We start from the raw sequence: 72089 nt of genomic DNA, 5'->3' as shown, positions 1-72089 counted from the left end.
ATGCCAAGCTTGGGAAGCAGATGAGAAGCTACATGGCCAGGGGTTGTAGCCCCCAAAAACAAAGCCCAAGGTTCAAACCAAGGCAGAGGTTTCAGCTCCAGCTCAGGCTCCCAAAGGTGCCTAGGCCCCTGTGAAGGCCCCATAAAAAGGTCTCGGTCTGCCAATGTGAAGACAGATGGATGAATATCAATACAATATTTGCAGATGATCAGGACCTTCTGTTTTTTACAAATAATCTTGAGGCAAGATCTGTTAAAAAGAAGGAGGATGAGGAGGAGGAAGAAGAAGAAGGAGGAGGAGGAGGAGGAGGAGGAGGAGGAGGAGGAGGAGGAGGAGGAGGAGGAGGAGGAGGAGGAGGAGGAGGAGGAGGAGGAGGAGGAGGAGGAGGAGGAGGAGGAGGAGGAGAAGGAGAAAAAAGAGGAGGAGGAGGAGGAGGAGGAGGAGGAGGAGGAGGAGGAGGGAAAAGAAGAAGAAGAACCTAGATTTTCCAACTTCATTTACATAGATATCATCGAGAGTCTGTGTTTGACCAGACCTTATTATTGATGAGGCCAACTTTTCCTGTCCCTTCAAAACTGCTCTAAATCAGGTTCTAAAACACATTCTTTTCTGCATCTCTCCTATCTTCACAGCTGCTAGAAATTCACAATTTTTCCTCAGAAGCCACCTTTATGGTTATAAGCCGATATCCAAGTTATCCTTAAAATTTTATCTTTATTTTAATTTTGTATCTGTGTGTGCATATATGCACATGAGCGCAGTACCTGCAGAGCCATAGAAGGGTGGCCGATCCTCTGGAACTAGGGCTACAAGTGGTAATGAGCTCCCCAACATGGGCGCTTGGAACTGAACTGGGGTCCTCTGCAAGAGCAGGAAGTGCTTCAAGCACAGGGTGACTTTTCCAGGCCCCAAGTTGACATTAAAAACAAACAAACCAAAATCTTTGCTGTTCTTCATAGAGACACAATCTTAGATCCCTACAGCTGTCTTCTTTTATGCTGCTCTTGGACTAGTCTTTCAGTGAAGCAGACTAACAACAAATACATCGCCAAGGTAACCACAGACCTATTCTGTCGGCCAAAACTCTCCCAGGGCTTCTCCTATGTGCTGATACCTGCAATGGCCACCTTCACCAACTCTGACTAACCAAAGATCTTTCCACTGTAGAAGCAATCCCAGAGACATTGCTAAGAACAGAAAATAATGAGTTGTTCAAAAATGTCCACCACAATTTTCATAAAGTTAAATTGCTATGGGAAGAATTTAGAGAAAAATTTGAAATCTTATCCTTTCTAATCAATCAGAAAAAAACTGTTTTAATGATTAACAAAAGATAAACTTAAAAATAGTTTCAGTTTTCGTCCATGGGTGTTCTGAGTTTCTCATTAACAATAGTTCAGACTTTGGAGACAAGCTACTAGGATTCAAACTCATAGCGAGCTGCTTAGGGGAGGTTGTTTGTTTTTGTTTTTTTGAGACACGGTTTCTCTATGTAGCCCTGGATATCCTGGAATTCACTCAGTAGATCAAGCAGGTCTCGAACTCAGAGATCTGAGTTCTCTGACACCTGAAGGCTAGGATTAAAGGCATGTGTCACGGCTGCCCTGCCACAACCACCTCCTTCTCCTCCTTCTCCTCCTCCTCCTCCTCCTCCTCCTCCTCCTCCTCCTCCTTTTCCTCTTCTTCTTCTTCTTCTTCTTCGGCAGTTTCTTTTTATTTTTCTTTAATTTTTATATTAATTCTTTTTAAACTTCTTTCTGAGCCCTGGCTTTGGTAGGGCCACCCAGATCTGTATGACCCCAGCAGCAGCTTGGTTCTCAAAGACTAACATGACCTCAGCTGTCAGCCCAGACTGCAGGCCACAGGAGGTCCATGGACCCAGATACAGCCCTTGGCAGCAGCCGAGGCCCAGACATCACCATGGTCCACCCACACTGGACCATTCCTCACCACGCTTGCCTTTCCAGATCTGCCTCTCTCCCTAGCACATGAACCCTTCCGCCTTGACCTTCCATTTCCCCACTCTCTACTCCTTCACCATAATGGTGCCCAACCACGCAGCACCATGGGCTCAGGGTTATTTCCACCTGCCCAGGCCAAGTGGCCTGGGGTGGAGGTAATATCCTTTTTTTTATGTGTATGATCAAACCAAGCCTGGGGGATGACTTGTTGGTGGATGGCTCATTTAAGAATGAGCTATCCTCAGCTAAAGATTGAATTTAGGCCAATCTGAGCATGAAGTTCTGCATCAAAACAAATGCATATATTTGGAGTGATGGCGCACACCTTTAATCTAGGATTCGGAAGACAAAGGCAGGTAGAGCTCTGTGAGTTCAAGACCAGCCTCGTCTACAGAGTCTACACAGTGAGTTCCAAGATAGCCAGAGCTATAAATGGAGAACTTGTTTGAAAAAACAAAGCAAAGCAAAAACCAAATAAATCATATATTTGCTATCTGTCTGTGTAGAACCATCTCTGTGTGAATAAACACCTTGAACTCAGGTCTCCCATTCTGACCAATTGGCTTAATGCTGCTAGAGGCTGGGAAGTAAAAGAAATCAGAGGGCTAGAGAGATGCCTCTGTGATTAAGAGCACTGGCTGCACTTCCAAATGTCCTGAGTTCAATTCCCAGCAACCACATGGTGGCTCACAATCATAGGTAATGAGATCTGGTGCTCTTTTCTTGCCCGCAGGCAAACATGCAGTCAGAACACTGTATACATAATAAATAAATAAAATCTTTAAAGCAAAACAATAAAAAGAAATCAGATTTGACTCTCTTCTATTGGAAGAAAATGGTCATTTTCAATATCCTACCAAATTCTAAACTGAAACTCAGGGTATGTATTCTAGGACAACAATTATCCTCTGCTGCATGTTTTGACTTTGTTCTTAAGATGGTATCTTAGTTAGGGTTTCTATTGCTGTGAAGAGACACCATGACCATGGCAACTCTTATAAAGGAAAACATTTAATTAGGCTAGCTTACACTTTCAGAGGTTTGGTCCATTATCATCAAGGCATAACATGAAGGCTTACAGGCAGACATGGTGCTGGAGAAGGAGCTTAGAGGTCTAAGTCAAGATCTGCAAAAAACAGGAAGTGAACTGTGTTCCACGCTGGGCATAACTTGAGCATAGGAGATTTCAAAACAATGACCCACTTCCTCCAACAAGGACACACCTCCTCCAAATAGTGCTACTCCCTCTGGAGACCATTTCCTTTGAAAACACCACAGCATCTACTGAAAATTCTGAGACAGGCTGATTGTCTCACAGCGCTAACTAATGGAAACTCACATGCTCTTAGCAACCACAGAATTCTTCATCTACATATCCTCATGTGAATTTCTGTCTGTTTAACTCCAAGGCCTCCCTGGAATACTGCTCTGCTTAACTTGTTCACTTGACATCCAGTTAACCAATTAATTTAGATGACAGCTCTAATCCCAACATTAAGAAATAAAAATAATGTCAGACTTTCTTCCTCTTACATACCCGTTGGAAAATGAATCAAAACAAGTTTTTGTTATCCGGCTTACCTTTATTGTAGCTGAATTTGCGTGAAACCTGTGCGACTCGTTCCAAAGGTCTGAGATCACTTAGATATTGTTGCTTCAGTAAAGGTTAAGAGAGACAGTCTGGTAGTGGGTGAAGTAGAAAATTATGCAGAAGTTAACTGACAATCACCTCGCTAAATGACAAGTCACCTTTCAAGGTGTACAGTCATGTTTGTAACAAACATTATGATTTGTACTGAAAATTAACCATAATATCCTTATACAAGCTAGTACGAATTATTGTGATTGTGAAGTAAAAAGCTTTCCCATGTATTCGTTTCCTCTGTATAAGACCTTTCTAGAAAGGCCTCATGTATCCCAAGCTAGCCTGGAATTCATTATGTAGCCAAAAATGACCTTAAACTTTGGTCCTCCTAACTGTACCTTCACAGTGCTGGGACTGAGGATGTACTCCAGACACCAACTTCATGTAGTTCTGGAGCAAACTCAGGGCTCTTTGCATGCCAGGCAAAGAGTCTACCAACTGAGCTACATCGCCAGACCCTGTATCAAGTTTTTGTTTCATTGTTTGCTTAATATTTGAACATAATTCTTTTTTAATAAAATCTCTACTTTGAGGAAGAATTAGAAGTGATGAAAACCAAACAAGTTCACAAAAACAAAGCTGCAATAACGCTAACAAAACAAATTTTAAAAACTCTTCTGAGTGTTGGGGTGGCTCACCTTTAATCCCAGCACTCAGGAGGCAGAGGCAGGCAAATCTCTGTGAGTTTGAAGCCAGCCTGGTGTCCCAAGTGAGTTCCAGGACAGTCTCGAAAAACCAAAACCACTCTCCTGAGATGCTGAACAAGGCTCTGCTGCCCCTCCCAAATCGTATGTAAAAGGCTGATTCAGCGTTCCTGTTCCCTGTATGTTTATCACAGAAGTGGACTTGACTGCCATTTTTCCTGCTCTGAGGTTCTCGATTACTTTTGCTACAAAAGTAGAGTTACTGAATAGAAATGCCATTCACAATGTCAAACTGGAAGTCATGAAAATCATTTCCCGTCAGAACAGTTCGTGCAAATAACCCCCATAGCAATGGTTTCCACTGTCTTCCCTGGAGGAACAAACTCTTGCCTTCTTAAGGACAAAAACACATGGACACTTATCTCTCATATCCTGGTGGGATCTACCTCCTACCTCCTTTTAAGAATGCAAGCCAGCGACATCTTTGTTTTCAGCACCTAGACTCAAACCTGGGGCATACGAGGCACATCTTCGAGCATCGCAAGGCTCCTAGAAGAACCATCACCATTGCACACCCTTAACTGCACTCTAAGCATCTTAACAGAGTCAACCATCCACGGACTTCTGAACATGAGGGTTACATATCAGCTCAAAAGGCATCAACATTCTAAAGAGATCATATTTCTGTCTGTATATTTTAAAACAATTTTTAAAGTGGATTAAAATAAATATTTTCTTTAAGGCCTGAAGAGGTTTATTTTTGAGATTTTTGTGTGTTTGTTCTATGATCTAAGACATCATGATAGGTCATTTCAACAAGATTTTCAACACAACATGATTTTGTCAAGACCTTCTGGGGTTGTATTCCAAAACTATCACATGGTATCTATTTAGCTTTTTGTTGCTCTTGTTTTGGGTCTTTTGTTGTTGTTTTGTGGTTGGTAGATGATTGGTTGGTGTGGTTTTTGTTATACAGAAAAATGCTACTTATCTGTGTGCAAGTGAATGAAATATACAAGAAATTTCCTTTCATCTTCTGTTTCTTTCTGTGTGTTTCCAGGGCCCATTAGTCATCTTTGGTCAGTAGTGGATTGTTTCTGTTGAATGTTTTCTATAAACACTGCTGTTGGCCTCCCGTAAAACCCTGCCCACTTTGTCAGACTACAGATGGATTCCAGGCCACTGTCAGCAGCCAAGGACACCCTCCTCTCATTCCTGACCATCACTGGTGACTTGATCTTTCTAAGAATTCCCATAAACAATCCCAGGGCAAAACCAAAGCCATAGATTGACCATGAGTGGATAAAATCAACGTTCCTAGTATTGGATTCCTGTAATGAAGGTCTCTTCTGCTTGCTACCAGACGGAAGGGGACTTTCCCAATTGCTCATGTTCTCATTCTGTCCTCCTGGGTGTTGGCTGCTTCTCTCTTTGCTGTAACAAGATACCTGACAAAGGCAAGCAACTAAGGAAGGATTATTTTGGTTCATAGCGTAAGAGCATGGTCTGTCATGGTAGGTAAGGCATTGAGGCAGGAGCCTGAGGCATCTGGTCACATTGCACCCCCAAACAGGGAGCTGAGAGATTGAAAGCTGGTGTAGGCTACCCTCGCTTGTTGTTCAGTCTAGGACCCCGCCAGTAGGATGGTGCCGCCCACATGCTGGGTCAGGCCACCCTCCTCTGTTAGATCTTTTGGAACCACTCATAGCAAGCTCAGACGTGAGTTTCCATGGTGACACTATGTCCTGTCAAGTGGACAATCACGATTGACTGTCACACTTCGGGTGGACACATATGTTTGTCAGTGGCTTCTAAGCTTCCCAGTTTCCCAGTCACCTTTGAACAAACGGGGACGTCAGAAAATTTTGTCCTTCGTGAACGAGGTTCAACCACACCCCTCCCTCATTTGGAGAGTTACCCATACGCTCCAGGAAACTGGGATCTTCTTGCTCTTTCCCCACTTTGCCCTTATTACACACCACACACACACACGCACACACAAACACACACACACGTATGCACACACCTTCCAAAAACTTTCAAAAGCCTATTCACTTCTTCATTCATATATTTAACTTATAGTTCCTGGATGACTCCACCTGTTCAATTTTTGATTACATTTGTTCTTTGACGTTTTCAAGGATGCACGCAGTGGCTTCTGGGTACCCTCAATCCCTCCCTTCCACTGTGTCCCTCCCACTCCTGGAAACTTCTCTCTGCAAGCCCCTTCCCATATTCACGTGTTTTTTCCACAGTGGTGCATTTCTAAGAGAAACTGGAAACACAGTAGAAACACACAGAGAAACATCCCAGCCCGTACAGAGTTTGCATTCTGGGTAATGTAGTAAGAGAAATATAAACTGTTAGGATGTGGTGCGCCAAGGAGAAACAGAGCACAGAGAAGTATGAAGAGGGGCAGTGACACCATGAAAGCCATGGGGCCGCGAAGGACTTTATGGAGAAGATAAAGTCTGAGAACAAAGCAAGTGAAGAATGAAGAAATTATCAGCACAGATCGTGCAAAGGGAAAAGCCACTGGGAACAAAGGCTCGGGGGGGGGGGCACAGAGGGTACATTTGAGGTGGAAGAGTCACACGCAGATCATGGACAGTGGGTCAACATGCCACCTCCCCACAATACTCACTGGATGTCAAGGGAGTTTTCAGCAGGCATGACTCAGAGGGAGGGAGTGTCAGGCAAGGAGGGCAGTACCACCTGCCTGGGCTTTCCCAGGCCCCCTCTGTATACATCACAAGATAGCTTGATCACATTTTGGTCGCACTAGAAAATACTTCGACCCAAGAGTACACTTTGTCCCCCACTGCACAAATTTCTCCTTGCTACTTTTGCATCTTTTTCTATTTCTCATCTTCCTCGTGATCAACTAACAGTTTCCTTAAAATACTTGGGTTAAGGGACTCTGTCCCCACAGTCATGGGTCCTACGGTGTTGACTCACACAGAAGGTGTGGGGAACTGCTGAGTGAGACACCAACTCACTGCAGTAGACTATGTCATTTTTCTCAAAGATTGGTGTCCTCGCCAGTGCTCAGGGCTGCGTCTGCCTCCCTGGTGCCGACTGTTTATTAACAATGTTGCTGCCTCCTCTGAGCTCTGCCAGCTCTCCCAATGCTGACTTTACCTCTCCGCCCACCTTTCCATCAGCAGCTCGTAGCCTATAGTGCTTCCTTCTCACTTCCTAAGCTGCTGCATTTGGCTGCTGGTCCAAAAAGTGAGGGATTCCAGACACTTCAAGACCCGGCTATGACGTCTGATGCTCATACCTTGGCCTCTGGGGCATAGGACACGGCTCCCTCTCCCGGACTGAGAGGAAGGATAATTCTGTTAACTTCTCCACCTTCAGGGTGATGAACTCTGTTCTCAGTTGGCTCCTGGACTCTGACGGCTTCCCCCTCCCCCTCCCCCTCCCAGCCACACACAGCTCCATGTATATCCTGGATACGTAAATCTCTCAGCCATCAGCCAGGGTGCTCCACAACCTGACTCACACCTTCTCTGTTTGGCTTCAGGGTTGCTGAGGAAACACACATACACAGATCACATGTATATGCATGTGATTACATTCACACAGAGAGAGAGAGAGAGAGAGAGAGAGAGAGAGAGAGAGAGACACATCACAGACCAGCTTTTTCTAACTAACCTATCAATTCACTCACCATGGTATTCAAAGCATTTTCCTTCATAATACTCGTTTTTCACTTATAATTAATTCCTTCTGGTCTGTTAGCTAGGTCCAACGAATTTTTATCGCTCTTCCTGTATGAAACTGACTAGGGCTGAGTCGCTATCTTACGGAACTAACAGTCTTCAGACCAGCAGGCTGGGAGAGCCGCTGACCTGGGTGAAACAGCCATGTATCACAGCGATTGCTGCTCCACACAGGGAGTAGGATTTGCTGTGGATTCAGGAGTCCTAATGCGAGATTGAGAATGATAGAGAGGTCAGGCTTGGGTAGCCAGGTGACAAGGCCACCACTCACTCTAACAAGCAGGTGAGGAATGAGCACACTTGCTCTGGAGAGGGGGCAACAGGACAGAAATCCTTCTCTGTCGGCGTGCTGAGTGACAGCTCTGCCACATCATCATGGTTGTTTGAGGTTCCCAGGCAATATCCATCCACATGTGTAGTAATGGCTCGTGTTTGAAGCTTGGAAAGAAAGACTGTGGCCGGTCTGCACAATAGAAACAGCTGCATATTATGCCCGGTGTCAGGGAAGAAGAAGGAAGTGAAAACACGCCTCGAAAGACACATCATTGTGTGAGCAGGCAGGGAAGGGCCAAGAAAGAGCAGGCAAGATGGCTCAGAGAGTGAAGACATGGCTGCCGAGCCTGAGGACCCCAGTTCTCCCAGGAACCCACACGCCATCCCCCGACTCCATATGTGTGTCCTCTACTTCCAGCCTTGACACACACACCTCCACCAACACACACACAATGACAAGATAAGTGTAAAGTCATTTTTAATAAGTAAAAGGGGGAAACCGGAGAGAGATCACTTGACCATTCCCTCCCCCACAAATCTAAACCAAAAGCAGATTCCTCCCTGTATTGTATGAAATTGTATTCCATATTTTGTCCTGTCTTTGTCTTACTTATTTAGACTTATCTCTCTAGCTATCATCTATTAGCATGGTGTTAGTGTTATGGATAGGATGTCAAGTCCTCCACAGAATCATGTGTTCAGCTGGTTGGTCCCCAGATGGTGGCGCTGTTCTGGGAAGTTGTAGAACCATCTGGAGATTGGGCCTAGCTAAAGGAAGTGGGCTGCTGGACATGAACCTTGAGGGTTTACAGCCCAGACGCACTTCGTTCCACTTCCTGACAGAGGACTCAGTGGAACCAAAACTTTAGTTTCCACCACGATGCCTTCCCTGTCATACTGAACGCTACCTTTCGAACTGTGAGCCAAACAAACCCTTCCCCTCTTCCTTAAGCTGCTTCTTGACAGTTATCTGGTTATGGCATCAAGGTAAGGTAGGGCTTAAACCCAGGGCACCAGTACCAGTCAAGCAAGCACTCTACCACCGAGTTACATCCCCAACTTGGTATCATTTACTAATTAAAATTCTGTAGGTAAGCGTACTGACCACAACAACTTTGTGTCTTACATGATTTTCTGGGGAGGTATTTTCTTATGACAACAGCCAAGTTGGGCTTTCAAAGTCTCAAAGATTAACTGTAATGATTAGAAGGATTGTCAATGGAATTACATGGCCAGCTAGCTATCTGACCTTTAGCTAAAAGACGTCAATTATAAAACTCTTCCCAAGTGGTGGGAAGAGGAGGCAGTGACAGTAGAGAGGAGATACACAAATTTTTATTGACCTTTAAAACATTTATTTTAGGTGATATTAGGAGTGAACCCAAAACTAATCACTTAGAAATTATCACAATCCCCACTATGGAAAACAGGCAAATTTTAATGCCTCTGTGTGTGTGTGTGTGTGTGTGTGTGTGTGTTTGAATGTTTTGCCTGTGTGTATACATGTGTACCATGTGTGTGCCTGGTGCCCAGAGAGGTCAGAAGAAGATGAACCCCCAGGAATTGGCGTTACAAATGGTTGTGATCTACCATGTGTGTTCTGAGAACCAAACCTGGCTCTTCTGCAAAAGCAACAAGCAGTCTTAACCACTGAGTCATTTCTCCAGACCAATTTCAACATATTTTAATATAGTTATTGGAACAAAATATGTTTTGGGCTAATAAGCTTAAGCATCTAAAGAAAATATGTGTACCATAATCTTAAACCACTTTAGGTAGGAAGGAGCCTAGGAGTTAAATTTTTCACATCTTGTCAACATTTCCATTATCCTGAAGTCATCTTTACTGCTTCATTGGAAAGGGCCACACTTAGCTTTATATGCAGAGATTTATTAAATAAATTTAACATCATCCAGGTGTGAAGAAATCAGAGGCTAAAGAGGTAGATATGAATTATCTGGGTCTCAGAAAGTCCCCTCAACTGAGCCCTAGGCTCAGAATTGGCAAAGTGATGGCATCACACGGTGCAGGTAGGACTGACACCTCTCAAGTCCTGGGACAGAACCTTATACAGGGATACTGCCTGAAGCTTACTTTGACAGTCCCCTAGGCTGTTGAATAATTCAAGAGAAATAAAATCTATATTCACTAGTTCTTACACTGGAAGCTACAATTATCTTCTTTAGGAAACAGTTCCTGTGGTCTTAATAATGAAGCATAAATACATGTCTACAGGGCTCAAAGACCAGAGTGCTCTTAGATAGAGCTGAGAGGAAGCTTCCTGGGACGGTCTGCAGACAATTTGGTAAGTCCTGCTGTCTCCGGTTAGTTCTTCCAGCATTGTGAAGAATGAGTATTACTGCAGGTTATGGAGTACCCACCCACATCTAGCTCAAGAGGAAGGCATAGAAACTGAAAGACACTCTTCTCTCAACATTTAACTGTGTAACCAGGCAGAGGGGTCCACTCCATTGAGGAGGACAGTGAGCAGAAACTCATCTGTCACCAGCTCATCTACCGACCACCATATACAAAACAGGGTAAGTCGGCCAGAGATGCTTCTCAGCTCATAGGACGCTTTGCAGACTCGGGAGAGGGGCTGACAATAACATAGATAAGGATGGCATTGAACTGTGAAAAGTGTCAGTTTGCAGCTGAGGGGCAAAGAGTAGGGGATCCTCAGAGAAAAGAGGGAGCCACTTGTGACTACAGCAGTAACTCGGCTGCTTGAGCTAAATTTAGCGGCTCTGGTTTCCCATCAGCCCTCTGTGCATAGAGGATCTTCCACTACTGTGTTATCAACCAGAAATAAACAGAAGTGTTAATAAGATGTGAAAATTAAAACTTAACAAAGCCCCCATCAGCTAAAGATTATGGCAAACACCTTTCTTTAGATGCTGTACTGTGTTAGTTCAAAATATATTTGTGCAGATAATTAATGCACATATATTCAAATTTACCTGAGTGGTTTCCATAATACTTTACTTCTTATGTGCCAAAGGGGATTTTTCTAACCTGTGCTGACGTCAATGTCTGGACACCCATATTCAGTTTCTGTTTTTCACGAATTCATTTAACCAGGCCTGGTAGCACACTTGTAATCACAGAACCAAACAGGGAGGATGGGGAAGGAAGATCTCAAGTCTGAGGTGGGCCTGGGTTACAAGTGAGACTATGTCTAAAAATAATAGTAATTAGAATAACAATATAACAATAGAGTTCAGTTTAACATTTACGCACTTACTCTTGCAATAATATTGTTTTAATTTTAACAGCTATCACTGAGTCCTAAAGTGCTGGCTACTGCAGAAAGATTCATAAAGACTTTGTGATTTTATTCCTATAGCAGCTCACTGTATTGGACGTTACTAACCGAGTTCAGCAAGACAAAGACCTGTCTCTGGTGCCCAGCTATGAGAGCCTTCTATGGCCTTCTAGGTCTGCTCGCTGCGCCAGAAAAGTTGCAAACCTGCTGGAAAGGGCCACAGAGATGAGTGAGCGGCCCTTAGAGGGACACTACTGAAGTCCACTCTAAACAGCAAGCCCCACGCCGCGTGGCCCGCGTGTCTCCCGGTCGCCACCTGCACTCATTCCTGCACCGTCAGCCCGTTTCCACAGCAGCCTTGCGATCGTGGGTTTCGAGTTCCGCTTCTTAGACCCTGTGTCCTGGGGTCTGGACAGGCTGCTAGAAAGTTCTCTACTCCAGCTCGTCCCGGAGGAAGAGGGGACCGACCGGGCTGGAGACACGACGGGGCGGGGCCAGCCACTCAAGGTCCCCAGCAGGGGACGTCACCGCCCCAGGTGCAGAGGGCGGAGGGCGGGAACTGGCTCGCACCTCCCCGCGGAGCGCATTCCCCACCTCCAGGCTCGCGGGCCGGCCCCCGGCTACCCTTTCTGACCCGGCCACACCTGGAACCGCACCCCGGGCAGGGCTGAGGCGGAGAGGGGCGGCCCCGGGTGGGACCTGGTCTGGAGGATCCGTGGGGCGCCGGCGAGGTCCGGAGGCGAGGGTGCGGCGGAGCGAGGCGATGGCGCGGAGCCCGGGCGGCCGGTGCGCGCTGCTGCTGCTGCTGCTGGTAAGTGCGGTGACCCCCGCCCCCCAGCACCCCAGCCAGGAACGCACCCGTTGTCCCCGCGGGGGGATAGCACTGGACCCGACCTGCGGCGACCCCGTGGTGGGACAGCATTGGGCCCGACTTGCAGCGACCCCGAGGTGGGACAGAACTGGGCCCGACCTGCGGCGACCCCGAGGTGGGACAGAACTGGGCCCGACCTGCGGCAAGCAGAGTGAGCAGAACTCACGCTCAAGCACCCTCTCTTTGACCGTCACATTCAGGCCCTAGTGACCTTTCTAACTGTGATTGTGATATGTGGGTGCGGTGAGCCCAAGGGCAGGGAAATCCATTCCTGGGGGCTCAGGACTTGGTTTGGAGCCTTCTGGACTGGGAAACATGGAGGCAGTGGGAAGCCTCATGCGCACCCTCTTTCAAGTTTGCTAAACTTCCCGCAGTTTCCCAGCTCCTGCAGCTACTGATAATGTCAGTGAACCGGGAAACCAGGAAAGACCTGAGTTCCTAGAGTGAAAAACGGCAACTAAAAATACCTTCTTTAAAAGTGGTGTTTTCAAAGCTTAAAGTTTCCAGGAGCTTTGGTCACTCGCCTGAACGGTTAGTACTTTCCCGGTATTAACATGAACATGTTTAATAGCTTTTGTAATTTAGAGGGAAATCGAAGCCAACTCCATCAAAGTGGGTTTTCAGAAATGACCCTTTTAAAGAAAAGGGTTTTCCCGCTGTAGAGGCAGGGCTCTAACCCAAAGTCTGGGTTTCTCTTACATTTGGTTTCTATGATCAACTTGGATTTTAAATGGCTGAGTTCGTTCGTTTGTTTGTTTGTTAGCTAACAAAATTGCATATAATTTAATTTCATTGGTTTGCCCACTGGGTTTTGATCAAGTATGGGATCATATCGCCGAGACTTCACAAATAGGTTCAGAGAGATTAGATACAAAATCACACCTCGTTTTCCTACATCATTGTGATTTAAAAAGCAAGTGTTTTCACCCTATTGGAAATTCTTGCCTCTGAACAATGAATTTAAAGTTATGGTGGTGGATGGGAGGGATGAAAGGGGGTTGTGATGAGAGGGGGTGGAGGGAGAAAATAGATTTTAAAAAAAAAAAAAAAAAGGCAAACCAGAATAAAAGATGAATAAATTCAATCTAAAGATTTCGACGAGCTCACTCTCCACAGACACCTTGGTAACCAGGAACTGCAGGCTGTTGGTACAGTCTGTTTTGGTTTTGCTTTTCCCATGTTGTTGAGGTAATTTTTCATGAGATTTTTCTATGACATAATGTTGGGCTTTGTTTTGGCCTGAGGAGTAACTTTATCCCTCAAAGATCAAGCCAACAGCTGTTGGCTCACCTGGAATGTTCGATACAAATTATCTCCTTACAGGAAAAGGAACTTCATTTAGCTTCCACATGGTATAGTAAGCAAGCCAGCTCATAGCCTCCCAGAGGAACAGGTGAGGTGAGGGGTTCTATCCTAGCATTTTATATAGGTTTTTACTTCCTTAGACGTGATGGGCTACTCCTTTGGAAAGGGACAGAATCTTCTGGCTAGTCTGTGTATTTCTAGAGTGCTTTCAGTGATATGAATCCGAAGGGGTGTGGTGGCCCAAGAAGAGTAGGAAAAAAATAAAAACAAATAAACACACAAACGGAAAAGATCAGGAGGCATGCTGGCATTCTGCTCTCAGTTTGTAGACGTTGGCCCGGCCATGCTTGGTAAGGGGTGGAAAGCAGAAGCGGTGGCTGCTTCATAGCAGGGAATGGAAGCTGTAGCCAGTTTGGTCAGCTCAGGCGTGCATGACAGCATTTACTCTAGCCCGTTCCAGGGGGAAAAGTTAGGACTAGAGAGAGCTCAGCTGAATAAATGTTTACCCTGCAAGCAGGAGGTCCTGAGTTCGATTCCCACAATCATTCAAAAGCACACCTAGTGTAGAGGTGCTCCCTTAATCCCAGTGCTGAGGAGGCAGAGACAGGCATACTCCCTGGGACTTGGTGGGTGACTGGCTTAGCCAGCTCCACAAGTTCCAGGTTTAATGAAAGACCCTGTCCCCAAAGACAAAGTGGTCCTAAGAAACATGACCCATGAGGCTAACAAATGAGGTTAACCTCATACCCACACAAGTGTATACACACACACACACACACACACACACACACAGATATCAACACGAGCACACTCACAGGCACACACACACAAAAGGGATTTATTTTAGAACATTAAAGTTTCACTCTATATGAAAAAAAGGATTGCAGAAATCTACACCCATTTGAGCTGTTGGAATTTCAAAATCACAGGCCCAGCCACGCAGGGAGCTGCTGTCTCAGCTGAGGTCGGGGGCCATACTGCCGCTCCCACAATCTAGTGAACACTGTTAGTGACCACATAAGAAAGCTTCATGTCTGTGTCTTGCCTCCGGCCACCCACGGATTCCACAGAGGCTACAAAACCTCAGGTCATCCGCATCTGTGCACCGGGAGAAGGGCAGCCAGGCAGCCTCCCTCCAGTGCCATGGGAGTACGGGTGGAGTGTCCTCACCTGAAGTGACCCAAGATCCTAGGCTTTCAGAGCATTTCAGACTGGAGTTTTAGATTGGAGATGCTTTGTCAGTAAAGTCTGCCCATATATTGGTTTTGTAAAAAAAACTGAAATCTGATACACACCTGGTCCCAAGCATTTCACTTAAGGGTACTTGACTAAGAGTGCCCAGGCCCAGATGTTGAGCACTGAGCTGCAGCAGAGCCTGCAGCGGTCCTTGGCTTGCTCCTTTGGTAGCACCCACGAAGTAAGGGTTGACTGTCAGCCACGTTTAGGCCAAATCTGTCAAAATGACAAAGAGAGTTTCTGAATAAAACCAAGAGGTTTCCAGTGTTCTTCATCTGGGTCCCTTCACCATAGAGCTATCCACAGACAGAACCCAGGTGGTGTCTGGAAATGCAGGATCATATGTGCACATGTGTTCCCATATGGGGACTTATGTACATGTGTATTCCCATGCAGGGACTTATGTACACGTGTATTCCCAAATGTGGGTACTTATGTGCACATGTATTCCCAAATGCGGAGATTTATGTGCACGTGTATTCCCATGCGGGGACCTATGTACACATGTATTCCCAAATGTGGGTACTTATGTGCACGTGTATTCCCAAATGCGGAGATTTATGTGCACGTGTATTCCCATGCGGGGACTTAAATGCACGTGTATTCCCATGCGGGGACTTATGTACACGTGTATTCCCATGCAGGGACTTATGTACACATGTATTCCCAAATGTGGGTACTTATGTGCACGTGTATTCCCAAATGCGGAGATTTATGTACATGTGTATTCCCATGTGGGGACTTATATACACATTTATTCCCATGTGGGGACTTATGTACATGTGTGTTCCCATGCGGGGACTTATTTGCAAGTGTATTCCCATGCAGGGACTTATGTGCACGTGTATTCCCATGTGAGGACTTATGTACACGTTTAATCCCAAATACGGGGACTTATGTGTGTGTGTATTCCCATGTGGGGACTATGTGTGCATGTATTCCCATGTGGGGACTTATGTGCGCGTGTATTCCCATGTGGGGACTTATGTGCGCGTGTATTCCCATGTGGGGACTTATGTGCGCGTGTATTCCCATGTGGGGACTTATGTGCGCGTGTATTCCCATGTGGGGACTTATGTGCACATGTATTTCCATACAGGGACTTATGTGCATGTGTATTCCCATGTGGGGACTTATGTGCATGTGTGTTCCCATGCAGGGACTTACGCACACATGTATTCCCATTATTCTCTAGCTGAGATTTCGTATTTGTTTAAGTTGTGGTGATGTGTCCACATTATCAAACTTGTGGCATCTTCACAATATGGCTCAACATTTAATATATTGGTTATTTCAAGATACCATTTATTTTAAGTTTGACTAATAAACTCTAGTACACTCTTTAAACTCACGTTTCAGTAGCAAAGTATGTGAAGTTACTATAACCTTTTTAGTTTATAAATTCTGAAGTAATTCTAATATACTTGGGCTTATAATACAGTATGTTGAATACATTCAAAGCCATCCTAAGAGGGCAGGTAGCTGTGGAGAAGGGAGTTTCAATGGGTGCCATGTTCTGTGAGCTGAGGGATTTAAAGGTATATTGGTTTGTCAGGCCTTTAAGAAAGTACTAAAACTGGGTGGCCTGAACCAGCAAATGTTTCCTGTCTCCCAGTCCTAGAGCTGGGAGGCCCAGGATAAGGGTGAGCAGGGCCCTGGTCCCAGTGTCCCCTCCATGCCTCTTTCCAGCCTTTGACAGCGGGCCAGCTGTCTTTGACCCTCCCTCTCTTCAGGCACGCGGTTACCCTGTACCCCTCCGTGCATCTGTGCCCAGTGTGCCCAGGTTTTGCGAGAACACCAGTAAAGCTTAGTGAGGTCCAGCCTTAGGGGCTCAGCTGAATCTACATAGACCCTTGTTTGCAAGTCATTAACATCTCAACACCTTCTTTTAGGGGCACAGTTTAACAAGTGGGCTCCACAAATTGCCAGTAATTAGATAATTATGCAAGCTATGCAACTAAATTGCCCAGATTTAAGAATAAAGTACAAATTGCACGGTCAACATTGATGCTCATAGGAATGATCAGATATCCGTGAATTTTGAGAAGAAGGACAGCTCATGTGTTTTGCTTTCTAAAAATGAGTTAATAGGGAAATTCCAAGAGTTTTTTTAGTTATAAATTTCAGTCAGCGGACTATACCAATGAAGCTGTGCCAGTCTAAATGCTCCCTTATGGTGAGGAACTCTTAAGCTAAAGTTGTCTAAGGCTGAGGTCCAGAAAGATGTATTTACAGACACTCCAGGTGACCTTAGCGTAAGGGTGAGAATTACTGGTCTATATTTTCCATAATACTTGAAAGCATACCAGTGCCCACATGGGCGAGATGTTACACATGCTTGCCAGGTTTGGCGGTCCACATCCGTGGTCACTGCACATAGGAGGCTAAATCATGAGTTCCAGGCTACCCTGGGCTACAGTACTGTAAGTTTCAGACCAGCCTGAATTACATAACTAGACCCTGTCTTTAGAAAAGAAAAAAAAGTCAAATGTAGATTAATATTTTTAAGTTTTTTTCTTCAAAAGGTTTTATTTGTGTGTGTGTGTGTGGACATGTATACCACAGTGTACATGTGGAAGTAAGAGGACAAGCATTCTCTACTTCTACGATGCGTGTTCCAAGGATCAAACTCAGAACGCTGGTCTTGCACCAAGCACCTGCACTGCTGAACCATCTTGCTGGCCCCTGGGTTGATACCTTTTAAAATGGTCAAATTCTATCAAATTAGAGTCTTTAGAGTTTTATTTATTTTGTGTGTGAGTGCTGTGTCTTCATGTATGTAAGTACACTACATACATACAGAGCTCAGAGGCCGGAAGAGGGCGTTGGGTCCTCTGGGTCTAGAATTACAGACAATTGTGAAGCATTATATTGTGCTCTGAGACCCAAATCCAGGTCCTCTGCAAGAGCAGCAAATGTTCTTAACCACAGAGCCATTTCTCCAGTTCCCCCAAAATTTAGAAGCACAATTTGAAAGTAGAAATGAGCCAGCTGTGTGTAAGCCTCCCACTCGCGGCTTCTTCCCCAGGGCTGCCACGAAGCTCAGCCTATGTGCCTATGACGAAAGACGTCGTCCCAGCTCAATTCATCCTAACATTTCAGAAGTATGCCTCTTACGACATTTAGCTTCTTTACTTCAAAACCCATTGATAATTGGTTTGATAATTAATATGCAGGAATTTGGGGTGCCAGGGTGTCATGGTAAGATGAGAAATGCATGTAAGAAAAGAAACCAGTTATGTATAACCTCTTAGTGCCAGGCAGTGTGCTAGACACAAGAAGTCTATAGCAAAGACAGACATGCCCTGCCCGCATGATGCCTACCGTCTCGCAAATGGTACAGTGAAATGACGAACTTCCCTCTAGGTACAGAAAAGAACAGCGATTAGCACAGGACAGAAGGAGCAACCAGCCCAGCTCTGATTGTCCCAGCCAAGATATGAGAAATTTATCTGAGATTTATAATATTCATAAGTTATATTAATTATATGAGCTGGCAAAAAGAAGGAGAATATTCTAGGTTGAGAGGACTAAGCAAAAGCCCAAAGGGCTGTTCCTTGGAGGAGCTAGAGTAGTCCGCTTGTTCATTTCCCGATTGCTCAGACCCGAATAATCACACAAAAACTACATTAATTATAACACTGTTTGGGCAATAGCTTAGGCGTATTCCTAGCTACCTCTTATATCTTAAATTAACCCATTTCTACTAATCTGTGTATTGCCACAAGGTTGTGGCTTACCAGATAAAGTTTTGGGCATCTTTCTCCTTCAGAAGCTACAAGGTATCTCCCTGACTCCATCTACTCTCTGTTTCTCTCTGTTCAGATTTCCCTCCTGCCTTCATTCTGCTAAGCCACTGGCCGAAGCAGCTTCTTTGTTAACCAATGGTAATAAAACATACTGACAACATACAGAGGGAAATCCCACATCACATGTCACCTTAACATAGACTGTGAGGCTGAAGGGTGTCTAGGATGTAGGTCTTCGGCCTCCAAGCTTAGGGAAGAGGCCGGAAAAGTTCCTTGCCAAGTGGGTGTTCTGGGAGGACATTACTTAGCTTCACGGTGCTGTGAGCAGCATGCCCACAGAAGCAATCCAAAGAAGGAATGATTTGTTGTGGCTTTTTGTCTTTAGTGAGTTCTGCCTATAACCCAAGTTTTCTGAACAAACAGGTTGTAAGGACAGTCAGTGGGTGCCTCCCTGGAAGATACCACATGGGACTAGAAGTTGGGATGGAGTAGGTGGCAGCAGCTGAGAGGGTACAGGCCCTGGGATCACAGGAGTAAGAAGGCTGGGAGGCCAGTGGTGGCCAGGCTGGGTATCACTGACCTGGGCTCCCTGATCAGTTTCCTCAGCATCTTAGCTTAACATAGCTGCAATGCATCCTGAAAATCTCAGCCTTCCAGACACTCACCTGTAAGCCTTAGTCCTCCTGTGCCTCCTTCTGGTGCTGTCCCCACACCAAGGGCACCCAGGATGAACCCCTACCCATCTGTCTCATTTTTATTACCCTAGGACTGCTTCCATTCCTCCTGGCTTATTCCTTTCATCTTCAAACTGCCACCTGCCCTTTTTGTCACACTGTAATAGCAGAGAATTCTTCAGAAGCCCAGTGGCAAAGTCCCCATTCGAAGCTGGTGGTGACTCATTCCTCATGGTCAGAGAAAGTCCTTCCCACTTTTGTCTGATTTTCACCTTGTCACCATCTTACGGTGGGTGCTGGAGGCAGCAGTTCTTCTGCATGACTTCAAACCTCTGTCTTTTGATTTGTCTTCTATCTACACAGACCAATTCTGTGCCCTCTCCAAAGCCACGCCCACTGCCACCTCCTCCCTGCCAGCAGGAAATACCTTCTGCCTCCCACAGAACCTTGTTTGCAGATGGTTGTCACACAGTTAAGACTGTCTCCCTCAGCAGCTTTTAGTGCCTTACTTACAACTTTCTGTTGATATGATTATGTCCGAAATAATCTCAGACACAGAGGTCAGGATTCTCTGGTCTGGAGTCTCGGGCCTCCGTGGGGTCTGTGGACCCTTCCGTCTTGAGAGGAATAATGACTTGCTTATTCTCTCCTAACTAAAAACTCTGACAGTCATTAGATAGTGTTCTTGTTGCATATGCCTGGAAACTCACTAATTTTCTTAGGCACAGAAATGATCCTTCAAAATAAGCTTGTTTCTCCCTGTGCTTGAGAAGCTAGCAAAGCAATTTGAATTTCACTGAAGAATTTGCAAATAAAATTGGAGATCGTTGTGTTAAGCAAAATAGGCCAACTTCAGACAAAATGGCATGTTTCCTCCCAGATATAGAATCTCCATTTAAATGATATTTTTGTGGAGCACAAAAGTTTTGTTTTTCTTTTTTATTGTTTTTATTGAACTATATTTTTTTCCGCCTCCCCTTCTGCCCTCTCCTGTGGTTCCCATGCTCCCAATTTTCATGAGAGATCTTGTCTTTTTCCACTTCCCATGTAGATTAGATCCCTGTTTGTCTCTCTTAGGGTCCTCATTGTTGTCTAGGTTCTCTGGGATTGTGAATTGTAGACTATTTTTTGTTTTGTTTTATGTCTAAAAACCACTTATGAGTGAGTACATGTGATAATTGTTTTTCTGGGTCTAGGTTACTTCACTCGATATGATGTTTTCTAGATGCATTCATTTGCCCGTAAATTTCAAGATGTCATTGTTTTTTTCTGCTGTGTAGGAATGAAGAAGCCTAAACAAAATGGGAAGGGAAACGATTATAAGATGTATGTCATGAAAGCAAAAGTGAGGGCTGTTTGTTTGGAGAGAAGGGGAAGGACAAACAAGGGGTTGGGACTGTGGAGGAAGAAGGTAGACCAGAGTGCAGTCATGTACACATAAAATGTCACCTGAGATCCATTACTCTGCATGCTAACTGGCGGGAGGGGGGCATAAATATCGAGTGCCTAGATAGACTGAATAGGAAATACTTGACTCCCACACACTTCACACTCACGAATTGTGCGTGTGCAAAACAGTCTTCTGGGTGCACTCACACTCTCCTGTGATCATGAAGCTTACAGTGGGGAAGAGGAGTGTGGGCAAGAGAGCTTGCTGTGTGTATAGCACCCTCACACGCCAGTGCACGGAGCCTCGATGAAATGTAAAGTAAAATGTACCTAATTCCATGGCTAGACTCCTGCAAATGTGTTCATGCAGCTCTCCAAGCCCTTCCATATGCCAGTCCACTTTTCTGGGGACAATTGTTGGGTCAGTTTCCCGTGGTTCCTTGAGCTGGCCTTCCTGGCAGACCAGTGCCATCTAGTGGTAGGAAGTAGGCTGCATTCTTAAGCCTCAGTGATAAGGAAGACCAGTTTCCCTCGTTTTATTTTTTTAGGGTAATTTTCAGCGATAACTATCTACAGAAAACAAGAGAGAGACAGAGAGAAACAGCTCACAGTTTTTATTTGTCCAGTAAAGTGAGAACACTGCACACTTTAACTTCTGTTTTGCCTGATTACAAAGGCATTTGTGGCTGTTAGAGAAATGTGGTGATAAAATGGTAATATTTTTAATGACAAATGTCCAGGATTGGTGAAACTTGTAAACTTGAAGGAGAGATAGAAACCAGAGAGAAAATACCTTTGAAAGCGATCTTGGGACTGGAGAGATAGCTCAGCAGTTGAGAGAGTTTACTCTTTCTGAAGGGGATCAGTTAGGTTTCCACATGGGACAACTCTCAACTTCTGGCCTCCACGGGCACTGGCACACATCATACACACACACACACACACACACACACACACACACACACACACACACACGTTCTAAAGCAATCCTACGGCACATAACTGGCCCTTATAAGGTGAAGTCTTCTTGTCTTGAATTTCACCATGTAGAAGTCATGTCCGTACACAGCTCTCGGCATCAAAGCATTTATTATCTGGTTTATAAATTGCCCCGGCTCAGGCTGTTATCTTTTCTCCTTGCTAGCCTGTGATTTTTAGGCAGTGGTTTTTAAAACTGGCCTTCAAGGCCATGAAGCAACAACGTTACCTGGAAAGTGAAGAGAAATGCATGCCCTGGACCAAGACCAGACTATGAACAGGAAGTCCAGGGTGGGCGGCGCAGTCTTCATTGTAATCAGGATGCCACCCAAGTGTGAAAAACATTTCACGTCTCTGTATGGTGAAAATGGGAGCAGAAATGATCAAACATTAGAAAAGCCTACCTTTGCTAGCCGTTGAGGTGTCTTTAGAGAAGAATTTAGGAATCCACAATGAATGAAAATTTATTTAGACTTTTTTGAGGTTTCTGTCGGTTTGTCTAGGAACTGACCATAATGACACAGAACTTCAATGGATATAAAAATTCCTTACAGAATAGAATGGGCTAGCACAGTATAGTTCAATTCATGTTTCAGAATTCTGAGTCAGTAAAATGGCACTGAGTAGATGCCTTCCTGTTGGAGCCAATTTCAGTGGGTGATTCATCTGAAGTCAGAGTCATTACATCGAGATTAGCCTGGTGTCTGAAGAGCAGACAGGAGATTATGGCAATCATACACTTTGCTAGTCACCTGGCAAGTATTCATCGGGTCCAAATGCGGAGCTCATAAATTAGAAAATAGAGTTCAGAGTCCTCTTTCCTCTGCTGTTGAAGAGTTTTCAAAGTTAGCATCTGAGAAATACCACAGTTGCACCCTTACACCGACTGCTGAGGGACATGGTCTGGCTCATTCACAAGTTGAAGGTTTAAATTGGATTATTTATTCATTTATGAGTTCACTTATTTACTGACTGACTTACTGACACAGGGTCTCACTGTATGTCCTTGGCTGGCCTGGAACTCACTATGTAGACAAAGCTGTAGTTTCAGACACAGAGATCCATCCACCTGCCTTAGCCTCCAGAGCTCTTGAATGAAAGGAGTGTGCCATTCTACTTAATGGGATTTTTAATTATTTATTATGATTATTATTAGGGGGAGGACACAAGCAATGGCACACACGTAGGAGTCAGCGAACAGTTTTATGGAGTGGGTTCTCTCCTTCCACCTTCACATGGATCCCGGGGATTGAGTCCAATCAGTAGGCTCGTGCAGCAAATGCCTTTACTTACTCCTGCCCACTGTCCCCAAAGTTGGGGTTTGTAACATTTACCTCTGAGGTGAGAACTACAAAAACTAACCCCACTTCATAAAAAAAATAAGAAGAAAGGATGGCCTTTTAAATTTCAGAATAAATCTGGTCCACATCAGATTTATCAGAGAAGTGCCACTGAATCATGTCACTCTTGACAGCACCAAGTCCCGACCTCTGTCAGCCTCGTAAGGTCCTATGGCTGCAGAAGCCCTGTCAAAACCTTCGAAGCTACCCAGGGCCAGATCTCCAGCTCTGCTGATACAGACATGAAGTAATAAACAAGTGGCCTTCGGTACCCTCGGTTTATCTCATCTTCTTTACTTGTTTCATCCAAAGTTGAACTCATTTTATGAATGGACTTGAGCAGAACCAAGCATCCTTAGTTTAATGCCTTCTATATAGCTCAAGGGGGAAACAAAGAATTTTGGAATATTCTTCATGGTTAGACAGGTGGGTGAAAGTGTTCTAGAATGGTCTTGAAAGTTAATAGGAGTTTCTCTTGTCGTTGCTGACACACACACACACACACACACACACACACACACACACACACACTGTAACTTCGGGTTTCCTCTGACTCACCGGTTGAGAGTTACAGCCCATCACAGTGGGGGAAGTCCTGTTGGGCGGGAGCCTGAAGCCGCTGGTGGCCTCATTGCATTTGCAGGCAGAGAGATGAACACTGGCTCTCACTTCCATTCTCCTGTTATTCAGTCTGGGACCCCACCATATGAAATGCTGCCATTCAAATGAGGGTAGATTATCCCTGATCACCAGAAACTCATAGACGTCCCCAGAGATTTGTCTCTGAAGTGGTGATAGATCTTGTCAAGTTGACAACATTAACCAACGCAGAGAGGGTCTGAATTTAAAGAACAACCAGCCCTGCTAAGCCAACCCTGAGCACTGTTCGCCCTCTCAGACAGCCCTGCTAGCATGGAAATATCACCGCTGTGCCTTCAAGTTGAGACAGAATTTGAAATTACTTCCTGCACCTCTATATTCAGTAGAAGATACTAGTTTGAGATGTTGAAGCTTGAGGGTCACCCCACCGTGGAACCACAGGTCCACAGAAGGAAGTTCAAGGAAGATTTCACAGGGCTTGTCAGCCAGACAGAGCTGTCAGCCAGCGACACCCAGTCCTCCAGAATGCACTGCTGGCGTTTGTCAGAGAAGCCTCAGAGCAGGAAGCCCTTTCTAAAGCTGCTGCACATTTTACAGTGCTATTTGGCCTTCTTACTACTAAAGTTTTGTTTTAACTGGTTGGTTTCAGTTATTGCCTGTTATCAGGAAGGCCAAGTTTTACGTGAGGCACCGGATCTAACAGTACACACATTTAAGGTTTTGTGGCGTGAGGGTGCTTTTGAAGGATTTTTCTGGTTCATCTAAAAACATTGTGTGAGCTAAGTACACAGAAGCTTACTTTTCTCATCCAGGCGTTGCACGTGACATTTATCTGTCATCAAGTTTTCTAGGAGAAAAGAAATGAGTCATGACTGCTCTCCCATGAGATGCCTGTTCCCATACTTGAGGAATGTCTTTGTTACCATCTGATCTGTGTTTCTAAGCAAACACCTAGGAAACTGGTCTCAATAAATCACTGAAAATTCTCACATGATCGGTTTACTTTTTAGTAGACAGTAATAAATCACTTCCTTTTATCGAGGAAAATATATGCTATTTGGTAACAATAATACTAACTAAAGTAACACATGAGTGTACTTTTTTGCTAGGGCCAGTAAGATTTTAGACAAGAATGAGATGGGAAACTGAAGACATGACTCAACAGGTTAAGAGTCCTTGCTGCTCCTGCAGAGAACCTGAGTTCCGTTTCCAGCACCACCGGTAACTCCAACTCCAAGGGACTCTGACATTTTCTTCTGGCCTCCAGGCACCCCCCCCCCAACACACATGGGCGTGCATACATGCCCCCACACACACACTAAAATTAGAAAGAAAGAAAGAAAGAAAGAAAGAAAGAAAGAAAGAAAGAAAGAAAGTTTTCTATTTTTAATGGCATACGAAGTCATAACATATCTCAACACAGCCACCATGTCATTGAAAATATAAAAGTTTGGGGAGCACATCTCAGTTAGACATTTCTAGCCACTGCTCACTAGATAAAGTAATTTATATCTGGCTATAACATAAAAGGTGGGTATTTGACTAAGGCTGCTGTATTAGTTAACTTTCTGTATGCAAAGACATCATGACCAAGGCATCTTACGGAAGGAAATTCCCTTGGGGCTAGATGGCAGAGTGGAGGCAGGAGGCAGGTGACTAGAGCAACAACTCATAGCTTTTATCTCAAACCTCAGAGAGCTAACTCAAAATGGCATGTGTCTTTTGAAACCCCAAACCCTGCCCTACAGCAATACACTTCCACCAAGGCCACACCTCCTAATCCTGACCACCAGCCACCAGCCAAGGGACCCTTTGTTCAAATGCTGGAGACTTTGGCAGACATCTCATTCAAACCACCATAGCGCCTCTCTGCCCGGACGCTCGCCTTAGAGCCTTTTAGATGAGGCCAGGAAAGAGAGGTTTAAGTGTCAACACAAAGCGCAGGCTCCACAGGAAACCACATGAGTATGAAGGCTGTCTGAGAGCACACATTTTCAGAGAAAGCCTTGATTCCCACTTTTCGTGGGCTCCGTGGATCTGTGTTTCCTAAGACACATGGGGAAAGGCAAGCATGGCTGCAGAAATCCAAGCTGAAGACACATTACAGTTACTTCATACACACAGTGGAGAAGTGAAGGCAATGGAGGCAAGCTGTTCCTAGTTCAGACGTAGAAGGGTTCAAGCCGAAGAATTCAGTGTTAGCGAAGCAAAGGTGGGTCTTCTGGGATAAGAAAGTCCCAGGTAGGTTGGTTAGCCAGTGCAGACAGAACGAACACATTTAATTAGCCTCAAAATGGTGGACGCTTAGCCAAATGGCCACGATTCCTGAGATGGCGATTGTGAGCAAGAGCTGAAAGGAAAGTACACAGTTGGTGGCTAAATATGGCAAGTCCTCGGGTCGTCTCTCAGCCTGGGGACAAGGAGGGGGTGACTGAAAGTGTGCTCTCAGACTGCACGTAGCCTCACTGAACAATGTGTCCATCCGGAAGTCAGTATGACTCCCTGGTTTTGAAGTTTGAGATGCCAGTGGTGGGGATACAGCAAGCGGGGACGAGAGCACAGCGGCGGCTGTAATTTGCAGTCTAACTGGAGCGCTTTTGCAGATGGGAGCAGTGCTAATAGAGGGACTTCCTAGCAGCAGGTGTCCAGCAGCTGAGCCACTCCGAGCAAATGAAAGTGAGGTCTCATAGAAAGAGTCCCCACTTCCACGGAGAAACAAAGGATGGGCCATTAAAGGTCTATACACCATAAGCTCATCTAGCAGTATGGCCAGAGCAGAGAGAAGCTAGAGCAGTGATGGCTTACCAGAGTTGGAGAGAATGTGAGGCACTAATAGCAGAGGGTAAAGGAAACAAGTCTCCCTGGCTGCCATTGGTGACAGTGTAAGGACAGCTGGCTGCTCTCCAGTGATTAAAATGACCTCATTCTGTACTGTGCTAACAGTAGCTACTGGGGCTGTTGTGACCACTGAGCAACTAAATTTCTGACGCCAAATGTTTTTGTTTTCGTATAAATGTGAGAGGCAGTGCTCATTGGATGAAGCTCAGGAGGAAAACGAGGCCAACAGAAGACTGATGGGCTGCAAAGAAATTGCGCCAAAATCAGAAGTAGGAAGAAAGCAAGGGAGCAGGCTGAGACAAAGACTGGCCGTACTATACCCTGTTCTGTGTTGTGGTGACATCCAGATTGTAATGGTGCCTGCAAAGGACCGAGTAAGGGGGGCTGAAGATGATCTAGAGGTCAGATTGCAGGGCAGGGAGGGGTGTACATGCGTGTGCAGCCATGGGGATGTTGGGGATCCCTGGGAGACTCATCGCTGACCCACAGTCCTGAAGAAAAGTAAGCATGCCCCAGAAAGCATGAGATAAAAGCGCGGGGTGAGGAGAAAATAGTCGAGATGGTCTAAGGCTTCATGAAATAAATGTTTTTGTTTTTAATTTTTGTTTATTTATTTATGCATGTGAGTATAAGAAGACAACTTTTGAGAGTTGATTCTCCCCTCACTGAGGCGGTTTCTCTTACTGTTTCTACCGTGACAGACCAGCACCCAGCTTCTGGATGATCCTCCTGCCTCTGTAGGAGTTGTAGCTGGCGTTACAGATATGTGCCACTGCAGAGCTGGGCAGTCAGGCTGGCACAGCGCACGCCTTTACCCTTGAGTCACATTCCCGGACCTATTTTGTTCAAAGAAAGAAAGAAAGAGAGAGAGAGAGAGGGAGGGAGGGAGGGAGGGAGAGAGAGAGAGAGAGAGAGAGAGAGAGAGAGAGAGAGAGAGAGAGAGAGAGAGAGAGAGAGAGAGAGAGAGAGAGAGAGAGAGAGAGAGAGAGAGAGAGAGAGGGGGGGGGGGGGGGGGGGGGGGGGGGGGGGGGGGGGGGGGGGGGGGGGGGGAGGGGAGGGGAGAGGAGAGGAGAGGAGAGGAGAGGAGAGGAGAGGAGAGGAGAGGAGAGGAGAGGAGAGGAGAGGGAAGCTAGTTGTTCTCAGGGCCAGCAAGATGGCTCAACAGGTAAAGGCACTTGCTGCCAAGCCTGAGGACCTGAAATCAACCCCCAGAATCTACATGGTGGGAAGACGGAGCCTCTTATATTATTCTCTGATCTCAGTGGCACATGTATACTTTCCCATATATGCATATACGTGCACATATAAATACATATGTATTTATATGTATATGTATAATATATGTCTATATGGTATATATACTATATAGACGTGTGTGTGTGTGTCTTCTCTGAAGGAGACTCTGCGGACCAAGGAAAAAGTAGATTCTGCCTTCTGAGTCTGATTTTTTTGTAGGAGAGAACATTATAATTTGTTTCTTTTCCCAAATGATGATAATGACAGTTACTCGTATTTTTCATGTCTGTAATTTTATTTTACAGGTCTGCTTGGATTTTGGAAATGGACTCCACTTCGAGGTGAGGAACTAAGGGAGATTAATTCCATTTTGGGGACCCAGTGCCTTGGTTTTTCTGGTGAACAAGTTGACTATGCCTTACTAGATTGGAGATTTACACTCCTTTGACCTGGACCATCTCACTCAAACAAACACAGAGGAAACCACATCAAAGAATATTCGGGGGGGGGGGGGCTGGAGAGATGGCTCAGAGGTTAAGAGCATTGCCTGCTCTTCCAAAGGTCCTGAGTTCAATTCCCAGCAACCACATGGTGGCTCACAGCCATCTGTAATGGGGTCTGGTGCCCTCTTCTGGACTGCAGGCATACACACAGACAGAATATTGTATACATATTAAATAAATAAATATTTAAAAAAAAGAATATTCAGCCTGGCATTTTATTTAAAAAAAAAAAAAAAAAAAGACCTTGCCAGGCATAGAGGAGCACACGTTTATGGTCCTAGTACTCATGAGGCAGAGGAAGATGGGTCTTCCATCAACTGGAGGCCAACCTGGTCTACAGAGTGAGATGAAAGTCCTTTACCCATGGCTGTGAACTGTGTGTCCAGGGAGATCATGGCAGGTTTTCCTTGAGACATTAACATGGAATGATTAAAGAATAGGATTTCTACAGTTTTACATTGTAAACTTTAATGTCCTCACCTACTCTTAGAGAGAGAGCATGAAGTTGGGTTGGGAGGACCTGGGAGGAGAGAAAGGAGAGGAAAACATGATCAAAATATATTGCATGAAGGTTTTTATTGAAAAATATTTCAAGCTGTAATTCACATTTTACTAAGAAAAAGTTTCAAATAGAAACAAAGGAAAATGAGTGGCAGTGTAAATATTGCGTAATAAAACACATGGTTATTTAGAGTACCAAAGTGGGTGGAAGGTGAGAAGAACCTGGTGCGGAATTGCTCTGATCTTAAGACACTAAGTCAACTGCAATGAAATTTTCCTTGGATAAAAAATATTTACAGGCCAACAAGATGGCCCAACAGGTAAAGTCATCTGCGGTCAAGCCTTAGGACCTGAGTTTGGTCCTCAAGAACATGGAGGAAGGAGAGGAATGACTACTCAAGTGGTCCCCAGACCTCCATGTGGCACACATGCACACCCCCGGCACACACACACACACACACACACACACACACACACACACACCTAAATAAATGTTTAAAATATATATATGCAATCTCCCTATAAAACCCAATTGAAAATACTCTAAATAATTTTCCTATGTCAAGTTTTAAAAATAAGAAGAGGGCAAACTTAATTATTTACTAATTGGTAGAGCTAGACTAGGCCCATAGCCTAGGCTAGGCTCAAACTTAGAATCCTGCCTGTACTTCTAAGATGCTAGGATTACACATGCACAACCGTGCCTGCTGGGGTCAAATTTGTATCAGCCCATGTCTGAGGAGAAAGTCCTAAAACACAGAGTCATGTGTTTTCAACCCAAAAGTCATCACAGAAAGTTAAACTTAGTTGTCAGTCGGAAAGAAAGCCCTTGACATAGTATTCTTTCTAATCTGTTAGGGACTAGCTTAGTTGTTGGCTTCTGTGAACATTGCATTGGGAACGTCTTCTTACTATGGAAAGCGAACCCTGACACTTTAACACCTTGGAAGTCCTCTCTCATGCGCCTGTAGAGTTTGTTAGAATGTATACATTTCCTCTACGTAAGTGCAACTTGTTGAAAAATGCAAAACATATCTCAAGTTTTGCACTATTTTGTTTTTTAATCAAATAGGTTTATTTTAACTAAAACTTTAAAATGTGCACTATATTTAATTTTAAGGCAGAATGTCTCACTACAGCTTTGGGGATGTAATAATTGAAGGGTAACCTTGTTAACAGGTTTTCAGCACCAGTAAAGAAGACAAACTGGTCCCTAAGCACAGTCACTTGGTGCGGCAGAAGCGGGCGTGGATCACAGCTCCTGTGGCTCTCCGGGAGGGAGAGGACCTTTCCAGAAAGAACCCAATTGCCAAGGTACCAGCCACAGACGAATATGGGTGTGGGAGGTGTGTGCATGTGTGAGTGTCTGTGCATGTGCAAGTGTGTGTATCTGTGCATGTGCAGGTGTGTGTGTCTACATGTGGAAGAATGAGTGTGTGTGAGTGTCTACATGTGCAAGTGTGTGTGTGAGTGCCTGCATGTGCAAGTGTGTGTGCATGTGAGTGGGTGTGTAAGTATCTACATGTGCGAGTGTCTGCATGTGCAAGTGTGAGTGTGTGTGAGTGTCTGCATGTGCAAGTGTGTACGTGTGTGTCTGCATGTGCAAGAGTGTGTGTGTCTGCATGTGCGAGTATATGTGCGTGTAAGTGTCTGGACGTGCAAGTGTGCGTGTGAGTGTATCAGTGTATATATGTGCATGTGAGTGTGTGTGTGAGTGTGTGTGTATTAGTGTATATATGTGCATGTGAGTGTGTGTGTGGTTAATAAGACTGTGGTGAATGGAAATCACTCTGTCCACTCTCCGACTTAAGGAAATTAGGTACTGTACTTACCAGATGTGTTTTAAAATGCCCCCAGAACTTGCCTTTTAACAGAAAATGCAGACAGTGCAGTATCAATAACACTTAAATACATGATTTTAGGATTTGATTCAGCCACAACTTGTGGAATCTGGCATTGGGTCACCCTTAGTCTAATACACAACCTCACAATATTCATAGAAGGATAATATCATTACAAGCAGCAGCTGCAGGAACTGAGGTCTGAGAGGAAGAGTGACTGACATGTGTCCTTCTTGGCTTGGGACAGCCGTGTCTGCCTGTCTTCTGCAATCCGTGATTGACCACTCTCACTCAAAAGTTTTCAAACAAAGTTTATGGCAGTTCTAGTGTGGTGTACTAAATACCAAAGTTGAGTTAGCCGTACAAACCTGGATACACAACCCCTCCTGAGGCTCCTTAAGCTGTTCTTATATTCTTCCCATCTCTGTGAATAACACTGTAATTCTGCCTTGGTTTTCGTTTTGTTTTCTTTTAACTGTATTTATTTATTATTTTCACATTGGATTAGTGGGGAAGCTCCACCATCATGTAAGGTCCGAGGACAACTTCTAAGAATCTGTTCTCTCCCTCTGCCATGTGTGTTCCGGGCACTGAAGGCAAGTCATCAGGCTTGACAGCAAGCACCTTTACCCAGCAAGCCATCTTGCTGAACCTCCTTTATGCTTTCATAGTTTTCCACATACCCGCAGTCTGTCACTTCACAGCCTGCTGCCCTCTGCTCCCCTTCTTTCTCTGTCTTCCTACATTGTCCAGAGTGACTATACCATTAGAAATGACACATCTCCTCCAGCAACCGTGAACAGTCCTGCCTCCTCAGGAAGGGTGGCACTCATAGACCCCACTCCTACTCACGATGGAAAGTTAGAGGCCCCTACCTAGGTCTCAAGTTAAAAATCTAGCCATTACTGTCAATTTTACCCTCAAAACACAGCACAAACCATCCATTTCTCAGCCCCATTGCCAGGGTCCCTGTCCCCTCCACCTTCTCCTCAGCCCCACTGCCAGGGTCCCTGTCCCCTCCACCTCACACCTGGTCTTCCTGATTTCGCTCTTGCCAAATCTTCACCCACATAACATCTGTTCTCTGGAATTAGCAAGAGCAAACTTCTGAAGACAAACCAAAGCATGCCCACCCATTACTGAGGGCCTGAAATCAGCTAAGGGAAGGGCAGAGAGGAAAATGCCCCCTACCCAGTCTGTTGGACTCATGTACTGAACTGGCCACTGTTTGCTCCAGCCTCTACCCTGGGTCCTTGCTGTTCTGCCTTCCCGGAGTCGGTTCCCCAGGGGATTTTTAATACATAACATCATCATATCCCTGATCAAGTGTCGCCTCCTCTCCACCTCCCTCTCTTTTCTGCCTGTGCTCTTACCTGTATGAGTTTGGCTCTCAGCATATTTGTGCTAGACATTGGCCAGGCTCTGCTTGTTAGTTACCTACCCCCCTCATTAGCACCGAAGCTCCCAAGGACATAGTCTGTGCCCTGCTTACAAAGTGGGTGCTCAATAGCAGCAACATAAATGCATGCTCGCCTGCATCCGAGTTTGATCTTCAACTTTCCGATCTTATCTGTAAAGGGTTTCTATAAGAGAAATACAGTTATAGAACCAAAGACAACAGTTTCCTTTTTCCAGTACCATGTTGTATTTACTTTTATTTGTTTTTTAAACATGACCATTGTTTTTGATTTTTATTTTATGTGTGTTTTCCCACATGAATGTGTGGGTGCCGTGCCCACAGAAGCTAGGAGAGGGTGTTGGATCCCCTGAAACTGGAGTTACAGACAGTTGTGAGCCACCATGTGGGTGCTGGGACCCCAACCTGGGTCCTCTACGAGAAAAGCAAAAGCCAGTGTTCTCTACCACTGAGCCATCTCTCCAGCCCCACCGAATTGTTTTATAAAAACCTTCTCAAGTAGAGACTTCCTCTGTGGCTTCACAAAGCCTCATGTGTACAGCAAGCAGCTGAGGGTGGGACTTTGCTTGCTTTTGGTTTTGTTGCTGTTTTTTGTATCTGAGACCTTCATACTGTCTATAAATAGGTTTTTGTAAAACTGACTCTTATGAGTCTAACAATTGTTTTCTGTCTTTATTTATTTTAATTACCCAGTTGTTTTAAGTAAAATTTTCACAAAAAGCAAGGAGCTGGAGAGATGGCTCAGTAGGAAGATCACTCGCTGCTCTGGCCGAGGGCTTGAGTTCAGTTCCCAGCATCTCCTGTGGCTCACAACCACCCGGCCACCGTAACTACAGCACCAGGAGATGTGCTGCTGCCCTCTGACCTCTGCAGGCCTCTGCATTCACATCCACAAACTCCCCCACCCCCATCTCGCTACATCCGTATGCGTAATTAAAAATAAAATTCATCTTTTAAAACACTGTACACGGAAGGCAAAATATCTCAGGAAATTCTCCATACTTTCCAAACTCCCCACCTAAAAGCAATTCTCCCCACAGCCCCAACCCAGGGTATTTGGGAAACCGTAGGAAGAATGTGTCATTAATCCTAAGGTTTCAGTCCAGAGAGCTGGTTGGGCCGGTGGGGATCTATGTCTTCAGTGATGTGTGACGACACACTACAGACACGGAGAAGCCTGGGGGAGGAGCACAGGGAAGCACAACTAAGGAAACATAGGCAGGAATAAGACCGCTCGTGGAGAACAAAGAGGCCAGCTGGAGGGCACCAGCAGACTAGAAACAGTATTGATCTGCCAACGTGTTTATTCCAAACAGAGGAAGTACTTAGCTGTATTTACTCCTTCTGGGAAGATGCTCTCTTCATACCTTCCAGGCAAATGGGTGGATTTATGGAAGTGATTTTCATTCTGCAGTGTTTTACCTGTCTGTACCAAATTTAAAATATACTCCCCCTGAGTCAGGCTTAGTGGCACGTGCCTATAACCCCATCTCTGGGGAGATAAATGCAGGAGGATCAGGAGTTCACGGTCATCTACACAGCTACACAGCAAGCTGGAGGCCAGCCTGGGCTATATGAAATCCTATCTCATAAAACCTACTTCCGGTAAGTGTAGCTCAGTAAGAGCTCTCTGCTAGACATGCGTAAGTCACTGGTTTCTATCATAGTACATCAAAGAAAGATGAAAAAAACCTGCTGCCCTCCAAGATGTGCTCCAACTATATCTTAATTCCACAACAGTCGTAAACCGTGAGCTTTATCCCGGTTTCCATTTCACAGATAGGAAACTGAAACCCAGGGAGGCCACTAGCCAGTGTCACACACTCGTGTGTGCTGAGAGGGGATTAGACCATGGCTCCATGGTACCACTACATGTCTTGGGCCACCTGCCTCCTGTCCATACCGTGGCATCTTCAACAGGACATTGTCATTAAAATGTCTTATAAAGGTTTTAACTTGAGACATTCCCTGTTCTTTTTGCATTAGATACATTCTGACCTTGCAGAAGAAAAAGGAATAAAAATCACCTACAAATACACTGGGAAGGGAATTACAGAGCCACCTTTTGGTATATTTGTCTTCGATAAAAACACAGGAAACCTAAATGTTACCAGCATTCTTGACCGGGAAGAAACACCGTATTTTCTGGTAAGAGGGAACGATTTTACTCTTATTTATAGATCTTCTTTTTTTAATGTGTTTATGATTTTTTATGTTTATACCATAGCAATAGATTAAGTTTAGCTTAAATCTGTTGTTGTTCCTCTCACGATTCAGCTGACAGGCTACGCCCTGGACTCCAGAGGGAACAACCTGGAGAAGCCCTTAGAGCTACGCATCAAAGTTCTCGACATCAATGACAATGAGCCAGTGTTCCAGCAGGATGTCTTTGTTGGGTCTATTGAAGAATTGAGTGCTGCCCGTAAGAACATTGCTCCTTTTCCTTTAATTCTGTGTGTTTGCGTGTGAGGGCTTGACTATATGTGCATCACCTGTGGGCAGGTGACTCTGGAGGCCAGAAGAGGGTGCCAGTTCCTCTGGAACTGGAGTTACAGGCAGTGGTAAACCACCTGATGTGGGTGCTAAGAACCAAACCTGAGTTCTCTGCAAGAGAAGCCAGTGCTCTTAACCACTAAGCCATTTCTCCAGACCTGAAACCCAGATATGTTTCTTTTCTTTTTGTTTGTTTGTTTGGTTTTTGTTGTTGTTGAAATGTAAAACCAAGGTTAAATATCCCCCATATATAAAAACACAAAATCCTATCTTTTAGTAAAAGTTGAGTATTACAGGAAGGATGATAATAAACCCCTAACTCCAGGTTTGGACCTCTTGTTATTTTAAATTTAAAGAACCTTAAGAATCATGACCTTTCTGAAAAAGATGACAGATTAGATTGATGCAGCAGGTAAGGTCTTCACAGCAACTGTTCAGACCCGCCCCTGTAGGGGAAGTCAGCTATAGACACTGTAAAATGAGCAGGGTTGTGTTCTAGTCAAGCTTTGTGAGCAAAAACAAGCAGCCTCCTGGCTTGGGGCTACGTGGGGTGTCGTTGACCTCTGACTTGTATTATTTCACTATTAGACCTGCTGCTGGTATTGTTCAATGCAATGTTCTCCCTAAGACCCGAAGGAGAGCACTCTCTTTGGTCGTAATAAAAAGAAGTTGTACTAATCCTAATTTGCTTACATCTGAATAAGCATCCAGGATCTTGGATAATAAGAAGTAGTCTTGGCTATAAGATTAAAATGTGTGGCCCTCATAATAGCAATTTTTCAAAACTTTCCTAGTATTCTGTGTGTGTTCATGTGACAAATGCTTGGCGTGAGAGAACAGCCTGTGAGGGTCAGTTCTCTCCTCCCATCTTGTGACCCCAAGGATCAGTCTCAGTTTGTCAGGCTTGGCAACAAATGCCTTCAGCCCTGAGCTATCTCTCTGTCCCCATCCAGCTAAATTTCCGATAGTGGTATAGTCTCATTCTGATAAGAACCATAGATCCTTGTAAGGAAAGACCAAGAGGATTTGTAAGCACCCTTACTTCAACACCTTTATCCCTCACGCCAGACACACTCGTGATGAAAGTCATCGCCACGGATGCGGATGACCCCACTACCCGCAATGCCGAAATCGCCTACAGAATTGTCTCTCAGGAGCCTGCCAACACTCCCGTGTTCTACCTCAAAAAGGACACAGGCGAGATTTATACAACCAGTTTTACTTTGGACAGAGAGGTAAGTTAAAGTTACATACCACCCTCTTTTTTTACACTCTCTCCTTTTTAGTCTTTCCACTCTTTTTATTTTTCTAATTTTCACTTGTCGTGCATTCCTCACCTGTGGAATAACGCGTGGAAAGGAATCATCGTGTGGGAATGCGCTGCCCGGCATGGTAGTCGGTAGCCTTGTGTGGCTGTTGTGGGAATGCGCTGCCCGGCATGGTAGTCGGTAGCCTTGTGTGGCTGTTGTGGGAATGCGCTGCCCGGCATGGTCGTCGGTAGCCTTGTGTGGCTGTTGAGCTCCTGGAATGTGACCAGGCCAAACTGAGGTGTGTCGTGTTCATGCTGAAATGGGTGAAATAAGCAACAGATTGGGGAAACTTAGCACGAAGGCTATAAAATCTCACCACTGGCTCAGACCATGAGCACATCTGCACTCCTAGCTCTCAGAAGGCAGAGACAGAAAAAGCTCAAGTCAAGGCTACATAGGGAGCTCTGCCTTGCTCAAGTTCAAGGCTAGCCTGCTCTACATAGCTCTGCCTTGCTCAAGTTCAAGGCTAGCCTGCTCTACATAGGGAGCTCTGGCTTATCCTGGGTGACATAGTGAAATCAGCTTCACAGACAGTGCTTGGCCTGATAGCGCAGGCCTTTAGTCCTAGCGTTCAGGAGGAAGAGGTGACTAGCGGTGAGTTGAGGCCAGCCTAGTTTCCATAAGAGAATTCCAAGCCAGCCAGGGCTGGATAGTGAGACTTGCTCTCAAAAACAAAAACAAAAACAAAAAAAAAAAAAAAAAAAAAAAAACCAAAAAGCTCATAATGGAGAAAATTCTTGCATTGAATCTCAAAGGAAATTTTGAGTTGTTCCCCAGAAAGATTATTCTCTCGAACCTTGTTCTTTTTCATTTCTAATTCAAAAGGAGTTTTAATTTTATGTATGTGAGTATCTTGCTTGCACTGATGTATATCTGTGCTCCAATGTGTGCCTGGGGCCTGTGGAGATCAGAAGAGGGCATCAGATCCCCTGAAATGGGAATTATAGGACAGCTGTGAGCCGCTGTAGATGCTGGAAACAGATCTGGGTCCTCTGAGAAAGCTTCCAGGGCTCAACCACTGAGCCATCTCTCCAATCCCTAAGTCTAATATTTAATCAAAGGGGAGATCAATAACCTTTAAGTGCCCATGCATAAAAATTTTAACAGCATCGCAGAGTCAAGTGTTAGCGGTTCCAAGGACACAGCACTTTTACCAGATGTAAATCTGAACAGATGCACTGTCATGTTTGGGAGTCAACTGCTCAAACGGGAAGGACCTTGGCCAGCATTCCTGTTGAGATCTCTCTGAAACGTAAGGTCTCAGTGACTCCTAACTTCTGCTGATGCGCTTTCGCCTGAATCGCGAGTGGGGAGGTCTCCTCTGGTGCTCCTCGGAGAAGCCACTGTTTCTGAGGTGTGGACGTGGAGCTGACCGTCACAGCTGCCACTCCTCGGGCAGCCTCCAGGTTTATCTTGTTTAATCCACAAAGAAACCGTGTGCGGCAAATCCAGCTCTTATTCCCATCTTACGCATAAGGAAACTGGGGCTCAAAAGGATTAAGTCTGTGTCCAGACAAGCAAGCAGCTAACCGCAGAGATGAGACTCTCCTCTGTCCCACACAGGACCCTCCCACACTGAAGTGGCTATTAAGTCCCTTAAGCCCCAGACTCGATGAATGGAGCCGTGGACCAGAGACCACATATAGGAAAGGGGTTCACTTTCTCTACTGTTCTGCTTTGTGCTGTGGTGTGGTTTTTGTGTTTTCTCACCGAACTGAGGATGGCCAGGAGCTTCTGTTCCTCCTGCTTCCACTTCTAGAAAAGAATACACTATTTTTTGTTTGGCTTTGGTTTGGAGTTTTTTGTTTGTTTGTTTAGTACTTTTGAGTGACATTTGCCATCAGGGCATCTGTTGGACATGTTTCCTAGGAGTCCTCTCTCTACAGGAGTCTGGACCAAGCCTTCCAAGTTTTACCTCCCCTGGCCAAGTCTAACTGACTTAGCATTTAACTTGGATGAAATTGTATAGGAGCAGAACAAAAGCGACCGCCTCAGTCCCACAGCCTCCTCCAGCGCAGAACAAGCTACATCTCGAACAGTCCACCTTTGTCTGAAGAAGCCAGTCTCCTCAGACTGTTCCCAGTGACACAGTAGGATTATCAAAAACTCCCCGAGGTTTTCCACCTTTCTGTAAAAGCTCTGACTACATATAAATAGTATTCCCAAACCAACAACAGACCACGGAGATTACTTGTGAATGAACTAGACAGTGATTCATTTCCTAAGGGTAGGGTGAACCAAAACCAGAAAGGCAGCTTTCAGAAGTACTAATTCCCTCCTCAGATGGGTCTTCTTCATTTTTTATTGTTCTGCAGGAACACAGTAGCTATTCCTTGATAGTGGAAGCAAGAGATGCCGATGGGCAGATAACAGATAAACCGGTACAGCAGGCTCAAGTTCAGATTCAGATCTTGGATGTCAACGACAATATACCTGTGGTGGAAAATAAATTGGTAACTTATTTTTATAGTAGATTTACTATTTCTTGAGTCCCAACTAAAATTGCTTTATTGCATTAATAAAAGCTGTGTGTTTCTTTATGTTTTGTAGTATGAAGGGGTTGTGGAAGAAAACCAAGTCAATGTGGAAGTCATGCGTATCAAAGTGACCGATGCAGATGAAATAGGCTCAGATAACTGGTTAGCAAATTTTACGTTTACATCAGGAAATGAAGGGGGTTATTTCCACATTGAGACTGACACGCAGACTAATGAAGGGATTGTGACCCTTGTCAAGGTGAGTTGTGACATATTTTGAACCCCTTACTCTCACTGGTGCTTTACGAGGACATTAAGTGGCACCAGTCTTGCTCAGGATCAGAGACATCCATACAGGGCCAAGTCAGTCACCCTATATATAGTTCAGAACCAGATCAGGAACTCAGATCCCAGCCACATGGCCTCGCATGGCACACTTCCAGGCAGCTCACTATCTAGCATGAGCTTGGTTGGCCAGGGCTCCGTAACTTGCCGTTTGAACAAAAGTCTATCATGATTTTACCGCAAGTGTTGTAAGGGCTGCACTTTGGAACACAGTAATCTGCTTTCCTATGTCTCCTGGGTCAATGAAGGAAAAACTGAATTAAGTAGCCTTAGAGAGCATGTGTAATTCAGCTCAGTGGTGGTCGGCTTACCTAGCATGCATGAGGTCCTCGGTTTAATCCTTAGTGCCAAATCAATTAAAATTTGATATGGTGATTTGTACCTGTAATCCCAGTATTTTGCCCTAGACTGTTGAAAGTTCAAGGCCAACGTAGACCTCATTACAAATTCCAGGACAGCCTGGGCTACAAAGCAAAACCCTGTCTTAAAAATAGTGATGATGATGATGATGATGATGATGATGATGATGATGATGAGCAGCTGTGTGGTGGTGGTGGTGGCGCACGCCTTTAATCCCAGCAATCAGTAGGCAGAGGCAGGCAGATCTCTGTGAATTCAAAACCAGCCTGGTCTACGTAGCAAATCCCAGGACAGATGTAAACAAACAGCAAATGCACCGGGAAGGGAGCCCGAGATCATCCAGTCATTAGGGAAGCTGCAGAATACGCTGAAGTACAAGCCCACACCTACCCTACTCAGAACACTGCTAGAGATGAAAGTGATGAAAGGCTAGAATCCAAGTGAATTCAGGTAGGTGATTTTTTTTAATGACAGGCTATATATAAGTCAACACAGGAAAAAAATTGTATAAAAATTCTCAAAACAACATCAATTTTATATAAAAATTTTAAATTGCTCAAAAGCTAGTCACAGATTAACTGAGTTTAATTATTTTTAAATATTTATTTTTACCAATACTTATTTCTAAAATGGAGAGTTGGAGCATACACTATGTGCACGGTGATCACACAAACTACATAGTGGGTGCTGTAAATAGCAGAGTTTACCAAGAGCTTGCTGAAGGAAGGCTGATCTGCCTTGGACTCAGCAGCCCAGAGGAAAGATGCTCATTGCACTTCAAAGGTAGGGAGCAGGCTCTTGTTTAAATGTATTTCCCTGGGCTTTCTCTTTAAACCAGGAAAGATCAGATTCTTTAGCATCTTAAGGTGCACTGTAACTCTGTCTTAACATCCAAGCAGTGGTGGTGCACACCTTTAATTCCAGGACTTGGGAGGCAGAAGCAGGCAGATCTCTGAGTTCGAGGCCAGCCTGGTCTACAGAGCAAGTTCCCAACAGCCAGAACTGCACAGAGAAACCCTGTCACAAAAAAAAAAGAGGAGGGAGGGAGAGGGAAAGGAAAGGAAAAGAACAGAAAACAAAAGGAAAAGAAAAGAAAAGAAAAAACCCTACCTTAGGAAGAGAGCTTGCTGTGCCATTGTCTTAGAGTTGTGATGAAACCCACTACCAAAAGTAAGCTGGAGAGACTGGAGGCAGGAGCTGGTGTAGAGGCCATGGAGGAGTGTTGCTTACTGGTTTGCTCATCATGGCTTGCTCAGCCTGCTTTCTTATAGAACCTAAGACCCCAGCAGCCCAGGGGTGACCCACCCCCATTAATCACCAATTTTAAAAAGGCCCTGCAGGCTTGCCTACAGCCCGATCTTATTGAGGCGCTTTCGTAATTGAGACCCCATCCTCTCAGATGACTCTAGCTTGTGTTGAGATAACTGTCCAGCACAGCCACCGTGTACTCCACACCCATTCATCAAAACAAGCGCAGGGAACGCGTGTTACTGAATATTAATTTTTATTAAATGCCCATGAATTTCCCTATTGCAAAAAAAAATTTCTTTTACTTGTAAAAAAAAAAGTAGAAATATATGCTTCTGAAAACAGTTATGACCTTTATAAAAATCAATCGAAAGTACTTGCTTTGTTAGACATGGTGGATCAGGCCACCTAAGGCAGCACCTACTGCGGGGAGCAGAAAGATGGAGAAACATCCAAGGCCAGCTTGGCTTGCAGAGTGAGTTATAGGCCCAAGAAAGAGCTATATTTTTTGTTCCAAAAGTACGAATAATTGTAAGGGCCAGAGGTAGTAGATGACTTCAAAAATAGTGTTTCTTGTCACATGTGAACTCACAGAGACTGTGACATCATATAAAACATGTTCAAGCCAGACAAACTCCCAGCATGGAGGGGAAAGTTGGGTACCAAGTCCCAGCCCTTGCTGGGGAGCTATTGGCTTTTGAAGGCTGCTAAGAGGAAGAGTCAGTTTTAATGGCGTGGCACCTGATATATTGACACAGTCTAGGGCAGTCCTCTCACCCAAGAGTAACTGAACAGCACTAACTGAACTTCCATGGGTTGAGAGAGAGAGAAGGAGAGAGAGAGAGAGAGAGAGAGAGAGAGAGAGAGAGAGAGAGAGAACACAGAGTTCAGTGAGAAGAAGAGTGGAGGCAGAGCTGGAAGGTTGTGAGATGGACGTGAAGCTGATCAAAATTCACTGAGTAAAATTCTCAAAGAATAATAAAAAAAATCATAATGAAACCTCTTAAACCTTTCATGTTTATGGATTTCCAAGCTAACAGGATTTGCAGCTGGCGGCTGTCGGTGTGACAGTGGACTGCCCGTGCAGCTGTGTCCCCAGCTTTCGCCTTGTTGTTTAAATCATGTCTCTCTGCGTGTGCTCATGGGCTCCGCTTCCTCTGCAGTAATGTTGGCTTTGTCTCTCTAGGAAGTGGACTACGAGACAATGAAGGATCTCAACTTCAGCATCGTTGTCACTAATAAAGCAGCTTTCCACAAGTCTGTTAGGAACAAGTTCAAGCCCACGCCCATCCCCATCACGGTCAAGGTCAAGAACGTGGTGGAAGGCATCCATTTCAAGAGCAACGTGGTCTCCGTCCGAGCCAGTGAGGCGATGGATAGATCCAGCCTCAGCCGGTCGATTGGAAAATTTCAAGTTTTTGATGAAGACACTGGACAAGCAGCCAAAGTAAAGTAAGATATGGCTATGAGTGTGTTTCCAGGTTTTAATTACCTCACATGCCAGGGTTTTTAAATGTCAGTTTTCAAAACTCATTAGAAAATCATGGCAGCTCATTCCTTCACACCCCAGAATAACAGTTTGCCGAAGGCCCTATAATCAGTTCTTCCCAAACTGAGCCTGCCGTTGAAGGAAGGTGGAGTTTCCTTCTTTCCGTCAGCCTCTGTGTGAAGCAGGGCTGGGCTGGTCACCTCCAAGACGCCTACTAGAGAAGGGTGAAAACATCTCAGAAAATAACTGTAAAATTCTCTATTTCCAGCACACTAGGGGGTGAGGAAGTAGCAGATCACATGTGAACGATGCCAGCGCACTATTATAACCAGGACTGTGAAGGCTGAGGCAGGGGTGTTCTGAGATCCTGGCCAACCTGAGCTGTACAGTGACACCCTGTCTCAAATAGGTGAATGAAGAGAGAATCTTGTCACAAATTCCACTTCACACACGTTGTTTTAATAGTTTCACACGTTCCTGGGCTTGGGGATTTAGCTCAGAAGTCGATTGCTTACTTGGCAAATGCAAGGCCCTGGGTTCAGTCCTGAGCTTTCGGGGATGGGGGTTGTAATTTCACACATATCAGTATGGGAGTAGTCATTTTATGTACAATTAAATTCCAAGAATTAATCTTTATTTAAGCCACTTTATTTATTTCAAGGAGAGGTGAGCTTTTCTGTGTGTGCACATGAATGAATATCTGTACCACATGTCTGCATGAGCCCACAGACATCAGAAGAGGAAGCCGGGCTCCCGGGACCTAAAGTTACAGGAACTTGTGAGCCACTTGGTGGGTACTGGGAATGGAAGCATGGTCCTCTCCAAGATGGCTAAGCACTCTTGACCACAGGGAACTTGGATGTGGGGGGCGGGGTCTGTCACCGTGCTAAGGAGTTCATTGTGCCCTGTCTCTATAGCTTACACTAACATCTTTTAGGATTATCAGAGTGCATCTCTCTATACAAAGCTGCTCTTTATGAAGTTACGTAGTTGAGTTTGAAGACTTCCTCCTGCAGCTCAGACACACAGGCTTGGGGACCTTCTGCTCTATAACAAAGATGCTCTGGTGCTCACCTTCCTTAGGCCTGTGTCCCTGGGTGCTGGCGCTTCATAAAACATCTAAAAACAGGACCAGCTGTGGCAAGAAGGCTCCCCAACTGTCTGATTGTATTTCCTGAGTCTCCATTAATGGAATCTATGGGCCATAGAGTGGGTGACTCTTCCCCAAATTGGTACTAACAAGTGCCTTCCACTAACGTCTTTGTAAGCATCTTTTATTCGCCCTTCCACAGGGGTATACTTTTAGCTTCTGCTACTCTATGTGCCCCACAGGGCCACCTGTAACCAAGTCCTCAGACTAGAGGACTCTGTGTGATTTTTCTCTGCATTTGCTGAGAAGCTTGTATGTTCTAATACTATTGAGACTGGCCTCCTGGCAATTTTTTTAAATTTTGCTATTTTTATCAGGGCCTGTGACTATTATGAAAAGGGTGTGCATTCTTTGAAGAAAATAAAATATGCTTCTTTCCCAAAAGAGTCTTCCTTCCTTGTTTAGCGTGCACTTTAGAACAGGAGTGACCTAAGCATCCACTCACACCTGTGAGTTTTCATAAGTTCTGGGAGGCACAGCTAAGTTAAGCCATTTAACTCATTAGTAATTCCTGCTTTTGAAGTCTTCATAAAGACGGGAAGGTCTGGAAATGGCTCGGCACTTAGAGCACCTGCAGCTTTTGCAGAGGAACCAGTTTGGTTCCTAGATCCTCAGGTGGCTCAGTCACCCGTACCAGCTCCGGAGGCTCTGACCCCCTCTTCCGGCCTCTGAGGGCATCTGCTTGCACATGCACACATCCACACGCAGATAAGCACTTACACGTAATTCAATATTAAAATAATAAACTTACACATAATTCAATATTAAAATAATAAACTTACACATAATTCAATATTAAAATAATAAACTTACACATGATTCAATATTAAAATAATAAAAATCCTTTTAAAGATATACTAAGGACAGCAAAAGAATCATGTCTTTAATTTTGTCGTAGTGTGGTATTGAACTGATTACCCATCCAGTAATTTATGGATATTGATATAACATGTGAGCTGTTTGTCCTGCCCAAATGCTGAGTTCCACCGTGGATCAGTTGCAAAGCTCCTTAAATGGCATCACGTAACACATGCCCTGTGCCGTGCTGATTGACGACCTGTGCCGTGCCGATGAGACGACCGCAGTGTGAAATGCTATGGAAATGGAAAACCAGGGGCAGGCAAATCAATGCCTGCTTTAAAATTCCTGACGGACATTCAGAAGTACCTGGGAAAACCCAAATGTGCTGCCATTTGCTTTTTACATTTTATTTTCACAGTTTTATTTTTACAGTTTTAGCTGTTTTTTGTTTATTAAGACAGAGTGTCATTAGCCCAGGCTGGCCTTGAACTCACTATGTAAGACAAGAATAACCTTCAACTCCTGATCCTTCTGCCTTAACCTCCCAAGTTCTGAATCATACCTTCCTCTATAATCAGTTACTAGTAACAACAGCAGGCATAAAAGGCAGTTCAAGCATACAAGTGGGTTATTTCCAAATAGTATACACAAATATTACTATAGATCAGACATCCCTTGTCATGTCCTTAAATAGCGACTTACTAGAAAATGAATTATTGATTTGATTGAACCAAGAGACTCGTGTGTTTGCCTTGTGTTTGTAGTTTATATGTTAAACTCAATAGTACTCTGTATACAATTCTGAAAACATAATATGAGCATATTTCCTGTGCCTTCTTGTAGCTGACTTTTCACACTGATTTTCCTCACTTCAGAGAGGAAACCCAGAAATGTGTCGTCTTCACTTTTAGCCGGTTCGCTTGAAAGTCATCATTCCTAACAACATACAGCATCTCAAAATGTTTAGGTGCTTCCAGTTGAGGCAACCACTGTTTTTTAAGTTATTTTTATATATTGACAACATCCCAGTATACTGTATACCATAAACCATGTGACATTCAGATCCAGTGTGTGTAACAAGTACCTGCACAATGGGGTGTAGTTAGGTTGAGGGAGGCAGAGATGTTAGTCCCAGTGTGCCCAGAATTAAGGATGAACTTGGTGTTTGTTTTGGAACAGATATGCGAAAGTGGAAGACATAGACAACTGGGTCTCCGTGGATTCTGCCACTTCGGAAATTAAGCTTGTAAAGATTCCCGATTTTGAATCTAGATATGTCCAGAATGGCACCTACACTGTAAAGGTTGTGGCCATATCCAGTGGTAAGTTGTTAAACAGATGTTTTGTGTGACTAAATGCGTTCAGATTTATCTTTCAGCACAGGAAGCATGTGTTTTGTGTATAAAAGGCTCACCTCTTCAGCGGTTATGCCTTCATATTCTTGCTTACATAGTGACTTAGAACTGATTCGAATCTGAGACCCAGCTGGGATGGGAGGGTGCCCTCAGCGGTTAGCACCCCCTCCTTACCTGACTGGCCGGTGGTCAGCCATAGACTCAGAAGTGTGAACGCTCTCCTGTTTATTTTCAAGATCATCCTCAAAAAACCATCACTGGCACCGTTGTTATCACCGTTGAAGACAGCAATGACAATTGCCCCACGCTGGTGGAGCCAGTACAGAGTATCTGCGAGGATGCCCCTTACGTGAATGTCACTGCCAAGGATCTGGATGGACCCCAGCACAGCGGGCCGTTCACGTTCTCCATCCTCGACCAGCCGTCTGCAACAGCAGAGCAGTGGAAAATAGTGCACCAGGAAGGTGCGTAGATGATTGACCTCATCAAAATCTGAACAGTAAGCATGGTAGATATCGAAGATGTTTATAACATAGGCTGTTTCTTCTCTCAGATTTTACTTCTAGTTTAATTCCCGTGCTTTCTGACCAGGCGTGGTGACACCTTTAGTCACAGCACTTGGGAGGTAGAACAATAGATGTCTGTGAGTTCAAGGCCAGCTTAGTCTCCATCAGGAGTTCAACCCAGCCAAAGCTACACAGTGAGACCCTGTACCAAAAATAGTAGTCACAATAGTAATGTAGGCCATGTTTCTTCTCTCAAATTGTACTTCCACTGTAATCCCCAATGTAGTTCTCAAGGGGCTTATGAAATGAGGCTCTGAGCCTACAACAGTATTTCAGCTCAAGCACTTTTGTCTCATAAAATGGGGAGACTGGAGCTGTGTACAGCAATCAGACATTTACAAAGTGATCTCATAATTCTGTTTAAAATTGTGTTTATTGAGCATGTACTGCATGCCAGGCCCTCTGCACACACCGTCTCAGCTAATCCTTGCTCAGTCGCATCATTTCCTGATGGTGGAGAACGCTGGCCTTACTCAGGTGTAGGGACTTGTTAAAAGGCACAAAGCTAGTTTGTGATGGACATGACCTGGCAAAGGGTCTGATGCTCATGCTAACCCGGCGCCTGTGGACACAGTCACTGTATCTTGGGCTTATTTCTCTTGCTGATGTGATCTTTTGAGTGTCCTTGGGACAGTCTCAAATGCGGAAAATTCTACCCAGAAAACTGTTTAGCAAGCGCTGTTCATGTCAGAAAAATTTACAGCAATTATCAGCAACCATCTTATCAGTTATTATAACTTACTTAAAATAGTTCAGAGGAAGGTTTTGTTGGGTTTCCCACTACTTTTTGATTTTTTTTTTTTTTTGGATACACACACAAGTCTGGTACAGTGGTTCTCACAACCCTCGCACTTGGGAGGCAGAAGCAAGACAACTGTTTTGAGATTAGCCTCGACCTCACATCAAGTTCCAGACCAGCCTAATCTACATAGCTAGGCCCTGTCTCAAAGAAATAATGTCAGCAAGGTAACCCAATAGGAGAAGGTGTTTAATGCCAAGCTCTTAACTACTGAGTTCACACCCAGGACCCGTCTTTAACCTCCACATGCTGACCATGGTACTGGAACACACAGGCCTAGCCACACCCACCATAAATAAATAAATGCAACACTCTCTCTCTTTCTGTGTGTGTGTGTTGTTGTTGTTGTTGTTGTCATTTCTGTTTGCTTAATTTTTGAAACAGGGTCTTACTCTGTAGCCTATGCTGGTCTCAAACTCTGCTATTATCCTGCCTCAACAGTTGGGTGCTAACTGTAGGCAGAGGCTGCTTGTTCATTTCCTGGCTGCCCAGACCCAAAATAATCACACAGAAGTTATATTAATTAAAACACTGCTCAGTCTATTAGCTTAGGCTTCTTATTACCTAACTCTTACATCTTAAATTAACCCATTTCTATTCATCTGTGTATCGCCATGTGGCTATGACCTACCAGTAAGGTTCCGTCCTGCTTCTGTCTCCTTTGGTGGCCACAAGGCATCTTCCTGATTCCGCCTTCTTTTCTCCTCTATCTCTGCTTGGAATTCCCACCTTGCTCTATTCTGCGTTGTCACAGGCCCAAAGCAGATTCTTTATTAACCAATGGTAATAAAATATATTCACAGCACACTGAGGGGAATCTCATATCAGTTAACATCTTTCTTTACCTTTTTTATGTCTTTTACTGTATTCTAATGCTGTAAAATAATGTGAAATTCCATTATCAAATTTCTTAAGAAAAGAAACCAAACAGTGGATATATACAGAAAAGGTATTGTCTCAAAAGAGTGGAACGAGATAAAAATAAGATGGGCCTGGGCTGAAAATGATCCAAACTGGGGGTGACACCGTGCAGGTTCTGCTACATTTGAAAACTACTTTGGCAGCTTATTTTTTAATAATCAGTAAGATAAACATCATTGAATGAAAATTTTACTCATATAAATGTCATGTCATGCATCGCTGCATTCCCGCTGACTGGACAGTCTTGTGGCTGTTCCAGCATTTGCTAGGACACACGTGTTAGTTAAAAATAAACCTCAGGAAAGCTGAGTCTAACTCTACTCCTCTGCTGGTCAAACTTCTTTTGGAATCTATGGACACGTTTGATGAGCACAGGGAATGAACTCCATGGGGAAGGCTGGGGAGGGATAACACTCACACCCGGAGCTACAGTAAGGCCCTTCCCGTGGGTTGGTCTCTCTTCCCTCGGCAGCCGCTCGTTTTCATTGCCTTGTGCCTCCCCCTCCCAGGGACCAGTGTGCTGCTGCGGCAAAGCGAGTGGAAGCTCGGGAGGAGTGAGGTCCCCGTCCTCATTTCCGACAGCCAGGGCTTCAGCTGCCCCGAGACGCAGGTCCTTCAGCTCACCGTCTGTGAGTGTCTGAAGGGTGGTGGCTGTGCAGCAGCCCAGTATGACAACTACGTTGGCCTGGGGCCCGCCGCAATCGCTCTCATGATCCTGGCCCTGCTGCTCTTGCTGCGTAAGTCTTCAGAGTCTTCCGTCCAGAGTGACGTCGTCTTGATAAACTCTGGGGGCGGGGGGGGGGGGGGGGCCCAGCTGTATTCCCAGTACCAGAAGCAGTGTCAATAGGTCTTCAGAAAAGCTTGCCACGTGCATATGCCATGTGGATATAAGGTTATTTTTACAAACCTCTTGTATTCCAATCCAACCATGCTTTGCACAGTCAAGTCATTGAGGCTCCCCTGCCTCCATTCCTGCCTTTTCAGCTTGCCTCTGGCCAGCCTCAGACACTGTCAACTCTTTTCTAAGTACTCTGTGTGTCTTTGCAATAACAAGCTGAGCCCAGACAGTCCTGCTCGCCCTCCAGTCCACCAAAGGCCTGAGGTCGCCTGCAGTCCCAGTCTACTTGAACTTTGGCAGAGCACACACGACGTCTAAGACAGCCTCTAAAACAGCCTGGGCTGTCTCCATGGAAAGAGGAGGAACCCGTTAAAGACACTTGTAGATGGCTAGTTAAATACACAGAACCCAACAATTTACAGTGGCGCTCTAGCCCATTGGTTCTATTTGCTGGTGAGTGGCTTGTTCTGACTTACCATGGAGTTGGGTGTGCATATTTTACCCAGGGATTCCACGCCCTGGCTTCCCATCCCAGCTTCTCTGAAGCCTAACCTGTCACTCAGCCCATGACACTTGATTACTATAGGAGCTGGCTGTGTAGCTTAGTGGTAGAGCGCTTACCTAACATGCCTAGCCTCAACTTCCAAATTTCATAGAAATGAGCATGGTGATACAGCACACTTGTGACCCCAAAACTTAGGAAGAGGAAACAGAGGTGTCAGACCTTCAGAGTCTTTCTCAGTTACACATTGAGTTTAAGGCCTGTCTGGGTTGTATAATCACTTGACAGAAAATAAAAATAGAAACCAAAGAAAAGGAAATAATATTAGGTAATTGAAAGGCAAACTGGAGCGTCAGAGTCAGGTCTCGTACCCAGCCCCACTCTGAGGTAAAGTGCAATAGCTTTGGTGTGCTAGAATATGTTGATGTTTTCATCTGTTCTTACCACCCCCAGGTTTTGTGTGTGCATGTGCACACGCGTGTGCGAGTGTTTTGGATGGAGCTTTAGAGAGAGACAACGTTTCAGGCTCCCAAGCAGCTAAGCGCTGGGAGATCACAGGCACATGCCACTGTGCTTGGCTGCTTTCGATCGCTCTGTTACATCTCTTAGATAGCAACCTGACAAAAAAAGATTTCTACAGTAGCCTTAAGACATTCCGTCTTTACCTTGGTCCTCTGATTTACATCTGATCTCATCCAGTCACAGTATTCTGCTCACTAGCCAGAGACAGGCTCTCTGTAATGAATAAGACCTTTGAGTCAGAGGGCTCTGTCTGCCTTCAGGCTTTGGTGTAATTCAACCAAAGCAAAGTTGGGAAGGTTGGACCACAGTGAAGAAACACAAAACATAAAGATGAAGTGTCAAATAAGTGAAGCCTGGGCTCCAAGAAGCTTAGTGTGAATGCTAAATGGTGTGGCCTTCGTTGGAAAATGGACTCTGGACTCTGCTTTGCTTTGTACAGTTGTACCGCTCTTGCTGCTGTTATGCCACTGTGGAGAGGGCGCCAAAGGCTTCGCCCCCATTCCCGGGACCATAGAGATGCTGCACCCTTGGAATAATGAAGGGGCACCTCCTGAGGACAAGGTCAGTTCATCAAACAGTGGCACTCTCTGGTCTGATTTCATCGGGAGGATGTGGGGCGTTTGAACAATCTCACTCTGTAGCCCAGACTAGCCTTGAACTCAAAACAGTCCTCCTGCCTTGTACTCCCGAGTATGGGGATTACAGCTGTGAACCACCATGCCCAGCCTTATTTTATGATTTTAAAGGGGTCTTACTTAGAGGGTATTTGCAATATTTTTGGTCATGAGAGATTGACATAGTTATTGAATTGCAAAACCTATACGTTAAGAGCTGGCATCCAACTCTTTTTTTTTTTTTTTTTTTTTTGGATTTTCGACAGGGTTTCTCCTTAGCTTTTGGTTCCTGTCCTGGAACTAGCTCTTGTAGACCAGGCTGGCCTCGAACTCACAGCAATCCGCCTGCCTCTGCCTCCCGAGTGCTGGGATTAAAGGTGTGCGCCACCACCGCCGGCTTGGCATCCAACTCTTAAAGTCCTTAGCATCTAGGAAGTGACAGTGTCTGGAAGACTGGGCCCTCCATCTTTGGGATCTGACTGTTCACAGTGGAACTGATTAGAGGGACCCAGCAGATGACCATGCTTGCTGGAGAGGAAAAGCCCTCTACCTTTCAACGTCAGGGAGCCTGTGCTGGTGTTGTGGTGTGACAGAGAGGGCAGAACAATGGCCGTTAAATTGCATGCACATGCTTGTCCAGCAGTGGTCATTGGATCTCACGCACATGCCTTGGTTAAACAGCAAGTTCCCGCAATAGTGTATTCTCGTGTGCTAGAGCAGACTTGAGGGACTTTGACTGTACTGTGGTATATCCTGTGCTAACAAGAATGCAGACCAAGAGTCAGCAGGTGATCCAAGCTATGTAGAACAAGAGGCAGGGAGAGCAGGAGCCTGTGGGAATTTAGACTTGGAACTTCTGCCCCACTGCTAAGTGGTCCTCTTAGCACCCCTTCCGTTCTCAGCATAGTCCGCTGACAGAGGTAGACCCCAACCCCCAAGGCGCTTTTGAAGTGGCCCAAATCCCTTTTCCTATTGCTGATGGTCAGATCCCCTGTTCTTCCAATGTGTCTTCACCCGGGGTCTCTCTTCATCTGCCACAAGTACCATTTCCTGCAGGATATATGTTTCAACAGCAAGTGTCAGGAAGCTGAATATTGGCAAGGAAGAACATGATGGTTCTCCATGTTGATTACTGTCTTAGTTAGGGTTTCTAATGCGGTGCAGAGACACCGTGACCATGGCAACTCTTACAAAGGAAAGCATTTAATGGGCTGGCTTACTGTTCAAAGGTTTAGTCCATTATCATCATGGTGAGATACGGTGAAAGCAGGCAGACATGGTGCTGGAAAAGAAGCTGAGATTCCTACCCATAGGTAACAGGAAGTAATTTGAGACACTGGGTGTGGCTTGAGTTTATATGAGACCTCAAAGCCCACCTCCACAGTGATACATTTCCTCCAACAAGGCCACACCCACTCAAACAAAGCCACACCTTCTAATAGCGCCACTCCCCTTGGGGACCATTTTCTTTCAAACCACAATTACTTTCCTTGTTACTGTAGCAACAATACCTCACAAAGCAAATTAAGGAAGTAGAGGCTTATTTGGCTCACAGTTTGAGAGATACAGTTCAGCATAGCAAGGAAGGCTTAGTAGCTTGAATGTGAAGAGGCTGGTGACATTGCATCCGCAGTTAGGAAGCAGAGAGCACACAGGAAGTGGTCCACACCCAGGGATACACTGCCTTTATTGACGCTTCATCTCCTAACAGTTCCACCATGTTTCAGAGCATCCCACAAGCTGAGGACCAAGTGGTCAAACACATGAGTCTATGCGGCTCATTTCATATTCAAGCTGCAACACAGTCCTATAATCCCGGTACCTGGGAGAGCAGTGGCAGAGGGTTACAAGTTCAAGACCAGTCTGGACTATACAGTGAAATTTTGTGTCAAACATAAATGAGTAAATGCGGGCAGTCCTGAATCAAGCACCATGGAGCTACTTCAACATGCTCCCCTCCCACCTCCTTCCAGATGCCCCACAGATGGGTTCCATCCCAGACACTAGTTCCTGTCCTCACGCTGGAGTAGCAGCTGAGACATCATGAAGAACTGCCCTGAAGGCAGTTTTTACAAGTTGCATATACTGCTTCTTCTTCTTCATTCTCTTTAATCAGAAGGCGAGAGACTCCTGTCTGGTAGCAATGGAAGACTGGAAATAGAATCTTTATTTTGAATGGCCATGTGTCCAGCTGAAGCCTCAGAGTTTTGTAACTGTCACAGACAACCTCAAGGGGGAGGTGGATTCTGGGAAAGAGAGTAAATCAAGACCACAGGAGGAAATCTGGGCTTTGGGTCCTCCACGGGTTATAGTCAGCTCTTAAGCAGGAAGAAGAAATCCTTCGCAAGACCCCAACAGATGTGTCCCACCCCGTTTTCCTAATTTGCTGAGGAGAAAATAGTTTCTCCCGCCTTCCATTCACTTAGCTCACATCTTCCGCCAAGTACACCGACCCTCTGTCCTTCGAATTCATTTCTGAGCCATGTTTCCCCCTAGGTGGTGCCTTCGCTTCTGGCGGCGGATCACGCCGAGAATTCAGCAGTGAGAAACGGACTAGGAGGTGCAGGCGGCGCGATGATCAAGGAAAGCCTGGTGAAAGGCAGTAGCTCAGCTTCCTTTACCAAAGCACAGCATGAGATGTCCGATATGGACGGGAGATGGGAAGAACACAGAAGCCTCCTTACTGCCGGGGCCACTCATCAAGTGGGGACGGCAGGAGTCATAGCAGCCAATGAAACACTAAGGATAACAAGAGCCACCGGGGCTTCCGGAGGCATGGGTGGGGCTCGGGGAGCTGCTGTGGCGATGAATGAGGAATTCTTAAGAAGCTACTTCACAGAGGTAAGCCCTGGAGGGAGAGGGGAGCATTTACCTAAAAATGTGAAATTCTAGGTTACTAAATGGGCTTTTGAGAGAGGTATAATTAGTGGGAAAGTGTGGGGGCTCTGTTTGGTTGTGTTTACAGGCAGTGGGAACGAGAGCTGGGGTCCATTGAGACAGACAGTGTTCACCAAGTTATGCGTTCACAAATGGCTGCACAGTCCGCTTAGTTCTTACAAAGGCCTTTTCTTCTTGTTTCTGCTGTCAACTTCCTCCTGCTCTGTTCCATGTCATTATCATTCTAAGATGCACACTCAGAAAGCAGATTGAGCCCCGGAAGCTGCCATCCTGTGGCGCAGGGCAAACCACAGTGGCAGAACCAAACGTGGGCTCTGGTGGCTGCTTGTCTCATTAAGATAAAACACCTGACAGACAGGGCTTGAGGGAGCGTTCCGCTGGGCTCATGGCTGGAGAAGTTAGCTGCAGACCATCACCAGGAGACTCATGAGGTAACTAGTCAAATTAGGTCTGCCGTCAAGAGGCAGAGAGAGGTGCAGGTTGGTGCTCAGCTCACGGTCTTCTTTCCTTTCTTTGGTTTGGGAACCCAGCCCATGGATGGCACCACCCACATTTAGTGTGGGTGAGCCTTCCACCCTCATTCAATCCTCTTTACAAACTGCCTCAGAGACACATAGAGGCGTGCCGGCAAGGTGATTCTCCATTCAGTCAAGTCAATAATGAAGATTAATCATCACAGGCTCAGCCGGACAATGGTGGCGCACGCCTTTAATCCCAGCACTCGGGAGGCAGAGGCAGGCGGATCTCTGTGAGTTCAAGATCAGCCTGGTCTACAAGAGCTAGTTCCAGGACAGGCTCCAAAGCCACAGAGAAACCCTGTCTCGGAAAACCAAAAAAAAAAAAAAATCATCACAGGCTCTTTCGGACTCTCTCCCTTTCTACACTTGCATTTCTTTGGTCAAAGGAAGTCATGTGACTATAATAAGTGACCCTGGGTCAAAAAAAAAAAAAAAATACAACCTCCCTGAGGAAGCAGGCATAGGGGAATAAACACAGGAAGGAGGACAGAGAACATAGCCTAAAACAGGCAGGCTAGTAGATCTACTTACAGTTTTGTTTCTTTGGTTTTTTTATTTGTTTTAATTTATTGATTGATTTTGTGTGTACGGATGCTTTGCCTACATGTCTGTCTATGCACCACACGCAGGCATTGAAAAAGGCATCAGATCTCGGGAACCGGAGGAACGTACGGCTGCAAGCTGTCGTGTGGGTGGTGGGAATCAAACCTGGGTCCTCTGGAAGATCAGCAAGTGCTCTTAAGCACTGAGCCATCTCTTCAGTTCCACATGTTTGCTGTTTATACAATAAAACATGTCATTCTGATGGGAATTCACAACGAAACCATGGAGAAAGTTCCATGAAAGATGGTGGTCAGAGATCGTGGCCTGAGACTAGCGACTGGAAACAGGACTGGAAACAAGTGTTACATGTAGACAGAATTCATCCAGAATATATGCATTACTGGGACCAGATCTGTTTCAAAACGGAAACTAGTCAATTCATGCAGAAGCCGACCACTCCTAAGTATGTCTTTGCCTTACAACAGGAATTGAAAGCCTTGATTTTTTTCAAATCAAGCCAAAACTCCTGGAGAAACAGACAAACCCACAACTATAGATGCAGGATGGAGCCTATTCTGTCAGAGTAGAGAGGAAGTTGGCAAGGATGCAAGAAACATAGCAGCACTGTTAACCGACTGAATCTAACAGCCACGGTTGAGCGCTGGGTGTCACAGTGCTTGAATAGGTCTGGTAGCATTGCAGGGGTTAGAAGTTTAGCTCAATGGAAGCGCTTAAAGCTCTAGGTTCAAAGTCCAGTCTCTCCCCCAAAAGAGGAAAGGGAGCCAGAACTTCAAAGCTTTCATAAGATGGTCAGAGGAATCAACGGCTGGGTGTGGAGACACACCTCTCTAACTGCAGCGTGCTGGAGGCAGAGGCAGGAAGACACAGCTGCATACTGAGTTTGAGGCCAGCCTAGGATACATAGCATTATATCTGAAAGATAGCAGAAATTTTCAAACCTATTCATTGCTTACATGGGCTTTGGCCAATTCCGTTTGCTGTTATTTTCTACCTGTTTTTTCTATTCTGTCTCACACTCTCCCAAACACATATGCACACCTACAAACACACACATGTTCTCTGCTACCACAGTACAGCTAACAAACTAAGAAACTGAAATTGATACAATTTACATCTCAGTTTAGTCAGTGGTAAATTCCATGATAATGGTAATTGTCTTCTAAAGCAATTAGCTTTCCTGTGTGATGTCTAATTGGGTTACCGAGACACTATTCACTTTCTGTCTGGCATTGCGCTCCCAACGGTTTTTTTCTTCTTGCATAGTATTGATGTTTATGAGAAGACAGGCCAGCTGTGATGTAGGATGTCTCATTGTGTTGCTCTTATGTTTCCTTGTATTTAGACTCAATTTTCCTTAGCTTTTGCCTTATAAACAGGAGCATCAAGCCTTGTTTTTAAATGAATTTGTGTCGGTAATGATCCGGCCCCGTTCTTTTTTCCGTGTTAGAAAGCGGCCTCCTATGCTGAGGACGACGACCTCCACATGGCCAAAGACTGCCTCCTCGTTTACTCCCAGGAAGAGACGGACTCTCTCCGAGGCTCCATTGGCTGCTGCAGCTTTATCGAGGGAGAACGTGATGACCTCTTCTTAGACGACCTGGGGTTTAAATTCAAGACACTAGCCGAAGTTTGCCTGGGCCGAAAGATCAATTTGGATGTGGACGTTGAACACAGGCAGAAGCCTGTCCAAGAAGCCAGCGTGAAGCCAGCGTCGGGCTCACACTACGAGCAAATGATGGTCAGCTCAGAGAGCACATACTCCTCTGACCATGGCTTCCAAGTCTCGAAACCTCTGCCTGAAGCACACACAGAGAAAGTCACGCAGGAAGTTGTCACCGAAAGCTCTGTGTCTTCCAGGCAGAGTCAAAAGGTAATGCCACCAGCTCCTGATCCCGTGGCTTCTGGTAACATCATAGTGACAGAAACTTCCTATGCCACAGGCGCCACAGGGCAGCCCAGCACTGTGATCCTGGGTCCTAGACAGCCGCAGAGCCTAATTGTGACAGAGAGGGTGTATGCTCCAGCCTCCACCTTGGTAGGTCAGCATTATGCCAATGGCGAAAATGTCGTTGTTACTGAACGACTGATCCAGCCCAATGGCGGCGTCCCTAAGCCCGTCGAGGTCACCCAGCATCTGAAAGATGCGCAGTATGTCATGGTGAGTGAAAGGGAGAGCATCCTTGCCCCCAGCTCTGCCGTGCAGCCCACTCTGGTAATGCCCAGTGTGGCAGCAGGACAGAACGTCACAGTGACAGAAAGAGTAGTGACCCCTGCTTCCACACTGCAGTCTGGTTACCAGATTCCTAGCGAAACCTCTCTCAAGGCTAGGAAGACTGTGGTTTCCAGTGTGGGAGGCCTGGGCCCTCTGCATAGTTCAGAGGAATCTGGCCATCGCAATTCTACCGTAACCACATCTTCCACCAGGGTCACCAAGCACAGCACCGTGCAGCATTCTTACTCCTAAACAGAAACCAGCTGCAGTCTGACTGGAGCTTAACCGGCTTCGCTGGATGTGTTTTCCCATGCCCCTAACCTTATATGAGCCGTACAAAGGCCTACACACTGAAGTAGTCACTGATGTACCAAGGGCCGCAGTGTCTCTGGAAAGGCTGCATTTCAGAAATACTCTGTGATACTCAGGGGATGGAGGGAAGATGTTGGGCCCTAAGTGCCTTTTAGCACGCTATGCAAGCAATACTCACAGACCAGAGAAGAAAAATTAGCTCCCAGGAACTTACCAAATTAAAGCATGGTTTCTAGTTCATCCGGTCTAGAAGGATGGGTCTCTGCACAGTGCATTGATACCCAGCAGGGACAGTCCCACCCCTTATATTATAAAACCTCATAGGTTACAGGTACCAAATAGCTCGTCTACCCAGAGGAGCATCTCCACTCTGGGCCTCTACTTCTGATGCAGGTTCTCTTTAACTCTGGAACCCTGAGTATCATGGGAGGCCAGAAGGCAGAAACAGAAAAAAACTTGATGCTCTTTTAATTGTGTAAATTGTTGGAACTTTAGAACACTGACATGCTAAGAATACATATTGTGTATTTCTCTACACATGGCATGTATGTACACATGTCCTGTGAGCTTAAAAAATGACTGCATAGTTCTCCTTGTTTCTCAGAGGTCATAAAATATTAAGCATTTCACATTCAGTTAAATACTCCAGGACAGCCACCTGTAGTGACACGTGCCTTTTAGTCCCAGCACTTAGGAGGTATCTGTGAGTTTGAGGTCAGCCTGGTCTATATAAAGAATTCCAGGACATTCAGACCTACAAAGAGAAACTCTGTCTCAAAGAAAAAAAAACAATAATAATCTAGGATAAAATTCATACTTAATTTTTCTGTAATGTGATAATAGTCTTTTTTAAACACTCAGCATATATTTGTTATATATTACAATTTAATGCACTTAGGGGCCGGGTTGATGGCTCAGTGGTTAAGAGTACATTACTACTCTTGCAGAGAGCACTGATTCAGTTTCTGCCGTCCAGCTCCTATGGCTCACTGCCACTGCTAATCCCAACTCGGGGGTCTGATGCCCCCTAATGGCCTCCAGAGGCACTGCACTTACACAATTCCAGGTAGTCAAGAGGCTGGCCCTATCCCGCCCTGTATTCACTGCTTCTTCTTCCTCAGGGCCTCACATAGGTACCAAGCCAGTGTCTGGGGGTCAAACTGAGTCCCACAAACCACTCTTTGCTTACAACTATTCAAACATCAAAAGAACTCTGTTTTCACAATTCTAAATTCTGCTTTTTACCACTCTGACGTCTAAACGTAACTGAAGTTGATATACATGAAGTAAATATTTTACCATAAAAGCCTTGAATTATTGGATCAGTTTCACTCAGCTTCCCTGCCTTGTTTCTTTAAAGAAATCATTGGATTTGTTCAGCTCGTCTGTAGAAAGTATTTTATAAATAAAATTGTTTCTGAAAACAATGTTTCAAAACAAAAAATAAAAAACATGTTTCAAAACCTATATGTATATTAGTAACAATTTATATGTATGCTTCCCACAAAAAAACCTGTTGAAAACAGTCAAATTTCTCAATATTTTGCTAGAAAAATGGGAATTCTCCACTTAAACTTTTATAGATATTTTTGAAATAATGTTTACATGTGCCCCATTGTGAAAACATTTATACCGCTAACTGACTGGTGAAGGGTTTTTACAAATGGTCTGCTAGGGAGTGGAGGCCAACTTATGTCTGCAACCTAGAACTGTTTACTTTCCGCACAGCAAGCTTCGTGTGGGTTTGTTTTGTTTCGTTTTGTTTTCGTTGTAATTGCTGTTATTTTCGCCGTGCTGCAGCGGGAATCGTCCTACTGTGTGAAGCTACAAATATGGCCCATGTGCTTAGGAAACCAAAACTCAGTCTATAATTTTCTCTGTGGGTAGGCTTGGGGCCCCACTTCTCATCTGCACATGTATGGTCTTCCTCGTTGGTTTTCCTCGTTCCTAAAAGGGTGGTTGGGTGGCTTGTCAGTTTTTACATTTGTTCCTTTGGAGGATTGTATTTGTGTGTGTGTTCATGTAAAATATTTCAATAAAAAGACTGTCTTCCTTCAGAGTGGCTCTTCTGCCGGTCTCCCTACTGATCTGTCATATATTACAGGGGGTGCTGCTGCCTGGGGAAGAGAGCTGCCTTGGCAGATGTTCCCGGATTTCCTTATTTAATATGATCTCACTTAATATGATGGGGGAAATTGTGGGGACCCAGGAAAAGACAGGAGCCCTCACTCCAGAGTCCAGTCAAAGCCTCTGTCAACTGAAAATGAAGAATTCCAGAACAATTAACGTTTGCTTTGAAGGTTGAAGACATAGAGACAGTTTTCCTTCTGTGTGAGGTATTTTCAAATAAGAATGTTAAAATAGCGATGAGCCCTGAGTAACCACGAACACGTGGCCTTCAGTATGGCCATCTTCCTTCCCCAGATGATGTTTTGAAAGCTCAGCTTCCCTTGCAATTCTTAGGATGTAAGGTGTAAGAGTATCAGCTAAAGCCCTGCAGAGCACACCGCAAGAACCACCTGCCATGCCCTCTACATTCCTCGGCAACCCTCCACAGATAACCTCAAATCCTGTGTACGACTGTTGCAAGGGCTAGGCAAGGGGACTCTCAAGAAGCCCATACCACACATGGGTGTGTCTTGCTCTCTTCACCTGGACACCTCTCCTACTAACCCCCACACTTACATCTATGGTGAAAATCCATTTTAGGAGTCGGAAGGTGGGCTAAGTGGTTAAGAGTACTGGCCGCTCTTACAGAGGGCCTGGGTGCAGTTCCCAGCACACGTGATGGCTCACAACTGTCTGTAACTCTAGTTCCATGGGAGCCAACAGCCTCTTCTGGCCTCCACAGGCACCATGCATGCATGTGATACACAGACATCCATGCAGTCAAAACACCCATAAACATAAAAATTAATAAATCTTTTTTGAGACCTTTAATAAACTTGCCTCTACTTCAAACTGGCACATGCCAGATTCCTTTCTGCAGTGAAGCCAACAATGCAGCTTGTCTCTCAAAGGAATCTCTCAGGCTGCTGCGGCCATTGCATCATGGGGAAGCATCTCCGCTTGCTGTTCTGCCTCCGCTGACAGACCCTGGTAGTGTCCTCAGGATGAAAAGCCATCTGTAGAGGTGGCACATTTGGTCTCCCACAATGAACACTAATGACAACTCCACAACATTGGTGTGTCAGGATCTCCTGAAGCATGGAGACCCAGGGTCTCCTCTCCAAGTGGCACACAGGCGTAGCTGCCCCACCTGTGAAGACCACATGCCCATCATCACAACCTCAAAATGTACAGTGATTAATTCTTACCAATCTCTTTTGGTGTAATTTAAATATTATGTATCTTTTATATTCTCTTCCTACCCTATGTGTGGCTGGAAGGAAATGATTAAAATCTCTAACATTCAGATTTGCTTCTGTCACTGGTGTAGGAGGTCCTTCTGTATTTGTGTGGCTTTCATTGGTTGGATAAAGAAACTGCCTTGGCCTTTGGATAGGACAGCACTGAGGTAGGTGGAGTAGACAGAACAGGATGCTGGGAAGAAGGGAAGTATGGCAGATGCCATGAAGCTCCTGCCTGAGACTGACGTGGTTATAATCTTTCCCAGTAAGCCATGACCTCATGGTGATACAAATTAATAGGCCAAGGCAGTTTCTTTATCCAACCAATGAAAGCAACACAAATACAGAAGAACATGCTACACCATGTCACCTATGGTTCTGCCTTGGGTTCCTTTTTCTGAAGCTTTTTATCTGTGCTGTTGCCAGGCACAGAGATTTAGAACTAGTTAACTAATGCTCCTTTAAAATGGATTTCTTTAGCCTTGTGCATTATCTCACTGTATCTCTGGTCTTCTTGTTCCCCTTAAAATCGACTTTGTTCATCATTAAAATGACCAGCCGGCTTTCTGGTGCCCAGTATTTCCATGGTTTGCCTTTCTGGTTCTCCTGCTCACTGCCAGTCTGTCTGTGCCTCCAGCACACACTATATCAAAAGCGTGTAGGTAGGCTTTGTAGCGATTGTTCACACAGCTGAGCCTCATTCTTCCGCCTTGGTGCTGACTTTCTCTGCCTCGTCAGCTTTTTTACTCCTGCCTTCAGGCATGTTCATGTCTGTGACCTGTGACCCTTGCTGAAGCTCTGCTGCTGTGAGAGGAGATACCCAATGGCCCGGCTGCATCTTTCATGTCACCTTATCGCAAACCTTGGGCTCATTTGCACAGTGCAGCGTTTTGGCGCATGCTGTGCAGTATGTAACTTTACATGTAACTTCACGTATAGCATGCCTCACCAGTAGCCTTCAGTTGGGGTGTGCATTTAGGTGTTAGGGTGGACCGTAGGTCACTCTGGAACACTGGACCACTTCTGTGTCCAGGAACTTTGGCCTGGCCGGGATTTCTAGCCTTCTTCTTGGACAACTTGTGTGTTCAGTTTGCAAATTTTGCAGGGCTTTGTGCAAATCCTTCCAGACCTGACAAGTAGTGGGGACAGCTCTCCTACACAGCGTTAGAGCTGGCTCACCCACCTCTGCCAATAGGGCCGGCTCTCTCGTGCTGCCCAGACAAAGTGTAGGACCTTCTTCCCCAAGTGATAAAGCCGACAAAGGGGTCAGTTCACTCACCAGCTGGAGGTGGCAGAGGCAAGAGAGGAGGGCATCTTTCCCTCATCTCCACCACCACACACAGAAGACAAGGGAGGTGGTACCAGCTACGCCCCTCGTACACCCTCAGGGCTGGCTCATCCTTGCCCCTGTCTACACAGCCAACTCTACAATGGTGCCCAGGTGAGGCAGAGGGCCCATTCTCCCGAGTGCTGCCCCTGGTGAGGGGTTGGGTCAGGTCCCCCACTGCCTGCAGGTGTTGAGGGGTGAGAGGAGGGCATCTTACCCTTGCTTACATCACCACATGACAGACAAGAGGGGCACGACATGCTCCCCCATTCTCATGGCCTCAGGGCCAGCTCACCTCTGCCTCTGTGAACAGGGTCAGCTCTATTGTGCTGCTGAGGTGAGGTGGAGGACCTGCTCTCCTGAATGCTTCAGTGAGGGGTGGAGCCTACTCCACTCAGCCCTATCCTCTCTGCCTTCATCAGGGTCCCGGACCAAGTCCTGGCCCTTTGCAGCAGCGCAGACCCAGACATCTGACCCTGGCAGTAGGGCCTCTGCATCAGCCCATTCCTCACTCCCTCCTCTCTTCAAATCCGCATTTCCCCCCACTGCACATTCTGCTGCGCTCTCTCCCATATGGCCATGTTGTACACTCTCCTAGTTGAGTCTTGCCCCTGCCAGCTGTGTGGCATGGCACAGAGCTGCTGCCCTGTCTCAGCCCAGGGATAGAGTCCTCTGGCAGCTCCTGGCTGAGTCCTGCTCACGCCAGCCGCATGGCAGAGTGATTGCAATTGCTGTGTGGAGGCCTGGTGCTAGAGGCCCCTGATGGCTCCTGCTTAGTCCTGCCCTGCCAGCTGTATGGCATGGTGGAGTGGGAAAACAATTTTTTTTAAAAAATGCCCTTACCAGCCGGGCGATGGTGGCGCATGCCTTTAATCCCAGCACTCAGGAGGCAGAGGCGGGCGGATCTCTGTGAGTTCAAGACCAGCCTGGTCTACAGAGCTAGTTCCAGGACAGGCTTCAAAGCCACAGAGAAACCCTGTCTCGAAAAAAAAAATGCCCTTACCAACCTAAAATGTTTCCATAGAGAAAGAAAATACTTTTACCATTTTAAAAATATGTTTGGATACATACATTATATATACATATATAGTTTTATATATGTGTATGTGTGTGTATTCTATTATCTATTCTTTATTGTGAATCCAAGGTTTTGTACCTAAATCACAATTTATTATAACTTGTATTACCAACCTAAAAATATCTTTTTCTACTTTAAAACATTTTTTAGATAAACAATTTAAGCTTTATGTCTCTCAACTGTTATAAACTTTGTATCTCCTTTGTGAGTTTCTTTTCTTAATTTGGTAACAAGAAAAACTATACAATTGTAGCTATCTAGTCTTCAACCCCATCAGAGATTGGAGAAGGATAAAACACTACCTGAGTAAACAGGAAGGGCAGAGCAAGCAACTTCAAAAACTATAAAATGACAGAGATATATGGCTGCCTTTACAGTCACCCAAGGTTCCTCGGAAGTGTTGGAATATCATCTTTACCTACAGGCCTAGAATATCTGACAGACTTTCCTGTGGAGCAGGAATTTTGAAGGACTGGCCTATCTTGTGTTGGTAAAGTTCAGCAGTTGACGCCCTTTGTTTCCTGCATGTTCAATTTAGACAACATACTATCAGCAGTTGAGTCAAGGGAAGTTTCTTTCCCAGTGTCTTTAGAATAAACTCTATAATGACCATCATCTTCTTTGAAGTAGATTGATGCAGCCAAGAGCAAATATGTCTCACTGTCATGAAAAGCTTTATGTTATTAAAACATCTTAAATGCCATATTCTATAGATCTGTGAAGTGTTTGAAGACCACCTATGTATCTGAGATAATTCTGTTTAAGCTTGAAAACATAGCTAACATGACCACAAGTTTGATTGTTCTGGGTAACTAACTACTAACCTGCATTTCTTAATTATCCTAAATAGTTTGTAATAGTAACTTTCAAGAACTAGAACTTTACATTTTTAAATGCACTGCATAGGAACAATAGCTTGAACAAGAGTAGAAATATATATACCAATCTAAAATAACCTAAATTTGTATCAATATACAAAAAGCCATTCTAATGTAAAATATTTGAGGCTAGTAGTTACTTTTTAGCTTAAAAGTAGATTCAATAATTTACCATTTTATTCTATCATTCCTATATCTTCCCCTTTTTCATCCCTTATCCCCCATTTTTCATTTCATTCCTCATCCCCTCTTTTGTCTAAATAAGGGGGATGGAGGAAAGAAAAAGAAGAAAGAAATTTCTTAATCTAACTTCATTTGTTTAGTTTTCTCCCTGACTGTCATGTTCAGAAACAACTTTTAATCAACTTCTCTTAAATGACAACAAACATCCAAAACACACCCAATGACCTAGCCTACCTCTAAGAATATGGGCATCATGTTCCTAAAATTGATTCCTGTTATATATTGGGAGGAGGTAGCATCTTTAGAGAACCCTAACAAAATTGGGATAATGGCCAAATCCTGGGAGAGCTAGCTTTATCATTTGTTGTCCAATCTCTGTGTGATAGAAACATGCAAGGCTGATCTAAAGTCCTGGCTGGAGTAGTCTGAGTCTGGACCATCTTCACTAGCTGCTTTGAAGTCATCCTGAGCAGATTGTAGTCCAAAACCACTCATTGAATGGTGTTTGTTGACTTAATGGCATTATCACAATCCATGTGTGTTGTAGGATAGCCGCTAGTTAGTTCCCAGCTGCTCAGCCCCAAAAATGATCACTCAGAAACCATATTATTTGCAATACTGTTTGGCCAATAGCTTAAGCGTATTTCTGGCTAACTCATATCTTAATTTAACCCATTTCTAGTAATCTGTTTATTGCCACATGGCTGTTGGCTTACTGGGTAAAGTTCCAGCATCTGTGCCCAGCATGGCTAAAATGTATTCTCTCCCACTACATCTACCTTCTCCCAGCATTCAGTTTAGTTTTCCCTGCCTATCTAAGTTCTGTCCTGCTGTGGGTCCAAAGTAGTCCTTTATTAACCAATGGTATTCACAGCATACAGAGGGGAATCCCACATCACATGTGTATTTGTATTTGTAGGGCCCCATCATCCTTTTGGAAACCTCAAAGGTCACTGTTAGAAATGGTCATGGTTTGCATGACCATGCAAAAAAGACAGTGGTCTGCAGAAAGTTTATACATTTTAAATGCCAGATGTAACAGCTCTCCAAAAGGTTAGAGGACTACAATCTATTAAGTGTATTCAGGATACACAAACTTAATTTCTAGTTACCTGTTTCAGATTCAAACCCAGAAAACACATACAGGAAGCTAGATGTCTTTTTTCTAGAATTAGTCAGTATTCTATATGACCACTTATATCATGACAGAAAGTTTATATATGCATAAAAGTTTTACAGATGTTGAGATAATATTTATAACTTAAGAAAAGTTTTAAAGAGTCAAAATAAAATCAAAGGATTATGAGATTGGTGGCAATAGAACAATCACTTATTTTTGGTTTTCTTCTGTCCCAAAAGATTTTGGATTTTCCTTTAACAAGGATACATGGGTTTAGAAAAGGAAAGAACCACACTCTAACTCCAAAGCCAATTTTAATTGACTTGAGCCCACAAAAAGACCATTTGCCTTTTATATCTGCAGACAACAGCAGAAACAAGTATTTGGGAAGATTTATGGAATTCTACCCTGTTGAAGGTGGACAATACCATTATGCCAATTCACTCTTTTTTCTTGGGACATTTTCTCTTGATGATCTGCCCTTCTTCAGCTGTCTCATTTATCCAGTGGTCTCTGGATTCCTTAGTCGGATGCTTTTATTCTCCTAGAAAGACAAAAACAAAACCCTGCCCTAACCTTAACTTTGGGGACTTCCTTTTTTGGCAGGTTATATCTTTGTTTAAGCAAAATCGTTTTTTTTTTGGCAACAGAAAAAGTATTATGTTTTAATTTAAAAATTATTTTGAAATTTTGAAATCAAATATACCTTGGTATATATGAATAAATATATCTATATTTTATATATTCAAGATTAAAGTGTATTTATTTTTGTATCACAAAGGACATTTATTTTCAATTTTAGTCTATCTTTCTAGTAACCCTGTGGAGGGTTTTTTATAATAATCTGAAAATATGGTATATGATTTTTCTAGTATACAAACATATCAATTAGGAACTGTACCTGAATTTTGTCTCTGGGTGGTGAGATTAAAGTCATATGGTATACCACCTTATTTATTATAACTCTAGAATTTAGACAAGAACTAACTTATAGAGATTCATCTGTCTCTCCTGTGACTAAAGGCATGAACTGCCCTGTTCAAACATGCTGTCTCGGCTCCAAATTGTTCTAACTCTTAGATATTTAGAAAACAAGTTTGAACTGTAGTGACCCTTTGAATTTATTTAAAACATTTTAAACCTCTTAACTGTGTTTTCAATGTCAAACAATAAAAATATCCTTTTTTATTTAAGAAGAACTCAAAAGCCAATGTCCAAAATGGCAATTCTACCAAAGGCAATTTATAGATTCAATGCAATTCCCATCAAGGTTCCATCAAAATTCTTCACAGATCTTGAGAGGACAATAATCAATTTTATATGGAAAAATAAAAAACTCAGGATAGCCAAAACAATCCTATACAATAAAGGATCTTCTGGAGGCATTACCATCCCTGACTTCAAACTCTATCACAGAGCTACAGTAATGAAAACAGTGTGGTATTGGCATAAAAACAGAGAAGTCGACCAATGGAATCGCATAGAAGAACCGGAATTTAATCCCCAAACCTATGAACACCTCATTTTCGACAAAGGAGCTAAAAGTATACAATGGAAGAAAGAAAGCATCTTCAACAAATGGTGCTGGCACAACTGGATGTCAACCTGTAGAAGATTGAAATTAGACCCATATCTATCACCTTGCACAAAACTCAAGTCCAAATGGATCAAAGACCTCAATATCAGTCCGAACACACTGAACCTGATAGAAGAGAAAGTGGGAAGTACCCTACAACAGATGGGCACAGGAGATCGCTTCTTAAGTATAACCCCAGCAGCACAGACACTAAGGGCAACATCGAATAAATGGGACCTACTAAAGCTGAGAAGCTTCTGTAAAGCAAAAGACATTGTCACTAAGACAAAAAGGCAACCTACTGACTGGGAGAAGATCTTCACCAACCCCGCAACAGACAAAGGTCTGATCTCCAAAATATATAGAGAACTCAAGAAACTAGACTTTAAAATGCTAATTAACCCAATTAAAAAATGGGGCACTGAACTGAACAGAGAATTCTCAAAAGAAGAAGTTCAAGTGGCCAAAAGACACCTAAGGTCATGCTCAACCTCATTAGCAATCAGGGAAATGCAAATCAAAACAACTTTGAGATATCATCTTACACCTGTCAGAATGGCTAAAATCAAAAGCACCAATGATAGCCTTTGCTGGAGAGGCTGTGGAGGAAGGGGTACCCTCATCCATTGCTGGTGGGAATGCAATCTTGTGCAACCACTTTGGAAATCAGTGTTTCGGTTTCTCAGGAAATTCGGGATCAACCTACCCCTGGACCCAGCAATACCACTCTTGGGAATATACCCAAGAAATTCAGGATCAACCTACCCCTAGACCCAGCAATACCACTCTTGGGAATATACCCAAGAGATGCCCTATCATATGACAAAAGCATTTGTTCAACTATGTTCATAGCAGTATTATTTGTAATAGCCAGAACCTGAAAACAACCTAGATGCCCTTCAATGGAAGAATGGATGAAGAAAGTGTGGAATATATACACATTAGAGTACTATGCTGTGGTAAAAAACAATGACTTCTTGAATTTTGCATGCAAATGGATGGAAATAGAAAACACTATCCTGAGCGAGGTAACCCAGACCCAAAAAGATGAACATGGGATGTACTCACTCATAATTGGTTTCTAGCCATAAATAAAGGTCACGGAGTGTATACCTGGTGAACCTAAAGAAGCTAAATAAGAAGGTGAACCCAAGAAAAAACATATAGTTATCCTCTTGGCTAAGGGAAGTAGATAAAATTGCCGGGGAGAAAATTGGGATCTTGGGGGTGGGGTGGGTTGGGGATAAGGGGGGATGGGGAGAGAAAAGTGAGAAGGGGAGGATTGGGGGAACTTGGGGAAACAGGAAGATTGGGATAAAGGAAGGTTGGATAGGGGAGCAGGGAAGCACATATCTTAGTTAAGGGAGCCACCTTAGTGTTGGCAAGAGACTTGAACCTAGAGTGGCTCCCAGGAGCCCAAGGCAATGTCCCCAGTTAGTCCATTGGGAAGCTGAGGATAGGGAACCTGAAATGACCCTATCCTATAGCAATACTGACGAATATCTTTCATATCACCATAGAACCTTCATCTGGTGATGGATGGAGTTAGAGACAGAGACCCACACTGGAGCACTGGACTGAGCTCCCAAGGTCCCAATGAGGAGCAGATGGAGGGAGAACAGGAGCAAGGATGTCAGGACCACTAGGGGTGCACCCACCCACTGAGACAGTGGGGCTGATCTATTGGGAGCTCACCAAGGCCAGCTGGACTGTGACTGAAAAAGCATGGGATAAAACCGGACTCTCTGATCATGGCGAACAATGAGGACTGATGAGAAGCCAAGTCAATGGCAAGGGGTTTTGATCCTACTTCATGTTCCGGCTTGGTGGGAGCCTAGCCAGTTTGGATGTTCCCCTTCCTAGACATGGACGGAGGGGGGAGGACCTTGGACTTTCCACAGGGCAGGGAACCATGACTGCTCTTTGGATTGGAGAGGGAGGGGGAGAGGAGTGGGGGGAGGGGGAGAAGAGCGGGGGAGGGGGTGAGGAGTGGGGGTGGGGGGGGGAAATGGGAGGCTGGGAGGAGGCGGAAACTTTTTTTTCTTATTCTCAATAAAAAAAAAATTTTTTTTTTTAAAATTCTAGGACAGCCAGGACTGTTACACAGAGAAACTCTGTCTCAAATAAATAAATAAAAATAAAAACAAATAAATACATAAAAATAAATAAATGCTAAGAAAAGATTGTGTCTGGGTCTGGTAGTGTTCTTTGTCCCTGGGTCCATTCCTTTCACAAGTTGATAATGGAGATTTTTTTCTGTATTTTCCACTCCCGCAGTCTCCTGGAGACACTAACTGACAATATCATGAGTGCTGAAGGGAAGCTGTGAGCATTTCTCCTGAGAGCACCTTGCTTTTCCACCAGGTCTTCAGCTACCGCCATGGTCACACCATGTCACACGAACAACCTAATCAGATGTAGGCTCTCCTGACTCTCCGCCCGTCACAGCTCCACTTGCTAACATAAATTACCATCACACTTCTGAAACAAACCTACAGGAGGGTGAGCATGCATTTGTGCTGCCCCTCGGATTACAAAGCCCACCAGCAAGGCTGAGGAAATGGGATGAGCGTGTGCACTGTCCCAAGTCCAGGTCTGCATGGAGACATGCATGCAACTGCGACCCAGGTAGCCATCACCAGAGACTGGCAAGACTGGAAGAGTAGCAAGGCAGAGTGAGGCGAGGACAGCCCGTGCTTTATACTCAAAATTAGCAGACAAAAGAAAAGTGGTGCAGAGGAAGACCGAGGAATCCTGACCCTTGCTAAAGTCTGTGACATCCGCCTGGCATGAGGATACTCCAGTGCCAGGCAATCTGTGGCTCACTATAGGATTAGACACACAGCCCTGGGTGGAGACCTTAGACACTATGCAGATATGTAATGTATGCTCTAGGTACAGCTACAGGTAACGGACAGAGCACAAACATAAGGAAGCTAGTGCTTCTGAAATGAACCAAAAAGCTCACACTCTATGGCCTGAAAGTCCCAGTTCTTTGCACAGCATGGCCGCTAAGCTACTACACTCTGCTCAGGCCCCCTTCTTCCTGTGGAAGTAGCTGCTCTCCTCATGAACTGTCCCTGCCTCTGCTGTGACTTGTGTCTCTGAATCTTTCTTTGAGACAACGTGGTGCCCACTGAGCCCTCATATCGGCCATGATCAGTAGAAATGAGACCCCCATCTCAAGGGACAAGGAAAGAACAATTAGACACAACCGAAGGATTTCAAGGGTGTTTGCTTCTTGAGCCTTATCCTTTACTGTAATGTTTGAACATAAGATGTCCTCATGTGTTTCAACACTTGCTCTCCAGCTCCCAGTTTTGGGGGCTTGTGAAATCTTTGGGAATCTGAGCCTTGAGGAGCAAAGTTGGTCACAGGAAGTTGAATCTTAGGGTTCATAACTGACCCAATTTCCTGTCTGACTCTCTGATATCTGAGCAAGCAGCTCCTGCCACCATGGCGAAGAGCTGCCCTCACTTCCTGCCACCATGGGTTTACCCTCAAACCTGAGCCTCCCTAGGTTTCTTCTGCTCAAATGTTTGCTCTCAGCAATAAGGAAAGAAACCGATACTATAATGCAAGTGTCTACTTTTACCTTGCCCTGACGTTGAACCTTTCTGAGTTTTCTCATACTCCACCCCTCCAATGGCCACTTCTTTCATTGTCTGAGTTTTACATAGGATTAACGAGAATAAATTGATAGTTTTGGGGTATTTCAGCGAGACAGGTGGGAAATGCATAAAACACAAATTTATGAATGCTTCCAAATATATCTTGCTAGGTAAGGCCCACCTTGAGAGGGCTTAGCAATAAGCTATGAGGATGTTTACCTCATATAGAAATAACTCCCATGAAAAAGCAGGGCAGTGGTGGAACTCGGTGGCAGAGCTATGTTCAATCACCAGAATGGGGAAAACAAAATTAACCAGAGCAGTTATCTAAGCTTCCATAGCAACAGTAAATATAGGGGCTATGTTCGCCATGTCCACAAGATGGCACTGTGCATGCAGGAAAAAAAGCAAAGTCACACACTAAGCAATCTAGGAGTCAAAAATTAAGTAATTTGCTAGGTTCTTAAACTGGTGGGTGCTTTCCTTTAGTATGGGCCTCACAGATAATGTGAGGTGCTTTTACATCGCCAGCAATGGGCTAGCGCCGTAGGCCAAAGGCGCTTGTCACACCAGACGGACAACCTGAATTCAAGCTTCCTTCCTCAGTGGAAGGAGAGACCTGAGTTGTCCTTTGACCTCACACAGGCAGTGCCATGTGTGGTCCTACATTCCCACACCACACCACACACACACACACACACACACACACACACACTGCAAACAAAAAATATTTTAAAAACAAATTGCCTGTGGAGTGAAGCCCCAAATATGGAAGTCAAATAAAACCTGAAATAGCCAATGCTTTCTGAAGGTGATGATGGTGTCTGGTTACCTTTCAAATGTTGACACTGAAGAAAATGGCACTGATTGACAGAAAGTGACACATAGCCTCTGGGGGGGGGGAGTTGAGACTAGAAGTTGACTTTTTCAGCAAAAAGGCATTCAATCAAGCAAACATTGGCTTAAGTCTCACTCTACAGAGAGCACTTCTTCGTGACTTAAAGAGTAAAGTCCAGCTCTTGCCCTCCCTGCCCCCTGTGGAGCGGAAGCACAGGTCATAAGAACTTATTCTGAAGACGAGGCCAGCTCTGATAAAGAAGCCACCAAAGATAAGATGGAGGCTGAGGGGTCATTGAGCACTGGAGTGACTGTCTAGTAGTATAAGGCCCTGGGGGTCAACAAGAGGCAGGGGGAAAGGGGAGGAAGGAGAGGGAGGAAGAAGGAGGGAGGAGAGAGGAGGGAAAGGAAAGAGAAAAACTTATCAGAGAGATTTGTTTCTCCTTTCATTGCCCACCCCTCAGAAGCAAAGGGACAGAGAAGATGTGGGTCTTTTTAGGGAGGGGGGGTTTAGTGGTAACTGGAAGGCTGCACTGGCGAGGAGAGGACCTAGCCAGATCAGCCTCGCCTCACACAGGTCAGGGACTGGCAGGCACGCAGTGGACAGAACTGAAGCTGTGAGTGACGAAGCAGCCCAGAGCATTCTGGGAAGACTGGTCAGTGACTATGAGACTATACTTACAATCCAAGCCCAGGTCTCCGGCAGGCAGCTCCTAGAAAGAACCTTCTGGCTCTGGGGTAGGTGGGGCCGGAGGCAACAGGCTCTAAAGGTGGTCAGGGGATTGAAGGCAACGCTACCCCCTGGGAATGTTAAACATTAACATCTTTTTTCTCCTCTGAATCTTATTGATTTTTCCATGTATTCCCAGTGCCTCTTTTCCTTGCTCTAAAGTAAATATCAAATGTTATGTCAACAAAGTCATAAAACCAACAGAGGCAAAATATAGTTCTTGAAAACACATATTTCTACAACTCACATTGAAAGATACGCATGACCAGAGAATTTTTCTTGATTTATGAACATATTTGTATATAAAACCATCAAAATAGCATATAGCCATGCACTTAAGGACCCCCTCACACTGACAGAGAAAGCAGATGACTGCGTAAGTCTGTCCGCGTGTCTGTGCTCCAGACAGTCCAGTGTTGTCTGGGTCTACTTTATGGAACTCTGTGCACTTTGTCTCGAATCTCTACCACCACACAACACTTCGCACATGGAATTTGTTCTTAGATGTTCTTAAAGTATGGAGAATAGGACCAAAAGTAGCTGAGAGCTTACACGTGTCAGAAGACACACACCCCCCCCCCAACAATCTTGAGAAAATTTTCATGCACACAGCAAATTCGAAAGAATTTTTGGTGAGTGTTCATATTCTAGAGTTGGCCTTTTAGTTTGGGAGGTGGAGTTTGCAGTCTTGCTGTGCTGTCCAAGGCTAGCCCCAGGCTCCTGAGCTCAGGTGAGTTCCAAGCCTCGGCCTCTCAAGTGCTAAGGCCTATTGGTCCATCCACAGTGCTTAGCCTGACATCGGAGGACCCTTGCTTTGGTGGAGGCCTCTGCAACTATCCGAGATTCTCTCTGTCCCTCCATCCCTGCCCTTTCACCTTCCTTCCCATTTCTGGCCGCAGGGTAGGCAGAGCGACAAGGTCCCACTAGGTAGTCGAAGCTGGCCTTCAGTTTGCAGAGTCTCCACCTCCCTAGTTACTAGGATTATAGGCTGTGCCACCACAGCCAGCCTCCCTACAGTTTTGAATTATCAGATTTTTTTTTTTCCTTGAGAAAGAAATAATTATAGGAACAAGAAAAAAGCCCCTAATGCGAGCACTGTGGTACCACAGAA

General features: G+C 44.8%; 1 protein-coding gene across 1 annotated transcript; it reads left to right on the top strand.

The window, feature by feature from the left end:
• The first annotated feature begins 11957 nt into the window (after positions 1-11957).
• On the top strand, positions 11958-58345 carry Dsg2 (desmoglein 2). Its single transcript, XM_050134979.1, has 15 exons — positions 11958-12327; positions 28038-28073; positions 29916-30050; positions 33981-34142; positions 34272-34416; positions 35556-35722; positions 38113-38250; positions 38348-38533; positions 41414-41679; positions 44847-44989; positions 45259-45486; positions 47818-48045; positions 49610-49731; positions 52281-52625; positions 55212-58345. Exons 1-15 carry the CDS (start codon positions 12280-12282, stop codon positions 56226-56228), a joined length of 3366 nt encoding a protein of 1121 aa, XP_049990936.1. The 5' UTR covers positions 11958-12279; the 3' UTR covers positions 56229-58345.
• The last annotated feature ends 13744 nt before the right edge of the window (positions 58346-72089 follow it).

The sequence above is a fragment of the Alexandromys fortis genome, unplaced genomic scaffold (assembly GCF_014885135.2).
Source record: "Alexandromys fortis isolate MF-2015 unplaced genomic scaffold, M_Fortis_MF-2015_v1.1 scaffold_25, whole genome shotgun sequence".
Lineage (NCBI taxonomy): Eukaryota > Metazoa > Chordata > Mammalia > Rodentia > Cricetidae > Alexandromys > Alexandromys fortis.
This window is presented reverse-complemented; position numbering and strand designations above follow the sequence as displayed.

Coding starts and splice junctions, on each gene's coding strand:
- Dsg2 (XM_050134979.1), top strand. CDS start 12,280: ATGGCGCGGAGCCCGGGCGGCCGGTGCGCGCTGCTGCTGCTGCTGCTG. Junction 28,074..29,915: donor GAAATGGACTCCACTTCGAG/GTGAGGAACTAA, acceptor CCTTGTTAACAG/GTTTTCAGCACCAGTAAAGA. Junction 52,626..55,211: donor TAAGAAGCTACTTCACAGAG/GTAAGCCCTGGA, acceptor TTTCCGTGTTAG/AAAGCGGCCTCCTATGCTGA.